Source organism: Taudactylus pleione, unplaced genomic scaffold (genome assembly GCF_031769625.1).
Source record: "Taudactylus pleione unplaced genomic scaffold, aTauple2 ptg000464l, whole genome shotgun sequence".
NCBI classification, from domain to species: domain Eukaryota; kingdom Metazoa; phylum Chordata; class Amphibia; order Anura; family Myobatrachidae; genus Taudactylus; species Taudactylus pleione.
Window position 1 is genome coordinate 3,286,709 of NW_028284866.1, and position 72,089 is coordinate 3,358,797.

The 72,089-nt window shown below is 46.5% G+C and overlaps 1 protein-coding gene across 6 annotated transcripts; it reads right to left on the minus strand.

Moving 5' to 3' along the window:
• Positions 1-20,281: 20,281 nt before the first annotated feature.
• On the minus strand, positions 20,282-50,015 carry SFR1 (SWI5 dependent homologous recombination repair protein 1). Of its 6 annotated transcripts, none has more exons than XM_088448724.1 (5): positions 49,943-49,983; positions 49,352-49,530; positions 37,274-37,388; positions 23,089-23,460; positions 20,282-21,515 (listed from the first exon to the last, which is right to left on the minus strand). In XM_088448724.1, exons 3-5 carry the CDS (start codon positions 37,364-37,366, stop codon positions 21,327-21,329), a joined length of 654 nt encoding a protein of 217 aa, XP_088304850.1. In that variant the 5' UTR covers positions 37,367-37,388; positions 49,352-49,530; positions 49,943-49,983; the 3' UTR covers positions 20,282-21,326. The 6 variants fall into 6 exon arrangements, with proteins under 6 accessions (XP_088304850.1, XP_088304854.1, XP_088304852.1 ...); XM_088448728.1 differs by lacking the exons at positions 49,352-49,530; positions 49,943-49,983 and adding exons at positions 25,297-25,426; positions 34,025-34,210 and having other exon boundaries at positions 37,274-37,358; XM_088448726.1 differs by lacking the exon at positions 49,352-49,530 and having other exon boundaries at positions 49,943-50,015.
• Positions 50,016-72,089: the final 22,074 nt, after the last annotated feature.

Here is a 72,089-nt window from a genome sequence, read left to right on the forward strand (position 1 = left end):
TTGGCTCTGCTGCACAGCCAATGCCCAATATATCTGCAGATAAATTGGGCATCATGCTTTGCTGACCGCCCGTACACTTGCAGCAGAGGCCGCAGGGAGGGGGGCGCAACACGCTTCCCGGCCAGCTGACCCACAACTAGATGACAGATGATGGTTCAGTGTTTATGAACAACCATTATCTGCAGATATATCTGTTAGGTGTGTACCCAGCTTCAGACGAAAAAAATACATTCTTAAAAATAAACAAAACAATCCAACAGTCCAAACCTGCTGTAAGTTAATTGGTTGGCATTGTAAACCAATCAGAAGATAATGGGTACTTCCCACCTCTCTGGGCGATGCTTCACCATTTGACACCCAAATGCAGGTGCATCATCTACCGTTAGCTCTGCAGTCACCAAATATCCATGTTATACAAGCTGCTATGAGAAACCTATGCAGCTAAGGAGGATTTCAATGCCTGATAATAAGAGCTCCACTGATTGGCCAGTGCCAACTTTGACAAATAAAGAATTTGGTAAATTATCCTGAAGAGTGTGTGTTTCTGCAGGGTCTTTGACAAAAAGCAGACAGAGACAATAACACCCCACAGTGACTGTGTACTTGACTTACTGGCTTAATGCCAACAAGGTGCTGGCAATAACTACTGTCTGAGCCTGAGACCATCTATATACAGTAGGATTTGGAGCAATGCTTCATCATGGAGTTTTGGTTCCTGGCCGATGAAAGGTCATGGGAAAGAAAGATCGTTCCCTAAGACTTTGCATTGATTATCTGAAGCTCAACAAAAACGCAATCAAGAATAGGTACCATGTCTCACTAATCTCTGACCTTTTCCAGATGCTCGCATTCACAGTTTAGCGAAGAAGGTCTTCACCAAACAGGGCCTGCTCTGCATCTGGGAAGGAGATGAATGGAATATGGCCTTCAACATAAAGGAGGTTGACTACAAATATACCTACTGGACTGTGTAACGCCCCAGCCATCTTCTAAGAACTTCATCTTTAGAAGAAAACAGTCCTAAACTGCCTTGTTGATATCTCAGCACGCTTAAGGATTATCATGACCATGTCAGTAAGGTATTGCAGAGGCTTCTGGAGCAACTATTGCCATCAACCAGTATAGAGTGAGTTTGTTGGGAAACAACAAAACAAAGCATGTAAAGAGAAGTTCTCTGTTGTACTCAGTTGGCTGGTGCCTAGAGGGATCAAGACAATCCAGAATTTGTGGGGCTTCTCAACAACAGATATCTTACCTGCAAACTTTCCAGAGTTGTTAGCCTTGACGTCTTGACCATTTAGTGGACTCCTAAAAACACATGGGAAATATTGAGCAGCTTTTTTGCCATCTATTGCAAACCAATAAACATTGCAGGTGGTTTACTGGCTGAAAACAGGATTTTGGTACGTATGGATAAGTCTCTTTCTCCGATTCCACAGGGGACACTGGAGCTAAATACAATGGGGTGTAGACAGTGGTAAATAATTTAGAAGTGTGACTGGCTCTTCCCCCTCTATGCCCCATCAGCTCCAGTTAAGAAACTAAGCCAGAGAGGAGACGGAGGACAACAGGAAAACGAGGAGAAGGATAAGTCCACGGAACAGACCAAGACCGACTGAAGGAGAACAGAGGAACCCACTGCAGGGAACACTTGCAGTCACACAACCATATAATGAACCAAACAAAATGGCAAGTATGCAGTTCTGGGCGGGCGTCCAGTGTGCCCTGTGGAATCAGAGAAAGGGATTATCGGTAAGTACCAAAATTCTGTTTTCTCCTTCATCCACTAGGGGACACTGGAGCTAAAGACAGGGAGGATGTCCCAAAGCTAACCACCCAGGTAGGAAGCGCTCAGAACTTGCCGACCCCGCAGTCCAACCGAAAAAGGGACTGCCAAAGCCCAATTGAAAAACAGCTGCGGATCAAGCTTCATAGAGCACAGGAGACAATCAGAACTCCTTGCTGAACAGCCACAGAAAAGTCCACAACATACAACATAAGTTGAATGGAACAGGAAAACGGACATCTATTGGACAACAGCAGAAGAGAATCGGCAGAACACCATAAGCTCAGCTGAAAATAGACCAACCTGGACCGTTGGTAGCAGAGAACCCCAACAAGAATCCATAGGAGAAGGGCGGTAACACAAGAACCAAACTAGAGAAAACCGTACCAGAGTTTAAAACAGGAAGTTGCAACAGTTGCATGCAGTAGAACCCGGCACTGGCGGTCATAAACAAATTATATAGATATACCTGTATGTATAAGTATACAGATATACAGAGTTAGAGGTGATCCAGGCCACAGACTTCACAAAAAAAAAAAAAGAGTATATATGAAGGCCAAAGCCAAATACCGAACAGTCGATAAGGACCATTCTGAAGGATTAACTAATTGGGGGTTTTCAACCAGTGGAAGAGTAAGATCGCAAAAGTCTCACAAGTGGAGATCACACTGGGCAGGAGGCAGAGATGCCATCGAGAGGATTTAGACTACAACTCCTTGCAGAGGGTCACACAGCAGGTCAACCCATTCTGGAACCCTTCAGTAAGTCCAGGCGAAGACCAGTGTCCATGTCCCCTGGAAAAAACAATCAACCTCCGGCAACCGCGGAAAGGAAAACCACAGCAGTAAATACCAACAACAAACAACTTCCAACGTGAACGAAGCGTGTAAACATTACCAGCTACTGGCCCGAACATAGGGTCTCCCGGTTGTTTTCATACTAACTGTTAAGAATCACGGATGCAAAAGCCACCCCAGGAGAGCAAGCTACCCAATAGGGAAGCACCCTATACAGCATAAATGTACCTGTCAGTGTAATAAAAGTATCAACAGATACTGAACAGGAAAACCAAACAAGGCCTCATGTGTGGAACATTGCTGTCATAGGAACTGAACCTGGGACCATCACACTTTAATGCTGTAATCCTGTGCATTAGCCCATATGCACCTCAGTCCAGACTATAGCATACCAACAGATTCTAGTATAACAGTGTCACTAATCTTTATGCTGGAACAATGAACCCACATGCCAGGAAAGCTCTAAGGTGTAGAGCCAACAAACTTCAACAGGTACCATAGAAGGGTGAATGGCTTCTAGGGTAGCAGCTAGGGTGCAAAGGGGAGACTAACGACTGTGTAATGTTAGGTTGCATTAGTGGGGTAAGCCCACTTACCTGTGAGCGACCAGAAACCCTCTGGACGCTACGTAGAATGTCACTGACCTTTTCCATCTCACAGCAAACCGCCTCATCATGTATAGAGAGTAGCCGCGTTGGTCTAAGACCCAATGCTCTACAGAATGGACTTCAGCCTGGAGAAGTTGCAATAGAACATACTGTAGAAACTAGCAGAATTGTTAGTGGAGACATGCATGTCATACAACAGGACCACATTCTATGACTTTACTTGAGAGTGTTCCATTAGGGATGTGTATCCAAATAGAGAATATACATATACCCTCCTCCTACACTCCTCTCCCTGTCACTTCACTCCACTGCCATCCACATCTCCCTCCCTGCCCACCTCCTACAGGTTCCCTTTCTAGCTCAGGTGCCTGCACCATCACTAAACTCTATTCATATCGGTTCCCCAAATTAATCTCACCTCCACGTTACAGCAACCCGGATAATCTTATTCACATCTCCCCCACGAATGCTATCCCTCTATCCTGTGCCCTCTGGAATGCCAGGTCAGTCTGTAATAAACAGGTGCCCACCCAGGACCTTTTCATCTCCAACTCCCTTAATCTCCTAGCCATTACTGAAACCTGGATCTCACCCTCTGACACCACCTCTCCTGCTGCTCTATCCTCTGGAGGCCTTGCCTTCTCCCACACCCCCCGGCCTGGGGGTCGCCATGGTGGTGGTGTTGGGGTCCTTCTATCCACCAGTTATTCCTACCAGCTTATATCCTCTGAACCATCCCTTACATTCCCCACATTTGAGGTTCATGCTATACGCCTCTTCCAACCAGTAAACCTCAGAGTAGCTATCATTTACCATCCACCTGGCTCTCCCTCCAAATTCCTTGACAACTTTGCTTCCTGGCTCCCTCACTTTCTCTCCTCAGATCTTCCCTCCATTATCCTAGGTGATTTTAATATTCCCATTGACATTCCCACAGAATCCTCTGCAGCTAAACTCACTTGACCTGGTCTTTACTCACCGTTGTGATATCTCTGATTACTCCAATTCCCCCTTCCCCCTCTCTGACCATCACCTTCTCTCTTTTAACCTATCCCTCTCTCCTTCCACTCCTTTACCTCCAAAGGCTACCATTGCAAAGCGTAATTTTGAGGCTATTGACACTGTTGCCTTTTCCTCCCTGCTGGACTCTCTTCTCTCCCCTATCCTTTCTCTCTCCTGTCCTGAACAAGCTACTTCCCTGTACAATTCCTCCCTTACTTCTGCTCTTGACTCTGTTGCTCCGGCAATAACTACTCACCCTCGCAGATCCACACCACAACCCTGGCATTCCAAATGCACCAGATACCTGCAAAAATGTTCAAGAATTGCCGAGCGTCAGTGGTGAAAATCGCGCTCTAAGGCTGACTTCCTCCATTTCAAATTTATTCTCTCTTCCTACAGTGCTGCCCTGTCTCTCTCCAAACAAACATATTTCAAGAACCTCATCTTCTCTCAGTCCTCAAACCCCCGGCGTCTCTTTGCCACTTTCAACTCCCTCCTATGCCCTTTCCCTCCTCACTCTCTGCCCTTGACTTTGCCACCTACTTTACATCTAAAATTGACTCCATACGCGAGGACATCATATCCCATCAGACCCTCGGCACTCCTCCCCCTGACCACCCCTCCCCTTCTGTCTCACCAACTCTGACATCCTTCTCCCCTGCTTCTGGAGAGGAAGTCATGGCCCTCATCCGTTCCTCCCCTCCTTCCACCCTCCCCTCTTGACCCTATCCCTTCCCGTCTCCTCTCCTACCTGTCTCCTTCTGCCTGCTCCCATCTGGCTCACCTCCTTAATCTCTCCCTATCATCTGGCACTGTCCCTTCTGCATTCAAACATGCCCTTGTCTCTCCCATTCTTAAAAAACCTACCCTTGATCCTAACATACTTTCCAACTATCGACCCATCTCTCTTCTCCCATTTGCTTCCAAACTCCTTGAGCGTATTGTCTACAATCGCCTTACCACCTATCTTTCCTCCCACTCCCTCCTTGACTCATTTCAATCTGGCTTCCGTTCTCTCCACTCCACTGAAACTTCCCTCACGAAAGTCAGCAATGACCTCCTTGCTGCCAAATCCAAGGGTCACTACTCTCTGCTCATTCTCCTTGACCTTTCTGCTGCATTTGACACTGTAGACCATCCTCTCCTCCTGCAAATCCTTTACTCTCTCGGTTTACGTGGCACTGCCCTCTCCTGGCTTTCCTCCTACCTCTCTGATCGTTCCTTCTCTGTGTCCTCTCATGACTCCTCCTCCCCCCCCACTTCCACTAACAGTAGGAGTTCCCCAAGGTTCTGTTCTTGGACCTCTCCTTTTCTCCCTATATACATCCTCTTTAGGTGAACTCATTAACTCATTTGACCTCCAATATCATCTCTATGCTGATGACACTCAAATTTACCTCTCCACCCCCTCGCTCCTTACCCGTATCTCCAACTGTCTCTCTGCTGTTTCTTCATGGATGTCACAGTGCTTTCTTAAACTTGACATGTCTAAGACTGAGCTGATCATCTTCCCACCCTCTTCCACTACATCACTTCCCACAATTTCATTATCCATTGATAGCACAACTATCTCCTCTAGCCCCAAAGTGCATTGCCTTGGAGTTATCCTAGACTCCTCCCTCTCCTTTAAACCACACATTCAGCACCTCTCGCATTCCTGCCGTTTCCACCTAAAAAATATCTCCAGGATTAGACCTTTCCTCACCCAGGATGCCACTAAAACCCTCATCCACTCACTGGTCATCTCCAGATTGGACTACTGTAACCTTCTCCTAGCTGGCCTCCCAGTCTCTCACCTCTCTCCACTACAATCTGTTCTCAATGCTGCTGCTCGGCTCATCTTCCTCTCCAAATGTTCTACATCTGCTTTCCCTCTCCTTCAAGCCGTACACTGGCTCCCCTTCCCCTTCAGATGCCAATTCAAGGTTCTTACACTTGCCTACAAAGCCCTCACCAAATCCTCTCCCGCATATATTTCGGACCTTCTCTCCCTTCACACTCCCACCCGTCCACTTCGCTCAACAAATGCATGCCGCCTCTCTTGATCAAGATTTTGCCCATGCTGCTCCCTACCTTTGGAATGCTCTCCCTCTCCCCATCAGACTCTCTACAAATCTTCAAACGGGCTTTCAAAACCCACTACTTCATCAAGGCATTCCAGCACTCATCCTAACCCACCTCATGCTCTTTCCTCCCTATCTTCCCCTTCTGTGTCATGCCCGTCTGTCTGCCCCTCCCCTTTAGAATGTAAGCTCTCACGAGCAGGGACCTCTTCCCTCATGTGCTCCTCTTTACTCCCCATAAGGGCACCTAACACGTGACTGCCAACTCCCGGCAGCTTATTGTGAGTGCTTTAATCGCTATTGCAGCAATGTTTATAAATCGGGTCCTTGTCCTGTACTGTAAGTTACTTGTTTCTTGTTCACCTATTAGTTCTATATACTATGTAAGGCGCTGCGGAACACTTGTGGCGCCATATAAATAAAGGATAATAATAATAATACTCCCAAAAACGGTCTGCTAGTGTAAGTATCATTACATTAACACTATAATGGTGAAGTTGTATTAGCCACAGAGTCAGAATCAGAGGATAGCGTAAGACATTAACTAACATATTTGACAATGGATCCCTACCAGTGACCCTTGACAATTAAAGTGGTCACGACGAGAGGGATCTTGAAAACAAACCATAAAAATGAACCGCAGGGTCAAGTATCTACTTGATACCCACCAATATAATACAACCCAGGCCTGATGCTGCCTAACTTCTTGGCGGGTGGCCCTCAGGCTTTCAGGCATAGTAGCTTTAACTGCAGTCTGCTGTAATTTAACCAATTAAGCCCTGAGGATGGAATAGAACCTGGATTCTATTCTCTATATTCTGATAGGAATCTACATTGTGGCCACTGCTTTAGATACTTATCTTGCTGAGTTAGCTTTGTTCAGTCTTTTCAAAAATTCCCCATCCTAGACCACTGGCAGTGGGACTGTAGATGCTTGATCTCCAAGTAAGACCGATCTTGTGTACCCTGCCTATGCGGTGGTCATTGTGCTTGGGGCGGGTCTCAAACCTGTGTATGCGGCTCTCCAGGCGGGGACTTAAGGCACACGCCACTGTGCCAGCTTCTGCGACAAGTCAATATATGGAGTACAGGAGTTTATACTGAGAAAGGTGCATAGATATAGAATGCATTGGTTATCTCATTAAAGAAGGGATATTCCTGTATTCATAATCCTAGTTAGGGTTTTAACAGGTTTTCCTGATTATTATGCAAAATACATACGAAGAATTGGAATATATAATTATATACACACCTGTACATACATACATATACATAGTTGCATGAGAAGTCAATCTCTTTAAAAGGAAGAGATAGTACCAACAGAGTCAGTTTACTGTCTGACTCCTGCACCAGGAGATCAGCATGCTTAAATAGTACTTAGAAAACTGCATTCTTTGGGGCAGATTCAATTAGCCTAATTGCCGTGCCGGACCAATTCAATTGGGTAAAGAAGTAGAGTTTTGGCAACATCTTAGGGAATTGTGCAGAATAAGACTCTAGTCTATGGAGTCACCTAATCTATTGTACACTGGAAAATGAAACCCAGCTTAAAAAATAGTTTACATGCCGCTGAAGCGAGCACACACGATTTAAGTATATATGATCTTATGCATAGCCTACAGTTTCTGGTAAACCCAAGTGGCTTCCCATCCGAGTACTAACCAGGACTTACCCCGCATAGCTTTCGAGAGCAGACGAAAACGGCCTGCTCATGGTTGTCTGTAGGCTACCTGGTTATCAGTGATTGTGGAATTATAGGTATTTTAATGTATATAATATATACACACACAACACATACAATATATGAGTTGCAGAAGTGTGTAACATACTCCATACACACATGGGAGAAGTACTGCCCCTTAAAAGTGAGCTATGTATATAGTGTGTTCTGCTATTAGTCCACTAGGCTTTAGTCTAAAGCTTGAGGCAAGATAAGGTCGGGACCAGTAGTAAGAGATGCTATGCTTACTAAGGGTATGCGTATACTGCAGTACTAGGAAATGGCGGCTGTTGTGGACGCTCGCCTTAGAAAAAACACCCCCAGCCCCTTCAGAAAATATCAGACTCTTAGGGAGCTATGAGTCAGTGAAATTACTGTGCATGTTGGCGCACTGCACAACACGCTAACTACATGTAATGCATCACAAAATTGCGTGCTTCTCTTTACTGAGAGCACTCATATAAAAATAGAAACCAGTCGAAAGCTCCGCAGCGCAAGACCCCAGTTTATAGGATAAGCCATGCCGCCGCCAAGCCTCCAGCTAGCACAGCGCTAGCGATTTGGGCGTCCCAGCATCTAATTTTTGGCAACAGGGAAAGCCAGCACGCTTGGGGAGCTCCTGTTCCCACGTAGGGTTGATTCGGGAGGACTGCGTCACAATTATGTATGTGCTGCCGAAGCGAATACATAAGATATAATTATCTATACATAGACATTGGAAGTATAGGGGAGGATTCCAATTTTAGTATATGTGCTGCCAAAGCGAGCACATTAAATATTTTATATAATATAGATATCTAATACACATAAATACACACCAGTTACCCTATGGTCTTTAGCCCTGGTGGCAGAGAAGTATATTGTTAATTTCTTCGTCAGGGTCCATAGGGCTCCGCAGGGAGACCTTAGGGTGTAGGTGGTGGTTGAGTACCGGGCACCACGCAGTTAAAGATTTCAGCTCCCAGGATGCATCGGTCCATCCACCTATACCCCGACCCCGAGGCACCTCAGTTTTGTCGGTGCCCGGCCGGAGTCGGGGCACCATTATGCAGTGGGCTGCTTAGGCAGCCCAAATAGCTTTTATTTAAGGATTTGTTTATTTTAGATTTTCCTGCTTAGTGTGCAGCAGCAGACTGTCCACTGGATGTCTGTGCTGCCTCTCCGTCACCCCTCTGGGCGCCGCAACGCCAGCTTCGACTGGGGATTTCGGCGGTCATCCCTGGGTCCTCGCTAGCCGGCCCAGCGGAAGGACCCAGACTGCAGCCTGGATGCAAGGGGAAAGGTAAGGTGGGTTATCACATGCGGTGACCCGCGGATTGGCAGTCTTACCTCCGGTCTCAGGGGACAGACCGAAGGCACTGAGAGTGAACACAGGCTTTGTCCAAAGTGATCCACTAGAACATGAGGGTACATATGGAGCGGGAATCCAGTGTCCCGGTGGTTAAGAATCAGCATAGGGAGGTCAGCTTTCCCCATTAAAGTGGCCCCTCCACTCAGCTCAGGACGCCATTCCTCTGAGGTCTAGCTTCCCTGAACTGCTCTCCTCCTCCGACTACGCCCCCTCAGAGGTCTCCGGCAGCCATTTTCTCCAGGCTCAGCCACAGCTCTCAGGAAAACGCAAGGTCCGGTCCACCTACATACCTTTCCCTGGAGTCAGGTTATGTAGTGTTATAGCCTACCAGATGTTGAGTCACTGACCACAGAATCTGTGTAGTTGACTGTAGTGCCCTTCTGCAGTTATATGGTATTTCTGCATTGTATGTGACTTCTGCTAGTGCTACCTGTCTGTTAATTTCTCTATACTGTCAGTATATATCTTTCCCGTTTTTCTTACTTTACCCTAACATACATGTGTATTCAGGGTTTTCCCAGTGCCTCAAATCTCTACATCAAATGTATTTGTGAGGGTTGTCACACAGTTGGTTACTGTACTGTGCCATATTTGTGCTCTGCGCTCCTGCAGCTTGCCCAAGCATAAGACAGGATTAGTATATTGCATTCCTACTTGTATCCTACATACCAAGTGTTTGCATTATACCCAGTGCCATATTGTGTGCTATACTACTCTACAGCTATGTCTAGCAAAAGCAAGAGTAGCAAGAAAGCATCTGCACCCATACTGCCATCATGAAAATTATGTGCTGCAGGCTTAAGTGAGGATTTGATACAAGATGGGTTATATTTTAAATGTTATACTCCACCAGGCCCATCAGAACTCCCAGCTCCTGCACAAGAGTCCCCCTGGGCTTCCTTTTCTCAGGTGCTGGCTACTATTGCGGACAGCCTAGCGGTACCGGCTGTAATTCTCCCTATGGGGTTGCCACAACAGGTTCAGGCGATACAGGTACCGCCTGTGCCCCCCTCCATGGGTTGACCTACGCTCTAGCTCAGTACAGAGTCTGGTGACTACCTCTACAGCCTTTCAAACTATGTTGCAAGGTGAGAAGCCCCTACCCAGTAAGCCTTCTAAGCATCCAGTGTTATCATCACAGTCCACGCAGCTCTCAGATTATGAAGTGTCATCTTCTAACACTGACTCCCCTCTGGGGGAGGACGAGAGTCAATCTAAAATTAATATTCCTGCCTTGGTGCGAGCGGTTAGATCCATCTTACTCATAGATGACGAGCCAGCCCATAAATCTAAGCACCCACTATTTGAACTACAGAAAGTGGCTTCAGCAGAGTTCCCTCTATTGTATCAACTAGCTGAACACATGGCTGCAGCCTGGCAGACACCTGGTAAGAGGTTTCAGCCCCAAAAATGCCTGACCTGCTGTAATCCATTTCCTGCGGCTCATTGTTCAAAATGGGAGACTCCTCCTGTGGTAGATTCACATGTTATGCGTTTAATTAAAAGCGCTATGTTACCTATCCCTACAGTAACCTCTTTGAAGGATCCTACGAATAGAAAGGTGTAATCTTGCCTTAAATCGATATACTTCTTTCGGGAGCTGTTGCCTGTCCGACCATGGCTATTGCATGGGTGGCTAAAGCTATAGAGAGCTGGCCTGAAGCACATGAAGTCTCTTTTCCCTCAGATGCTTCTAGGGATCAGATGTATTTCGTTGCTCACATCCAAGATGCAGTTTCCAATATTGGAAAAGCGACGTTGGATGCCAGTCTCCTAACCTCCAGAGTCACGGCCGCGGCAGTATCTGCCGCCGTAGCCTGTGGCTACGCTCATGGAAGGCAGATACGGATTCCAAGAAAGGCCTAAAAGTTTTACCCTACAATGGGAAGATCTTGTTTGGCCCAGACCTTGAGAAGATTGTAACTACGTTGGCAGAATCAAAAACTGCATTTCTGCCTTCAGCAACTACTGCTATAAAGCCACGGACTACATCTTTTAAGTCCTTTTGTCCTCACAGAAAGCCTAAAGGACATTCTTTTCTTAGGCAGTGGGTTTCCACCAGGGCCGCCAAGCCCAGGACAAGGCAGGCATGGACCACCAGACGCCCTGCTTCAAAACCTGAGGATAAGCCCTCAGTCTTACGGGACGGGCCGCCCTCTGAGGGATCCCAGAGTGGAAGGCAGACTTCTTCAGTTTGCCCAGTGCTGGTGTAAAACCACCACGAATGCTTGGCTAAGAGGTGGTCTCTCACGGGTACGCCCTCTCATTTCTTAGACGGCCTCCCCACCAGTTTTTCTACACAGGCCCTCCTTCAGACCCGAACAAGGCCCTACAAATCCAGAAAGCCATACAGTCCATTCTGCAGGCAGTGGTATTTGTGCAGTCCCGCTATGTCAGTGGGGGACTGGTTATTATTCTGCTCTCTTTCTGGTTCAGAAGCCAAATGGGTCTCATCGGCCTATCCTCAACCTCAAATCCCTTAACAAATTCCTCAGGGTACCTAGGTTAAGGATGGAAACCCTACGCCCTATCATCCTAGCTATGAAGCCTGGGGACTTTATGGTATCTCTGGATATTCAGGACGTGTAACTACAACACTTCCAATTTCAGGCTTTGGACTATCCACAGATCCACGGGTGTTTACCAAAATTATGGCAAGCACGGCGGCCCACCTGTGTGGTCAGGGTGTCCGACTGTTACCATTTCTTGGACAGCCTCCTGCTCTTAGCAGGATCCCCAGAAGTGCTTCACCGCCATCTGCAGCAAACCATTGCTTTCCTTCACAAGCACAGATGGTTAATCAACTGGAAAAAGTCCATCTGGGAGCCCTACTGGATTCTCAGGATCAGAAAATCTGACATCAGACAAGATCTTCACACTTCAACTACGAGAGCGCAGATGTCTCAACAGTCGTCGGGTGTCGATCCACTCAGGAATGCAGGTTCTGGGATCCATGGTGTCCACCTTCGACATTGCAGAGCATGTTCAGTTCCACTCGGGGTCTTTGCAAAGGCTGATCCTCTCCAGGTGGAACGGGTTACCCCATCGGATCAAAGCTCAGACAATGGTACTCTCTATGGAGGGGCGTTCGTCCCTCTCTTGGTGGCTACAGACATCTCATCTAACCAAGGGTCGCCCCTTTTGGATCCCGGACTGGGTACTCCTAACAACGGATGCCAGTCTCCAGGGTTGGGGCGCAGTGACCAGTCCACACTCCTTTCAGGGTCGTTGGACACCAGTCGAATCAACCTGCCAATCAACATACTGGAACTTCGAGCTGTGTACAGGGCCCTCCTACTGCCCAGGACATACTTCATGGAAAACCTGTACGGGTACAGCCCAACAATGCCAGAAGTGTCACGCATTCTGACATGGGCCAAGGGTCACCTCCCAGCCATCTCTGCTGTGTTCATTCCGGGAGTTCTCAATTGGGAAGCAGACTTCCTCAGCAGTCACGACATGTATCCCGCGGAATGGTCTCTTCAGCAAGGTTTTTCAACTCCCAGTGAACAGATGGGGCCTCCCAGAGGTGGACCTCATGGCCAGTGTACGGGTCCAGAACAAGCGATGCTGAGGCAACCTTTGTAGACGCATTATCAGTGAAGTGGAACTTTGCGTACCTATTCCGTCCAGTCTACCTTCTTCCTCGAGTAAGTTCAAACAAGACGGAGGTACTGTCCTGCTGGTGGCTCCAGCTTGGCACAGACGTCACTTGTACTAAGATCTTCGGAGTCTCTCCATCGACACTCCGTTCCTGCTGCCTCAACGACCAGACCTGTTGTCTCAGGATCCTTACCTTTACCCGGACCTGGGTCATCTGTCTTTGACTGCGTGGCTCTTGAGACATCCCTCCTGAGGTCCAAAGGATTCTCAGCTCTGTAGTCAAAACTATGCTCAGGGCGTGTAAGCCAGCCTCTGCTTGGATCTACCACAGAGTGTGGCATACATATTTCTAATGGTGTCGTACCAGAAGCTACGACCCCCAAGTGTTTAGGATTTCCAGAGTCCTGGCCTTCCTTCAAGCTGGATTAGACCTTGGACTCCGCCTGGCCTCACTGAAAGTGCATGTCTCTGCTCTATCCATTTGGTTCCAGCATAGACTTGCTCCATTACTGGATGTCCACACTTTCGTCCAGGGTGTCCTTCATATACAACCTCCCTTTGTCCCTCCAGTGGCTCCATGGGATTTGTCAGTATTGCTTCGTGCCCTCCAGGGTCCTCCGTTTGAACCCCGGATTCTGTGGAACTCAAGTGGCTCACAGCGAAAACGCTTTTTCTTCTGGCTATGGAGTCCGCCAGAAGGGTATCGGATTTAGGGGCGCTCTCCTGTCGCTCCCCATATCCGATATTTCATCAGGACAGGGCTGTGCTTCGGACTCGCCCTGATTTTCTTCCAAAAGTTGTTACTAGTTTCCACAATAATGATGAAATTGTAGTCCCGGCCTTTCAATCACCAGACCTATTGGCAGGCGAGGCCTCCTTGGATGTGGTACGTGCTCTCAGGATACACGTGGACCGTACCAGTTCCCTTTCGGAGATCAGACTCCTTATTTGTGCTCTATGGATTTCACAAGAAGGGATGGCCAGCCAACAGACATTGGCTAGATGGCTTCACATGACTATCTCACAGGCTTACACGCAGGCAGGCCTTCCTGTACAGGCTACTGTTACTGCTCATTCTACTCGCTCTGTTTGTCCTTCGTGGGCAGCTCGCCGTGGCGCTTCAGCTGCACAGCTTTGTAAGGTGGCCACATGGTCCTCTGTTCATACATTTCTGAAGTTTTATGCCTTTGATACATTTGCCTCTCTGGATGCTTCATTTGGGCGCTGGATTCTCCTTTCAGCACAGAAGCGTCCCCACCCTTAAATGACTACTTTGGGACATCCCCAAGGTCTCTCTGTGGAGCCCTATGGACCCTGAAGAAAATGAGAGTTATGGTAAAACTTACCTTTGTTAACTCTTTCTTCGAAGTCCATAGGGTCCTCAGTGCACCTGCCCCGATGCACCTGGCTTCATATGGGCTAAGTTTCTGGTCACCGGTTTCCGGTCTCCTCCGTGAGAGTGTGATTCTTATGTGTACCAGTCTGCCTTCTCTTCTCCTCCTCCGGCCTTTGGCTTGTCACGAACCGAGATGCCTCTGGCTCGGGAGCGGGGTATAGGGGGATGGACCGATGCATCCTGGGAGCTGAAAACTTTAACTGCGTGGTGCCCGGTCCTCAACCACCACCTACACCCCAAGGTCTCCCTGTGAACCCTATGAACTTTGAAGAAAAAGAGTTAACAAAGGTAAGTTTTACCATAACTCTAATTTTTATGTATAAGTCACAAGCCCATAATTAATGTAACACCACTCCTGTTAGTCAGGAGAGGTATGCAACTCCCGGTTTCTAGGCTGCTGGGCAGGGAAGGGGACTGTAGGATACCTGCACCCATTCAGCTGCGGCTAGATCTATGAAATAGAGCTACTAAGTATAGTAGTCTAAGTATTATAGTGCGTATAGTAAACAGGCACTATGTCTGGGAGATATACTTGCGGTATAATGAAAATACTGTGCAGCAGGGACTGGCCTGAGGCTAGTACATGGGAAGCTCCACATCCCCCAGCCGTTATTCCAAGCGGGGTAGTAGAAGCCGTGCCTCTGCACTCCGCCATTCACCCGGCAGTGTTGTCTTACCTTTCTGACCTGCTCTCATGATATGAGAGCCACCGGGAGATGAGGGGTGTCCTTGAAGCCAGTGCCTTTCTCACACAAGACACCAGCAAAGCAGTGAAAAACCTGACAGCCAGGCTTACTATCGGCTGTTTGCAGTCGGCACGGCAGTGTACTGACAGCTGCGCTTCTAGCTGCAGAGCGCGAGCTGTGAAGGAGAACCCAATTAAAAATATTGGCGCTGGTGTGCAGGACGTGCCAAACACCGGTTGCTATGGGCAGCAGTGCTATGGCCACCAACAATATGCTCCGCCCCCGCTAGCTGCACAAACCGGGAATTGAGATAAGCTGCCCCCATTAGCACCGCTTAATTTGTCCCCAGTATCCACGAGGGACTCAGGAAAAGTGTTGAGGGGGGAGGAAGTCGGGTCTCTCCAAATAGAGACTGCCGTTACATGTCACTGAGCCATGCTACAACATCCACTGCTCCTGCTAATCAGGAGCAGTAGTTATACTTACAGTCTACTGCGGCCGGGATGCTGGGCTGAGGGGGGCGGCGAGGAACCCGGACACGAGCCGGTGTCAGCTGGTGTCATCGGACCTCGCTGGGTCCGATGACACCATCTGTGAGCCCCCTCCTCAGGGCCACCAGACACAGGCTGCAGTAGCCGTGGCGGTACCCTTTCCGGCAGCTCCCCCTTAACAGACAGACTGCCTGTCCTCAGTGCTTGTTTAATGAAAAACAAATAAAAAAATTAATGAAAAGGCTGAAGACAGCCTGATGTGCTACCGGCTCTCTCTCGCCCATTTTCTAAACTGGAGCGGATGGGGCATAGAGGGGGAGGAGCCAGTCACACTTCTAAATTATTTAAAGTGCCAGGTTCTACTCTACCACCGTCTATACCCAGTCTTTAGTTCCAGTGTCCCCTAGTGGATGAAGGAGAAAATACAGTATTTACAAAACATAAGTTTTGACTGTCAATTGAAATTCCGTGTCGATGTTCATCAGTTTTTATAGTCTAAAAGACTTGTCTTTTTTTTTATTTATGATGGAAACCACCGCCAAACCCACCTGATAAACCGACCAAAAGCCATGTCTGTTTTCTAGCAACCGCTAGAAGACAGACAGAGACTTCCTGATGCTTTCCTATTGTTTCAACATTTCACATTCTATTTTGACATCACCAGATTGGAGTATGATTTGGCCATAAGGGCTGCCAGCCACTGGGAGATGGCAGGAGAATATGGCTGACTGAGACCTACAACTCAAGTAATAACTGACTGGAAAGAAAAAGTGGCAAAAAAAAATGAAGAGCGCACAGCAGCTTGTGCAAACCTAGCACATATCTGGATCTGCCTGTGTCTGGCTCAAGATGAACTCATTTAGCTGCTGGTTCACTCAGCTATTGCCTCCTAGTCAGGTGGTGGAGTGCTGCATAACTCAGGCAAGTGGTGAGCATAGAATAGCCATGAAACACTATAATGCCTACAGCCACAGCGGTATACGTTTAGGATGCCGGTGGCCGCAATACCGACCGCCGGCTTCCCGACTCCTCAATCCCGGCTAGGGTTAAATGACAGGCGTCTAAAATCTAGACGCCTGTCATTACCCCTACGCCGGCATCCAGATCGAAGGGATGCCGGGCGCTGCAAGCGGACAGCAGCTGGGGGGAAAGGGTTAGGTTTAGGGCTCCCGCGGTGGACTTAGGGTTAGGTACCCCGCCGGGAGGGTTAGGCTAGGGGAGGGGGGGGTAAGGTTAAGCACCCCCGGGGGGAGGTTAGGTACCCCCCTTTCAGGGACTTAGGTTTAGGCAGCGGGGAAGGGGAGGGTTAGGTTTAGGCACTTAGAGAGAGAATTAGGGTTAGGCACTTGGGGGGGGGGGGGGGTTAGGGATAGGCACTTGGGGGGGAGGGTTAGGGGGGTAGGTTAGTTAGTACTTACCTGGGGACGATCGGGATTTCCAGCGCTGTCGGGCTGCCGCTGCCGGGATCTCTTCCTCTGTCGGCCTGACGCTGCCGGGATTCGAACTGCCGGCCATGCGGCCGGTGGTATTACATACCTATTCTGCCACAGCATTGCACATGATTGTGTCCCTGATTAAAAGGCATCATGATGAAGCCTTGACCAATTGAAAAGATTAAATGCAATATTCCACCTCTCGGTAGCTCATCAATTATTTGGGCACGTTTGACTGCGATTTATAAGCCGCTGCTTGGTAAATACAAGGTTTCTATATTTGTTCAAAAAAAAATTAAAATTATAGCAAACTGATGTTCAATTGCATTCTAAAGTGTGGTTTCACTGCACTTTCCTGCCGGTTTTTTACTTTAGTAAATGCGCTGGGAAACAAATGAAAAGCCAAAACAGATGCTCAATAAATGTACCAGTCACAACAGGCTTTTGACACCATGGAAATTCTCTTCATCTCTGTTCTCATACTCCAGTACCCCAACCCAGTCAGGCTTATACAATGCCATCTACAGTGGTGCTTGAAAGCCACTTATATGTTATATTGGATCATTTTCTTCAAAAACAAAAATTAGCATATCTAATTTTTTTGTCTCATATTTGATTTGGTTCTCTTTATATACTTTTAGAACTAGTGTGAAAATGTGAGGTAGTTTTAGGCCACATAATATCGAAAATTTGAAGGGTTCACAAACTTTCAAGCACCACTGTAAGAGTAGATTTCAGTTCCTATTGTTTTAGTATCAATACAACTTCCAGTGCTGAGGCCCTTTGTTTTGGGGGTGTTACGGATGCCTTCTCACATCAGCAATAAGAAGACTGTTACCCCTTTTTTCCTGTCATAAATGAATGGATTCAAGGGAGGTGACATGATGAGGCAATGTCCATTAACCAACAGCAATAGTATTGTTGAAAAAGAAATATCAGAAAGCAACGTATTGTTTTACAAAATGATGAAGTTGCAGTGAGCGGAGGAACAAAAATACTGGACACTGCAAAATTAGAAAGAGATTAACTGGACTGATGTATGCCAGTTCCGCTACCAGTTCTTGGTATCTCTCTTTAAGCATTTAGTTATTTTCTGAAGTGTTTGCATTTTGTAATGCCCTCTAACTTGTTACTCGGTATATTCTCTGCCCAAACGTGAAGTATGTTTGTTTTATTTCTATTGTGGACACCACGCAGTCAAAACCAACGGCAATAATTTAAAACAAACCCAATAGATGACTGGCAGTAGCTACGATAGAACATTACCATGGTACTATCAGAGATAATCAACACCACCTTATTTAAAATTCATGGCTTTAAAATTACAGAAATTAAGAGTGTGCCTTCCAAATAGTGGGTACACCACATATTTTCAGTCAGAATAAACTTTATATAAATTTAAAAAAAAAAATTCCTTACAACCAACGGTGTTCACAAAAAATGTAATTATTACTTCATAAAGTCTAAGAAAAATGTGATGAAAAGTATTTGCCTGGAGTCAGAATGCAAAGCTCCGGTTTAAACATGATATAGTTTCTTAAAAGTCTAAGAGAAAATATTTGCTCAAGGGCAAGTTTTCATAAAATGAATAAGTCTGAAAATTCCCAGTGTTTTGGTCCAGTCCTGAACTGGACATTTTAAATTCAAACAAAAACATATAAAAAGTGATTCATAAAACTTAAAAAAAAATAAAAAAAAAATATAGCAGCTCCACAGTGTAAAAGGTGCTTTGAATCAGCCATATACCACAATTTGCGGAAGGACGTCTAGTTTTCCATCGGTGTGTGCACAGATTTGCAGAGCAAGTTAGCCACAACTGCAAAGGAGCAAATACTTACACAGGTAGAGGAGTTGGGTGATGTGAAGGCATTCCTAAAGTAAGGACTAGTTGCGGATCATTTTTTCAGAGCTTAAAGCTTGTGGAGTTCAATTCACGATTTGAAATTTTAATAAAACAAATGGGTAAAAAAAAAAACGGCAGTGTGCACTCCTCCCCCAATCCTCAACTAGCCCCCGTGCTGGACAGCTTGGGCTAGTTTCCGCTATAACAGGGAGACCAGAAGCGTGGGAACTCCCTAACATATTGAAATCCATTTAAAGCAGGGCGCCAGTGTGTGTAAGCGAGAAAGGCGGAGCAAAAACCATGTCCCGCTCCACTCCCCTTTTCCACAGGGTACCAGTGCCTGATGAAAAGTACTGGTCTGTGAGGGTCAGGATAATTAACAAGACACAATTTTGAAATTAAGTTTGAAGAAGAGATTCCCACTTAATTATTACTGGTTTATCATAGCCAAAATGGGAAACAAAAACAAACAAAAAATGTCATACTGTACAAAAGAAGCCACTCTCACACTATTGCCAAAGGGCACTAAATGATTAACTGGGACTCCCCCTTCATTGGCCAGCCAATCACATATTTCCTCATGCTGACCACTTGTGATTGGCTTCTAGTTTAAAGGGAATCGCATGAAATCTTGGCTTTGATCATTTTGCACCATTCAATTTTAGTGTGAAGGTGTGTTTGTAAAATCAGGTGCATGGATACATGCTTAAATCATCTGCTAAGCGTATAAAACAGTAACAATGTTATAAAATGAGCATAAGTGAAGTGATTCAGTTCCAAATGAATTGTGGATACATTGTTAGTAATATTAGCAGATTTGACTGTGTCCTTGTAGAAAAGAAAGTCAATAGTATTTAAGATGATGCATTCTGAACATCTAAAATGGAAAAGAGTTATTGTAGCTGTTTCCTTTGTTTGTACCTGTGTGCGAGATGTGCTGTGCTGGCGTCCCAGCGCAAGAACAGAGCTCCGTTCAGCTACACTGATGGTTTGCGGGACCTCCGGGTAAGTGTTGTGGTATTCCCGTATGAGTATGCAACCGCCTGCACGTGTGCTGGTGTGAGCGGCAAACTGGTAGTCTCACTCTCTCTAGATTAAATGTATTGGAGAGAGTATCACCGCTGTGCAGGATAGGAGTGTGCCTTTGAAAAAGTCTCTAGGACATAGAGACGAAATGCGTTGACGTCACTTGACGATTTATCTTGCTGTAGCTCAAACACCCGTTTACCCGGAGAAACCCCAGAGTCAACTGGCCGTGGATATACGGACAGCTGAATTTCCTGCAACACGGAGCGGCACGCTCCAACCACTCAGCTCCTATTGTTACTTTACACGCTGTGTTTGAAAAATGACATTTAGGAGCTGATTAGTTGGTACTTTATCTCCGTCCACTTTATTTCTCTCCAAGGATAAGTACATAGACATCATAGGTTTACAAGAGTCCGACAGGATAAAGTTAAACACTTAATACTTTGTAAAGAAAACAAAAGATGTAATAGTAATGGCCACTAGATCACTTTAATAACAGTTGTTGTGGGCAAACAATGATGCATCTGGTTGTCCAAAACCTTTAGCCTGCGCCCCAGATGCTGCAGCCTACACCAGTATAAAGAAGATCTTACATGTTTTTAAGATCCATTTTTGCTGCCGAATCTACAAGCATAACATTTGCTGACAATGATACCTAGAGTAGTAACAAATGACAGATTCTTAGGGGCATATGTAATAGCCCACAAATTGAAGGCAGCAGCAAGATGTTAGCGATTTAGACACTAAAGACTCGATCCAATGAAGTGCATGCTCCCAGTACCTGAGAGTAAGTGGGGCTGTGTGCCACACTTACATTACCTCCGGACTCACACATTTTAAACAAGATACATCAACCCTTAAGTTAAGCTGGGTACACAGTCCACACTAGACGATATGTCGTCCGATCAGGCGGATCAGAGCGACATCTCGGGCACATTGTCTAGTGTGTACCCACTATGCTGCTGACAATGCGTGCTCTCACGCGTCGTCAGCCACATTCTCCGTCGGCCCTGCATGGAGGTCCGACCGGCGATATAGTTAGCGGGGACCATGCTACTGAATACAGCATGGCCCGTGCTGTCATCAACAAGTATGCACTTGCCGATGCCGGTACCCCCGCCGGGTCCCATCGCTAATGAGGTCTAGTGTGTACCAGCCGTTATAGGTGTTGTGCTGAAATGTCTGCAAGAGGAGCAGTCAGAAAGCAATTCACAAACAGATCATCATAACTATATAGAAAAGCAAACAGTTACAATAACGCAAAGTGACATGTATAAATACTCACAGTATAAAGAGTCATATATATAGCCAGGTGAGGCCATAATGGACAGTGATCTAGTCGGTTGGGTAGAGTGGCAAGATCAACGTGTGTCTGGTGTTTTCCATCTCAGCCACTGGTGCTACAGAAACGTATAACGCACAACTAAAGGGTTGTCCATTGAACATATACATTTAAGAATCTATACATAGAAAAAGGAAACCTTGAAATTTTTTCTGCAGTTGTTATTTTTAAGTACATTATTGATCAAAGTCTTCTTCTGCTCGGTTGTAGTGCAATAACTTCTGGTCCAGCCCACAGCTTTCTATCAGTTCTGTTAGACTTATCTTTTTATTCTCGGTAGATAAGGCCGTTTGTATTTCATAGAGCAAGAGCTGGCTACTTTTCCTCCATTTCTCTATAAGGGACTGCAGCTCTGTCAGATTGTTCTGAATTAGAAAAGAAAAATAACATTAAAACACAGTATTATGACACAATGACACAAATTAGTAATATACAGTACTGTTTTGCTTTCACGGTTTCTACTGTACATTCCAGTGTGAAATACCTGTCATACGGCAAGTGGATACCATCCTTTTCTCTGTACTTAGACTTATTACTAGTTACTATTGGCCAGCTGCGTTACAATTATCCTATTGTAGAGTATGTAATTAACTCAATGAAGGTAACATCACATGAGCAGTGGTGCTTTCAATTGTGAAAGCACTGACAACCTGAATGAATGGAGATGCACAACCAGCAAATACTCTACAATACAATCTCTAGCTTCATATTTCAATTTATGGGTCAGTGCTTTCGCAATTAAGAACCTTGTATAAAACTATGCGGCTATATCACTTGTGTGGCATTACCTGTAACCATAATTAGGTAAAATGTGGGCGAATGTCCGTTTGAACGCTGTTACAGGGGTGTGTATAAATATGCGATGCCATACGCAGCTTGGGCTTGCACTGCGTGCGACGAGGTTAGCAATGCCTGAGTAAGGTCAGACCTTGTGCAAGTGTGCATGAGACTGCGATTGTACTCGATGTTACTGATGGTTTTGCAGTCTTGCTAAGTATTACAGATGTGTGTAAAGTAAGGTGGACGTCCTTATGTTAGCAGGGCCGCAACTAGGGGGGGGCTGGAGGTGCACGTGCACCGGGTGAGCCGCTGTACCTGGTGCCAGTGACCTCCAGCCCGGCGCTGCAGAGAGGCTCCAAGCCGGACATCCGCTGGTAATATTTATTACCAGCGGGCGCCCGGCTCCTTCTCTGCAGCGACGCGGTGTAGCCGGAGCCGGAGGCTGGAGTTCTCTCCCGAACTCCAGCTTCCGGCTCTCCCCATGGGCACTATGGGGGAGACGTCATGACATCTCCCCCATAGTTCCAAGGACCAGCCGGCGGACCAGACGCGACGCTGGATGCAGGAGCGGGGTTCAAGGTAAGTATTTTTTTTTTTTAATAAGCTGCACTACAGGGGCATTATTATGGGGGCAGGGGCATTACCACAGGGGCATTACTATGGGGGCATAGGCAATAAGGGGCATTACTAATGGGGCATGAGCACTACAGGGGCATTACTATTGGGGCATGGGCACTACAGGGGCATTACTATGAGAGCATGGGCACTACAGGGGCATTACTATGAAAGCATGGGCACTACAGGGGCATTAATATGGGAGCATGGGCACTACAGGGGCATTACTGTATGGTGGGCACTACAGGGGCATTACTATGGGGGTATTAACATATGGGCATTACTATGGGGGCATTACAATATGGGCACTACTGCAGGGGGAATTACATGGGGGGCGCCAAATTACTGTCTTGCCCCTGGTGACAAAAATCCTAGTTTCGGCCCTGATGTTAGGCTGCGTATGGCATAGCGATCGCAGACATTAGCATATCTTCACAGTGAGACTGCGTGCATGATCACAGTTGCGATCCCTACTGAATCAGGCCCCTGTAGATAAACCTATCCAAAACATGATAAAGAATCACTGGTGCAATAGTCTATTACCTTAGACCTATATAATTTAACCATTTTCAGTCTCCTTAGAACCTCTTCCTTCTCCTCAACCCTCTTCAGCAAATCCCTTTTTCCCTGGCGCATATGCTGGGGATTGGTGTCACTAGGAGTTGCATGTTCATGAGCTTCCAGTGATGTTTTGCCCTGTGGAATGTTTGCATCAGTGGATGAGAGAGGACTAGATGTTTGAGGAACACATTGTGAAGATTGGACAAAGTCCTGCGGCGATGAGGGATCCACAGTACACTTTACCGAAGTCTCGCGCTCATCACCATCAATTTTTAGCCGTTTTGCCACTGTACACGTTGAACTGAAAGATCTTCGAGATTTCCTGAGACGCTCTCGAAGAGTTGCGCTCATGGGCTGCAAAAAGAAAACATGTCTAATAAAATAAATTACACCGTGGCTATGCAGATAAAAGTGAATAGTATAAAAGAAAATAGAAGTAAGGATAAAACAAAAGTGTACCTTGCCAAGTACTTGTATACTGGACCCCCTCCCCCCGAAAAAAAAAAAATATACACATTTCGAAGCAGGACTAACTGCAATACGCTACGTTTCCCAGCTTGGTATCACATGTACATTAGATACTAGTAAATGGACCTGGCATGTGCCGGGATACCTCTGCCCACAGCTCCGCCCCTTTATCCAGCCCTTCCCCACTATATAGAATTAATTTTATATGTAAAGTGTTTGAAAAATTCACTGCCTTGGGAATAGCTGCTAAGGCAGCTCAATAACAGTCAGGGAACCGGTCAGGCTTGCCAACTGATCTATTTGATAAAGTGACATGTATGACTTACCTAGGTTATGCAGCTGGTTAGCTTTATTAGGGCAGATGATGCCTTCAAGTCCACAATTTCACCATCGCGTGTTGTCAAAATTGACTAGCAGAGAACATGTGTAAATCATATATATTGCTAATTAAAGGAATCGTTTGGCAACTCTAATACCCCATTAAAATGCTTGAAGGGGTAGGTGTACATGTTTATTTCTCTACAAGACACCTACCAAACGCATCTCATTACATCTGATCACCATACATAGTAAGCGGTTGTGTTTACAGCAATTTGATGAAGTTCCTGGGTTATGTCATCTGTGCACGGAATCGGTATGTAATGCCGCCGGATCAAATACCAACAGCGGCAGCCCAACAGATCGAAATCCCGACTGCAGCAGGTAAGTACCCTAACCCTCTCCTCTCCCTACCCTAACCCTCCTTTAGTGGTGCCTAACCCTAACCTCCCCCCTAGTGCCTAAGCCTAACCTACCCCCGTTAGTGCCTAAACCTAACCCCCCCCTCCCCGCACCCTAAACCTAACCCTCCCGGGGGAGGTGACTAACCCTAACCCCCCCCCTAGTGGTGCCTAACCCTAACCTCCCCTTTCCCTACCCTAACCCTCCCGGGGGGGGGGGGTCCCTAAACTCTCCTGCCCCATCTAATGGATTATAATGAGCTATACTATGTCAGTACATCACAATATACTACCAGGGCTGGACAACCCCCCCAGGAGCCTGGTAGCCAATATGCCTAAAGCAATAACTAGAATCAATATAAATGACTGCTAAGCTAGTAGTTATGAGACAAAATGCATTCCAGAAAGGACATTTTTTTTTAATTAATATTAATGTATAGAAATTAATTAAGCAGTTGATATGGGTATATGAATGTATATATACCCTTTTTTAGTCTTATGGCTCTAGATAGAATTGTGATTCAGATCAGTGTGTGTGTGTATATATATATATATATATATATATATATATATATACACACACACACATATACATACACACATATACATACACACACAGTTTATTTATTGGTCTAGTTTAGGTGTGTATTTTATTTTAGTCTGATAAGTCCTATAAAAGGAGCTGCGGTAACAACTGAATTGATGGAAAAAGAAAGGAAAAAGTATTTCTGAGTTTTTTATATATATTATACAATGTGTATGAAATATGTCATAAATATGGACAAATGCAAGTTTTTAAACATTCTACATACACTTGAGAAATATAGTATCAAGCACAGAACTGATACAAATTCATTATGCACTTTCTGAAGTGTTTTAATATGCATGGTGAAATATATTGCAGGACAGAGGTAATCGGCTAATGAAGTGTCAGGTAGACACAGCTGAATAAAATCAGACAACAGCTACTATTTAAATGGTAGGAGACATAGGAGACACACACCTTTTACTTCCTGAGGAAGCCGCTGATTTGGATTAAAGGCAGAGAAACGCGTTGAAGTGGACACGGTACATGCCAGTCTGTGTGATCACACTACCCTGTGTAACCCTTGTTTCAGCGGGACACCAGAGAGCTGCGGGATTGAGCCGAAAACCTCTGCATTAAAAACACCCATCAAGAGGGCTTTTTTTTGGACACACCACATTTTTTTCAATTACTGCACCTCTAGGTTAATACTGTATTCCTTTACCCTTATCAAAGGGAAGGATTGAACACAATTCTAAGTTCTGATAAAAATCCCTTCACCTTAACTTTGGAATTACACCATTGCCCATCTGTTTCTATTGCAGAGAAAACAAAATATAAACATTTACTTCTATCAAGTTGGGCATTGTGTAGTATTTCACTCTACTAATTGTGTCATCAAATCTTAAGGCTGTTCCAAAACAATGGTTGCTGCAAATAGCGCTTGGAACTGACACGGATTCAGTTCACACTGTGTGAATAATTGCCTGATACTTTTGGATAAAACAGGAGATATGGTAAGAACTTACCTTTGTTATCTCTGTTTCTACGAAGTCCATAGGGTTGACCTTGGGGTATAGCTGGATCTGGATCCACGGGCACCACGCAGTTAAAGCTTTAGCTGCTCCCAGGATGCACTTGGGTCCGTCCTCTATACTCCGCCCCCGAGCCACAGGCACCCCAGTTGGTAAGCAGCCAAGGCCGGAGGAGGAGACTAAACAGAGAGAAGGAAGACTGGAACACACAAGAAACCATACTCACAGAAATGGGAGACTGAAAAACCGGTGACCAGCCACACAGCCCATTTGAAGCCAGGTGCGTCAGGGCGGGCGCCCTGTGGACCCTATGGACTTCGTAGAAACAGAGATAGCAAAGGTAAGTTCTTACCATATCTCCTGTTTTCTACTTCAGGGTCCATAGGGGGTCCACAGGGTTGACCTTGGGGATGTCCCAAAGCAGTTCAACTAAGGGCGGGGACGCTCCTGTGCAGAAAGGAGAATCCTGCGCCCAAAAGGATGCATCCTGAGAGGCCAAGGTGTCAAACGCATAAAACCTCAAAAACGTCTGAATTGAAGACCAAGTGGCTGCCTTGCACAGCTGAACAGCGGAGGCACCACGACTAGCAGCCCAAGAAGGACCCACAGACCGAGTGGAATGAGCCTTAACAGAGGCTGGGACAGGTAAACCTTCCTGTATATAAGCCTCACGAATAACAGAACAAAGCCAACGGGCAACAGTTTGTTTGTTGGCAGGCCAACCCCTCCTGTGAAAACCAAAGAGGACAAATAAAGAATCGGATTTTCTAACAGAAATAGTCCGGTCCACATAAATTCTGAGAGCACGGACAACATCCAATGAAGCCTCACCAGCTGTAAGGTCAGGTGACTGAAAAGCTGGCACCACAAGTTCCTGATTGATGTGGAACTTAGAGACAACTTTAGGCAAAAACTCAGGATGAGTGCGAAGCACCGCTCTGTCCTGGTGAAAAATTAAGAAGGGGGGACTACAGGAAAGCGCCCCCAACTCAGATACCCTCCTTGCTGAAGCAATAGCCAGGAGAAAAACAGTCTTAAGTGTTAACCACTTGAGGTCAACTAACTCAAGAGGCTCAAACGGAGGTACCTGCAGGACCCGAAGAACCACCGCCAAGTCCCACGGAGCCACTGGAGGCACAAAGGGAGGCTAGATTCGAAGAACACCCTGGAAAAAGGTGTCAACATCAGGCAGTGTAGCAATCCTACGTTGGAACCACACAGACAGAGCTGACACATGAACCTTCAGGGAAGCCAGACGTAAGCCCAGGTCAAGACCTGACTGAAGAGATGCCAAAATCCTAGAAACCCTGAACACCTGAGGATCAAAGTTTCTGGATTCACACCACTGAAAGTAAGTGTGCCACACCCTGTGGTAAATCCGAGCGGAGGCAGTTTTACGCGCCCTGAGCATGGTACTGATGACAGAGCTCGAAAATCCCCGGGACCTTAAGACGGCTGTCTCAAGAGCCACGTCGTCAAAGACAGTCGACCCAGATCCGGGTAAAGGCAGGGCCCCTGAGACAGCAGGTCCCGACGCTGAGGTAGAAGGTACGGCACGTCGATAGACAAGCTCCTGAGATCGGAGCACCGACGCTGAGGTAGAAGGTACGGCACGTCGATAGACAAGCTCCTGAGATCGGAGCCACCAGCAGAAACGTGCCTCCGTCCTGTTTGATTTTTCTTAGTACCCGAGGCAGCAGGGAGATCGGAGGAAACCGGTACGCTAGGTGAAATGTCCACTTCACCAACAGCGCGTCCACCAGACTTGCGCTTGCGTCCCTTGTCCTTGAGCCGTAAACGGGCAACTTGTAGTTGTGACGGGAGGCCATCAGGTCCAACTCCGGCAGTCCCCATTTGTCCACGAGAAGTTGAAACACCTCTGGGTGAAGCGACCATTCCCCTGGGTGCACGTCGTGACGGCTGAGGAAGTCCGCCTCCCAGTTGAGGACTCCCGGGATGAAGACTGCAGAGATCGCAGGAAGGTGGCACTCCGCCCAAGCCAGGATGTGAGACACTTCTAACATCGCCGCCCGACTGCGAGTTCCTCCCTGGTGATTGATGTACGCCACCGTGGTGGCGTTGTCGGATTGCACCTGAATCGCCCTTCCGTGAAGAGTGGTGCCGGACGACAGCAGAGCCCTGTACACGGCCCGCAGCTCCAGAACGTTTATGGGAAGAACCGCTTCCTCCGCAGACCAACGGCCCTGAAGAGACAACGAGCCGGTCACTGCCCCCCAACCCCGGACACTGGCATCTGTTGTGAGCAGCACCCAGTCCGGGATCCAAAAGGGGCGACCCTCGATGAGATGAGCTGTCTGAAGCCACCAAACTAGAGACCGGCGCACTTCCGGGGACTAGACCAGCGTCTGGGATCGGATCTGGTGAGGTAACCCGTTCCATTCAGACAGAATCTACCCCTGCAGGGGCCTGGAATGGAACTGGCCAAACTCCACCATGTCGAATGCCGACACCATGGACCCTAGGACTCTCATTGCCGAGTGGACCGACACCCTGCAACTGCTCAGGCAACTGTGTATCCGCAGTTGTAGGGAGGACACCTTTTCTGGAGTCAGGAAAACCCTCTGCTGACGAGAATCCAGAAGGGCTCCCAAATGGACCATCCTTTGGATCAGAGATGACTTGTTCCAATTTATCAACCACCCGAGTGCCTGAAGACAAGCAATGGTCAGGTGGAGATGTCGAAGAAGTACCTCCGGGGAGCTCGCCAGCAGAAGAAGATCGTCCAGATACGGCAGCAGCCGTATACCCTGGCCCCAAAGGTGGGCGGACATAATTGCCATCGCCTTGGTGAACACCCTCGGAGCCGTGGAAATGCCAAAAGGCAACGCCCGAAACTGGTAGTGATGTTGCAGGATAGCAAACCTCAGATACCGCTGGTGTGCAGGTGCTATGGGCACGTGGAGATAGGCGTCCTGGATATCTAGGGAGACCATGTAATCCCCGGGTTCCATCGCCAGAATGATGGAACGTAACGTTTCCATCCTGAACTTGGGAACTCTGAGGTATTTGTTCAGAGACTTCAAATTCAGGATAGGGCGAAGAGCACCATTGGGCTTCTGTACCAGAAACAGAGTAGAATAGTACCCCGTTCCGCGTTGAGACTGCGGAACGGGAACAATGACCCCTGCTTGTAGCAAGGATTGTATAGCCACCTAAATCTGGGAAGCTTTGGTCTTGAACCCAGGCATCCGTGGTGGTATTGTGCCAACACTGGGCGAATTGGAGAAGTCGGCCTCCCACTCTGAGGTCCCCCAGAGGGAGGCCCGTCCCATCAGGCAGCACGTTTATCCTCCTGCTTGGAAGAAGGGCGCCGAGCACTCCAGGCTTGCTTCTTGGGTTTAGAGGCAGTCTTAGCCGCCGACTGCCTCGGGAAGGACTGACCTTTTGCCTTACCCTGAACCCGAAAGGAACGAAAGGCCGAGCTCCGGACCTTGGCAGGCGTTGCCGCTGAAGGAAGGAAAGCTGACTTGGATTTAGCCAGGTATCCACTATTTTGTCCAAGTCCGGACCAAATAGCAATTCTCCATTGAAAGGTAAGGTCTCCAGACCTTTCTTTGAATCAGCGTCCGCTCTCCAGGACCTCAGCCATAAGGATCAGCGGGCAGACACTGCTGCAGCCGATACTCGAGAGGTCAGCAGACTAGCATCCAGAGGCTTCTCCAATGTAGGAAGCAGCGTCTCTCATCTGTCCTAACAACGCCCTCTGGACATCCGGAGCATCGTCCGGAAAGGTATCCTCTAATGCGTTAGCCCAACCCTCAATGGCCTTGGCCACCCAGGAGATGGCCATGGACGGTCGGGCCACTGCCCCTGAGAGGGAGTAAATGGACTTTAAGCAAGTCTCAACTTTTCTGTCCGTGGGATCCTTCAGCGAGGATATAGACGGTAATGGCAGAGTAGCGCTCCTTATTAAACAGGTGACATGGGAATCCACCGCCGGTGGAGTTTCCCATTTTTTACAATGTGCCTCAGGAAAAGGATAATTAGAAGCCAACCGCTTCTGTGGCAGGAATCTCTTACTGGGCGCCTGCCAAGCCACCGCCATATGATCAGTCAACTGATCAGACGGGAAACACTGCAGAAGCCACCTTAGTTTTTTTTAAACTAGGATACTTCGACTTAGGAGCTGGTGCCTCATCCTCTATTAGGAGAATGGCTCGCACCACCCTAACCAGTGCTCGCACATTAATGGATGACTTGGTATCTACCTCCTGGAACGATGTGTCCGAGTCAGTGTCTTCATGAACCTCCCCATCATCTGAGGACCCCTCGGAGTCCGATAAATGGGCCGCCTGCACCATTAGTGTGCGTTTTGACACCCTTGAAGGCATGTCACTCTGCAACATTGACTGAAAAGCCGAAGACGCGGCCGCCAAATTTTGTACTGAGTTGGAGAGCACATCCACCCAGGGTGGAGGAGCCGCCACAGGGGCCTGGAAGGACACCACAGACTGCTGCGTCACAGGGGAAGCCTGTATATACTTAGGTAACCCCACGTAAGGACCAACAGACTGAGACCCGGGGGGGGGGGGGGGCTCCGCAATAATTGCGGGACACCCGGGGAATGGCTGGCTGGGGCAACGCCCTAGTAGGGACAGCAGTCGGGACCGACAGACGGTCCGCAATAGACACCAGCACCTAAGAAAACATCGCCCATGGTGGTTCCTGCGTCATAGGAGGTTTTGATGGGCCAGGAACCACCTGGCACAGTCTACACAGGCCATCCTGTGACAAATCCTCCCTATCCACTCCTGCAGAACAGCGTCCGCAGGAGACCAACACCGGAGCCACGGAGTGCTCAATTTCCTCTTCCAACATGACAAAATATATTATATAAATAAATATATCTGGCAACAGCAGAATCAAGCGCACTCACCAGTGTGCTGAACAACAGCCCACAATATGGTACTGTGTAGCACACAACTGTATGTGACGGACCTCACAAATACGTGATTTATATAGGTGAGGTCTGTAGAAACGCTTCTCCCCCACACACCTGTAGGGCTTGTAGGAGAAGTAAACGGATAGATATAGGCTGACAGTAAGTAGAAATAAGCACAGCCAGGCAGCACTAGCAAAAGTCACATACCATGCAGGAAGATATACTCACTGCACCTTTCCACTACAATCAACCTGCCCAGATTCAGTGTCTGGGAGGGCTATAGCGCTGTGTACACTGTCCTTGATCGGGGGAGAGGTACACAGGGGGACCGGTCCGCGTGCTCCCTGAGAGGTCTGCGCTGCCACAGAGAAAATGGCCCCAGAGACCTCAGAGGAGTGGCCGAGTAACTGCAGCTCAGCGACGCCAGACTACGAGCTGAAAGGCGCTCTGAGCTGAGGGGAGGAGCCACTAAGCAGGGAAGGCTTCCTCCCCTGGCTAGCTATTAACCCCCGGGTTGCCGGCATCCCGCTTGCCGCTAAATAACCCTGGTGGTCTAGTGGACTGACGGGGTATTCCTCCGATGGAGGGGAGCCCGCCGACACCGCTAGCTTGGGGACAGACCGGGGGGCATAGAACTGCATTTTACAGGCACCCGCGAGCCACTGCTAATCAGCGACACGCGGCTTACCTGTCACTCCCCGGCGTCTCCAGCAGCAGTCCAGGGAGGTCCCCAGAGTCCGGCTAGTACGGACTCTGGCCTCCCGCCACGATCCCCAGTGCAATACTGGCGTTTTATTTCCGCATATTACCTATTGTCTTTTGGTTAATTAATTTGGGGTTTTAATATACTACACTATATGGTCATGTTGTGTTTATATTATATATCCTATAGGATGTGTGACGTGAATACCTGCCTACAAAGGACAAATGGAGGACCAAAGAACTAGAATTGATACGTGTAAAAAGCTAGAGTAAGTCTGAATACACTGTAAGTAAAATAACCATAGGTATTTTGGCCTAAAGCTATGTTAAGCAGCTGCGGGACTTAATGGGGAGATCCTGGGGCGTGGCTTGCAAATTCTCCTAGTTAAGCAGACAGATTAAAGTCATACTCTACTGAAGACTCTCTTGGTCTGGATGCTGCATGGCAAAATGGGAAGCTAACAGGACTGTCCAATTGAGGAGGGCTGGCAATATAGAACAGATGTGGGATAAAATTCCTAAAACAACCCCATAATGAATTTGTATAGCTAGCTACAGCTTAGGCATATACAGTGGGCACCATTTGGGAACTAAGCTATCACAGAGGTTCCTATAAAGACCCTTCTACAGACATCGGGATCAAAGAAACAGATATCAGTATACACGAATGTCCATTCACCTAAATGATGTGGCTATATGTGACCACTGTGATAGTGTAAGAAGAGTAATAAAACTTCTGTGGCTTGCATACTGTGTACTTTGTGATCATTAACCAGTTTTTGTTGCATATAGTTGTTTGTTTTTTGTAAACGGTGGGTACACACATAGCAGATATATCTGCAGATCATGGGTCTACAACCTGTGGCCCGCAGAGCCGTTCTCCGCCGATGGTTAGTGTAGTGTGGATCGCAGTAAGTGTGGTCCGCACTACACAGAGAGAAACACACCGCCACTGGCGGCAGTGTGTTTGTTTTGGCAGCCACTGAGAGTCAGACTCTCACTGGCTGCTGCGCCCACTGCAGGAGCCAGGCTGGAGCTCACTCATGAGCTCTGCCTTCCGGCTCCTACAGTGGGTGATGGGAGAGATGTCATGATGTCTCTCCCATAGGGCAGAGCGGGCCGGGAGGACACCGGACGGAGTAGCGGACAGCGGCAGGAGCGGGGATTCAGTTAAGTGTTGGGGTTTTTTTTTTGGTGTCTTTGTCCTATATATGTAAGGGGCATTGCATAGGGGTGGGGACACTGCATAGGGACGGCTACTACTGGGGGCAATGCATAGGGGTACCACTACATGGGACGCAATATAAGGGACACTGCATGGGGGGACTACTACTGTGGGGACATTATAATGGGGACCAATACTGGGGCCGCTGCAAAGTGGGGACTACTACTGGGGGCACTTCTACTTTGGGCCCTGCATAATGAGGACCACTGTTGGGGCCACTGCATAGGGGGGACCACTACTGGGGGCACTACTACTGGGGACACTGCATAGGAGGGACCACTACTGGGGCCACTGTATCAGGGGCACTGCAGAGGGGGGCAGTTATGGGACATAATTGTTTGAGAATGGGAGCAACTATCTGACATAATTAATGGAGGAGGAAGGACAGTTATGGGGCATAATTATAATTGTGGGCGGAGGGTGGCGTTCTGGAACCTAATTATAACTGTAGAAGGGTGCATTTATGGGACATAATTGTGTGAGGAGGGGGCAGAGTCTAAATACCGCAGTATAGCTTAGTGGCCTTTGGGCTTCGTTGAATGTGGCCCACACTGTCCTAAAGGATGAAGACCCCTACTGTAGATGATGGTCATTCATATACACTGAACAACCATCATCTTCCAGGTAGTCGCTGGGAGGGGAGGGGGCGTGTACAGATTGAGTTTGCCTCATTATTTGAACTTGCACAAAAAAACAGAAGCAAACAGATTTAAAAGCAGCGACCTGTACTCAACATGCAGTTCACAGGGCCCTACTAATAGAAAGGAGAAAATCTGTTCAAGTTTAGCGTTTACCTGCGTGTGCTCTTTTAATTCCTCTAAATATTGCAAGAATTATTTTGCAGTGACTTGTATGTTACGTTTTATGACCCTTTAACTCTTGCAAGCAAAGGCGATTCTAACATAGTGTCTTTCTTAGTCAGTGTTTTAACCTTACGTGCTGCTTAAGGGTCTTGTCAAATAGCTACCCCAGGCCCAAAATATAAAAAACAAGATCATTATTTCAGTAAGTAAAAATGGAGCAGTAAGGCTTAGTCATCTCAAGTTCCCAGTTTCAAATAAACACCAACTATGAGCACAGATAAGTTAGAGATACCTAAATGTTTAGTCAAGGTCTCATTTATCAACTTAAAAAGTGTGGGGCAATCATATCTGCCATCTGTTCTACCCTGGGGAATCAAGAACACATTTTTCTTTCAAACACATTTTATGAGCTATAAAGTAAAGAAAAATATGTTATCTTAAATTATAACAATATTATGTGAGCTCTATGATTTAGGGGACAATATGAAGCAGCATTCACACAAGCGTGCCTTGTGCAGTGTGCCCCCCCCCCCAATACCTTATGCCGGTGGCCATGTCTCCAGTGATAATTTAATTAATTTTTCCGATAAGAGTCTCTTATTGGTCTGTGTGGTCGATCCCCCCTCTGCATATTTATAAAGCCGCTGCTTTCGGCCAAGGTGATATTTCAGATCTCCTATTTATCCTGATCAACGGCGAAAGTTTATCTTCAGCATTTGCTTCACTTTCACAAAAAAGTAACAATTTTGATTAGCTGTATGCTGTCTGACCACATGCATTATTTACATGACTATAGGAAGATACATTAGCATGTCACAAACTTAGCTATCACCCAAGTGCATTAAAGCTTGTAATATTTACAAATAGATGAGGTTTGTCCAAGAGATAAAAGGGCAATTCGATTGTTTTGGGCGCTTGTCTCTCCTGTCTAAAGTGACAGGACCTATTCAATTGTTTGCGTGACAAGCCCTGAGCTGGTTGAGATGGCTGCTTTCTAGCACCCAAATGCAAGGGATTAGCTGCGTAAAGCTTCTCCCGTGCTAAGTGCCGGGTGCGCTGCAATTAAGGCACGTCCGGCACTCGCGCCCAACCCCAAAGCCTTATTTTAGGCAGATCTACTTGCCTAAAGGAGGGTGTGGGGCTGGGCGCCCAAAACAATTGAATAGCTCCCGGTCCGTTTAAATGGTAGCTACAGGTGCCCAAAACAATTGAATTGCCCACAAGCATGCCAAGTGAACCAATTACCTACACAGAACGGAAAAATCCATTTTGTGGGCTAAATATTTTGCTGAGCATGAAGTACCTCCTACTTTACTAATGGCGCCCCTCCTTTGCCTGCTGTATTGTACTTTCTTACTAAAGCAGGCAGATATAACTGGTTCCATAGTTGCATATCAAGTAATACTCTCACCAACATTAACAATATACACTTATTAAATGTTATTGAAATTGTGGCCTGGTGGAATGTGTGTGCACGGGCCATTAAAAATGACCTAACCATTTATTTTTATTCTTTGCACATGTTTAATACTATAAGGGTGTCTCAAATATACATTTCATGTTTTTTTAAATATCGTGTATTTTTTTTTTTCATATTAAGGGTTTGAAAGTTTAAAAAATCCATAAATATTTGGAATTTATGAGCATACAAAAACCTAATTTTCCCAGGCCAGGCTAAGGAAATTATCAAAAAACATTTTGTTCAGGACATGACGGGCTTTAATTTGGTATAGCACATGGCTAGGTTTAAGAAAACCAACACTTCAAGGCCACATGAGAAAATCTCTGATTTTGCATTATGTTGTAAAATATAACATTTTACACAGAAAAAAAAAAATTAAATTATAATTGTTTTTTTTGGGTTTTTTTAATTCCAGAAAACTGGTTTCATTAACTGCCTTATACCATGGAATTATTTTGCAAGAAACGAAAAAAATACAAAAACCTAATAAAATTATTTAGGCAATATTATAAATAACCAGCATGAAAAGCAGATCCAGGGTGATTTGGAAACGTGGAGTTGTTGACCATAGCAATTTAATAGACCTTAGCAATCCTGTGTTTAGCATAGGTCCTGATTCAGAGCTGTGCGCTAATGCCGTGGGAGCTGAGAATTTGTACGCGGCTGTCATGCGAAAATATGCAAATTTCCCAGCCACCGGAAGATGTATGGAGACGCCCATGAAGATGCAGCATCTGTCGCAGATCATTCAAATGTCTCAGTCCTGAGTGAGTCTATGGTCCCGCAGAATGGACATTGAAATTGAGACGCCAGAGCCATATTCTTTGCATACAGGATCGCAGTCGCAGGGTGTGACACGCCCGTGTTCTTTGCCTCCACTCCTTGTTACCTCCCCCAAACACTCCCCGACTGTCACACTGCGAGTAAATATTCGCTGCGAGTTACTATGGTTATGTACCTTGACGCATGCGTGGTTTACTGATGATCGTTTAACACAGTAAACATTGGAATAATGTACAACTCTGAATCAGACCCATAGTCAATAAAAGGAAAAGAAAACAAGCCACACAACAATTATGAAGGCTCTAACATAACTTTTCAATTAAATCCTGGTACACAAATAGAATTTGATAGCGCACACAAAGCCCTTCGTCCGCCGTGACCCCTTGGTGACCTTGTGGGGAGATGTACTGTATGAAACATTCGATAGAGATAAAGTGGAGATCTTGACATAGAAACCAACCAGCTTATAACTGTAATTCTATAGACTGTTCTAGGTAAATGATGACTACAAGCTGATTGGTCAGTAGGTATATTAGTCATTTTTTTATTGCTTGTTTCAACTACCCACCATCATTTACCCCCTCTAGTATATATTACCTTGAATCTACCTTAGACATGGGAGTCAACCTCTCTAGATAGAAATAACAAGGCAATTCAAGTAGTGGTGACGGCTACAAGGTGCTGGCGTTCCGACCATTTCTCTGGCGCCTCTCAATCAACAATGTTGCACTCCACAGAGGTGTGCAGCAAAATATGCTGGGTTACCATAATTAGCGGTGGCGTCTGGGCATTGTGACCACACATTTGTTTATTGCATAGCCACCATTTTGTTTAATCTTCTTTAGACCAAAGCAGAATGGTATTTTTTTTGTACATACCATGTCTGGCTTGTACCTTGTATACACAGAGGGAAAAAAAAGAAAATATAACGAACAGTAATACTGGCACCATTACAGGGTAACAAGAGGGGGGGTTTCCAAAGGCTTGATTGTCAGAGTGACCAGCTCAAACAAGCTATAGTCTGCCTTATAGAAAGTGCAGTGTATGTAAAACTTCAGACATAAACAGGGCCAGCAATCACAGTAAGTCATTAGATACAACAGTAGGGCCAAACTGTCTGAGCTGGGAATGCGCAACAGCTCCATTCTGTCTCTTACACCACATGTTGTGGCCCCAGCTCTAGTAAAATCTTATTATATACTACTGTTATTTTGGGCATAAGTTGAGATGCTGGCCGGAGGGAGGGGTTTCTGGTCAACTGGAACCCCCCTGCGTTTGCCTATGTTAATGTGCAGTTTGTCCCAGGAATAGAGTAACTTGAACAATACTGAATAATGTTAATGGTGTGGTAGCTTCACAGTAAGTTGCTTGGGAAAGCAGAAATACATTGGCTAACACTGGATCCATCCAGTCCAGCTCAGCTGTTTCTAGCAAGTACACAGAAATTGCTGCCAAATCCATTGTACAATCGCCATAGCACCGCAATGCAAAGTAGAACCCCCACCCCACACCGGTAAGTGTAAGTAAGGCTTCAACTCTTACTTGTTTAACAGATGTGTTGCTTTGAGGATCTGGGGAGCCAAAATGCTTCTTGGAATTATTAAGTGATGGAGAGCATGTGGAAGGAGTATCCATTGCCGTTTTGATCCAAGCTCTCCTATTAAAAATAAATATATGATGCATAAATAATCAATACAAAGAAACACACAAACAAGTAAATAAATTGAACGCAAAAGTTAAAACCCTACGTGCTGAAGTAAGCCCTTGTAACACTTTTGTCTAATGTCACATATAGATGTGACCACATACACCTATCCTCAAATCATGCCAAATAGCCGCATTTGGCTCACCACGGACTTTGAGACCTAGCCGTGCCATGCAACTTTTTCTTCCTTTATGACAAAAAAAACTAATCCTAAGTACATAGTACATTAAAAGTGAATTAAGAAGCAAAATTTTGGTAAAAGTATGTAATCCAGTTAATAAAGAAAAAAACAGGGGCCCTATATGAGTAACCCGCGCCATGCCTTGTACCATGCATCCGTTAGGTTAATTTGCGACTTTATGCCAATTCCTTTGCGATTAAAATACTAAACCTAAGTACTCTATGGGCCTGATTCAGCAGTGTACGAAATTGCGATCGCAGCTGCAAAAATATGCTTCTTGCCAAACACCGTGCTTGCAAGGGGACGCCCACTGCTGCTTCCTCATATCCGCCCAACCTCGCTTTTCTGCGTATACATCAGTACTAGTGACGAACATCGGCCTGTCACGCAGCTTTAACACCAGCTCTGGCTAGCCGCAGAAACCGCAAGACTCGTCGCACAGGGCAAGAGAAAGGGGCTGTCGCGGGAATTAAGGAGGCGATTCAATTGGTCACACAAAACATTTGCAAAGCTCCTAGGCTCTTTAGACGGGAGCTACAATACACACAATGAACACTACATTCATGGTTACACAGAAAGCAAGGTTCCCAGTTGCAGCAAGTTGTATAATGATCAGTATTCTATATACATTTTTATTTGTACAAAATTCAAGAGATGCTATAGTATGGTCCCCTGGTAGTTCCTTCTCCACAATGACACTGAATTTTAGAGGCTCCTTTTAAAGGGCAATGGGCACCAGCACTGTACTTCGCAAAGGGTTGGGTATGGGATGCTGGCAGCTGGCAGAATCCCGACACTTGTTGTTCAGTATGCTAACCTTCCCCCTCTCCCCAACCTAACCTTCCCTCTTTGGTGCCTAACCCTAACCTCCCACCCTAGTGCCTGAACCCAACCTCCCCCTTCCCGCACCCTAAAAATAACCCAATCCCCCTTAGTGCCTAACCTAACCCTCCCCTGCTACATACCTTCTGTATCCCGCGGTCGGGAAAACAGAGTCGGGATTGTAAAAGGCGTTGGTAATATCAGCGCCGGCATCGCGTCCACAGGGATATCCCCTTAGCAACACAGCAGCCCTGTATCCCCTTAGCAACACAGCAGCTCATGCTGCTAAAAACAGAAGCAATGCGGCTTATATAGTAAAAAGTTCCAGATCCCCCCTACTAGGTGCACATTGCTGATTTCTTTCCTTCTTAATGGACAGTCTCATGCATAGAGACATATACTGGTTTTATCTATGCACTAGCATACTCAACAGAGCTTACTAATCAGAAAGGAACAGTGATAAATAAATTATTGGGCAATAATGAATTAACAAAGAGGTAAGAGGGCCATGCTCATAAATGTATAATCAATAAGGACAAAGTATAGTATTTATGAATGAGTTTAAAGCTGGGTACACATTAAACGACTTGCAAACGATGCGATATCGTCAACGATTTCCCTTGAACTCCTGGACTAATGCTATAGTGCATACACACTGTTCAACCATATATCTTGCGTAGTTAACGATTTCCAAATCATTAACGATATATTGTTTGCTGTCCCAAACACCTGACAACCATCTTAAAGATATCCTCAAAATTTCAATAGGGGGCTGTACTATTGACACAGATGCATGCACAGATCAGTGTGTTAAAAGCTTGTTTGTACAGTACATTTATTTATTTATTTATTTTATAAATGACGTTGGGTCCCCCCCTAAAAGCACAACCAGCCCCGGAATTTTCAGAGCCAGCCCTGGTTGTGAAAACACAGGGGACAAAATACGTAGGGGTCCCCTGTATTTTGCACAACCACCACTGGGCTCAGCAAGCCAGTCCTAGTCTTGGAAATACAGGGGACAAAATGAGTAGGCGTCCTTCAAAATAATAAGTAGACAGGAGGGGGCCTTCGCAATAATAAAATGTATTAAATCCTGACCTTATAATGGTTTAAATTTGAAATAATTTATGTTCTTCTTAGAGGCCCCACTTGCTGGCACCAAATAAATTATTATTATACAACCCTCAGATACTGCCCCCACTTGCAGGCTACACAGAATATATTTTTTTATACAGCTCCACAGATAGTAGCCCCACTTGCAGGCTCCCAAATACTGTCCCCGCAGATTTTTTGGGGGGACACTGTGGAAAAATGGCACAGGGGCCGGTAGAAATATGCCCGTCTCCCCCAAGTCATTATTCCTTATAAAGTATAAGTATTCCTCATTAGCACTAAAGTGATTACACCAGAATTCAATGGTTTTACAGCACATGATGCATATACGAAAAAACACATATATATTAGCTGTATATAAGAGCTTCTGGGAATTTAGCGCATCTATCTGAAACAAGACAGCACTAGTGTATGGGAACAGAAAGCTTACAGTAACTTGTGTAGCTAGTTAGTGCACAAACTGAATACCCCATGCGCGTCAGCAGTAAACAGGATTTTGGTACTTACCATTAAATCCCTTTCTCCGATTCCACAGGGGACACTGGAGTCTCAGTACAGAGGGGTATAGATGTAGGATAACCGGGAGCTGGCACTTTAATAAATTTGAATAGTAGCTAGCTCCTCCCCCTCTATAACCCCCTACAGGTCATTCTTAATAAACTGTGCCCGAGAGCTGGAAATAGAATAACAGAGGAGAAGAGAACTAGAAACATAAACAACAAGCAAATGTGCAAACAAATCAAGCAGACCTTAAAGAAAAAACTGACTGTCCAAACCTGGCAGAACAATAACAAGTGCAGGTGGAACAGCGCAGGGTGGGCGTCCAGTGTCCCCTGTGGAATCTGAGAAAGGGATTTAACAGTAAGTACCAAAATCCTGTTTTCTGCTTCATCCACTAGGGGACACTGGAGTCTCAGTACAGTCAGGATGTCCCAGAGCTCACATCCCGGGCAGGAGAGCGCTGAGAACCCTGCAAAACGTGCAGCCATACTATGAAGCAGATGCCGCAAACGTGTCAAAACGGTAAAACTTTGTAAAAGTATGCCGTCCCGACTAAGTGGCCGCTCGACAAAGCTGAGTCAGGAAAACCCCGCGAGCAGCCGCCCACGAAGGACCCACCGAGCGCGTAGAATGCGCTGTGATTGAAGTAGGTGGTTGCTTTGATGCAGCCAGATAAGCTTGTCTGATTGCCAGACGAATCCATCTAGAAATAGCAGCCTTAGAAGACGGCCAGCCCGGCAGCGCCATATCATATCGAACAAACAGCGTATCCAACTTCCGGAGGGATGCCGTCCTATCAACATAAATCCGAAGAGCCCGGACAACATCTAGCATAGGCGAGTGCCAACAGGAGAACCACTTTCCATGATAAAAATTTTAATTCCACTGTCTGTAAAGGTTCAAATAGGGAAGATTGGAAAAAAAGAGGACCAAATCCAAATCCCATGGGGCCGTAGGAGGTACAAACGGAGGTTGTAATCTGACAACCCCCTGTAGAAAAGTCTGGACATCCGGTAATAATGCTAGACGCTTTTGAAAGAAAATCGACAAGGCCGATACTTGAACTTTTAAAGATCCCAGACAAAGACCTGCTGCTAAACCTGCCTGTAGAAAAAGAAGCAGACTGGCTAAGTTGAATTCTGACGGAGGCGCACCCTTGCGTTCACACCAAGCGACATATGCCTTCCATATACGATGATAGGGCTTAGAGGTAACTTCCTTTCTAACCCTTAACATAGTAGGAATCACCCTGGAAGGGATACCCTTCTTTCTTAAGATAGCCCTTTCAACAGCCACGCCGTCAACTAAGCCGCTTTAAGTCCTGATAAATAAACGGACCCTGTTGCAGCAGATCTTCTTGCAGAGGAAAAGGCCACGGGTCGTCTATCAGTAGAAGACGTAGGTTGGAATACCACGCCCGTCTGGGCCAGTCTGGAGCCACCAAGAGAACCTTTACCCTTTCTCGTTTGATTCTTTGCAGCAGACAGGGAAGGAGTGGGAGTGGTGGAAACGGGTAGACAAACTGAAACCACCAAGGAGCTGTTAGAGCATCCACCGCCACTGCCTGTGGATCTTTTGTCCTGGAGCAGTAACGTGGCAGTTGATGGTTCAGTCTCGAAACCATAAGATCTACCTGAGGGAGACCCCAACGCTGAATCAAAGACCTGTGGAATCCACTCTCCCAGATGAATGTCCTGTCGACTGAGGAAATCGGCCTCCCAATTTTCTACCCCTGGTATGATATTTGCTGATTTGCTGATATCGCTACTGCATATTCCTCTGCCCAGAGAAAAATGCAGCTTACCTCCCTCAAGGCGGACCAACTGTTGGTACGGCCCTGTTTGTTGATGTACGCCACAGCCGTGGCGTTGTCGGACTGCACTCTGATGACCTGGCCCTTCAACAGAGGATGTGCCACCTGAAGAGCATAGGACACAGCTCTTAGCTCCAGCATGTTTATGGGCAGTACTGCGTCCAGTGGCCCTGAAAGTGGCTTCCCTGAGTCACTGCCCCCCATCCTCTCAGACTGGCATCTGTGGTGAGGAGAATCCATTCCCACAATGCAAATCTCTTGCCTGCCAATAGGGGAGAGGAATTCAGCCACCAAAGGAGAGATGTCCGAGTCCTGGGTGACAGTTGAACTCGCTGGTGAAGGAAGAGATGGGACCCTGACCACTGAGAGAGGAGGTGCAGTTGGAATAGACGGGCATGGAACCTCCCGTATTGGATGGACTCGAAGGACGCAACAATCTTTCCCAGAAGGCGAATACACAGGTGCACTGACACCCTGCGACGTCACAGTATCAATCGCACCATGTGTTGGATGGAGACTTTTTCCTGCGGAAGAAATACCTTCTGCTCTACTGTGTCCAAAATCATCCCTAGGAAAGGCAGATGCTGTGTAGGCTGCATATGAAATTCTTGGTAATTCAAGATCCATCCGTGTTGCAACAGCAGACTCTGTGCTACCCGGATGTCCTGCAGTAACTGAGAGACTGACGGAGCCTTGAGGAGTAGGTCATCCAAGTAAGGGACGATAGTAACCGCTTGTATCCGAAGAAGGGCCATTATTACTTCTTGGTGCTGATGAAAGACCAAAAGGTAAGGCCTGGAATTGAAAATGAGAGGCCTGCACTGCGAACCGAATGAATGCCTGAGGCTAAATGGGTATGTGGAGATAAGCATCCTTTATGTCTAAGGATACGAGAAACTCGCCCCTCTCTAGCCCTGCAATGACGGATTGCAGAGACTCAATCTTGAATTTGACAGTCCGCAAATAAGGATTGAGATGTTTCAAGTTCAGAATGGGTCTCACCGAGCCATCTGGCTTCGGAATCACAAACAAGCTGGAAAAAAAGCCTTGACCCTGCTGGTGGATAGGGACATGCACTATTACTCGAGAAGACAGTAGCTTTTGTATCGCCTCCTGTATAACAGCCTGTTTGTGAAAAAACGAGGATTTGGTTGAATCCGAAAATTTAGCTTCAACCCCTGAATAATGATGTCCCGGACCAACGCATCCTGGCAAGACTCGATCCAAACTTCTTTGAAATTGCAAAGGTGAGCTCCCACCCTAGGAGAGAAGGGAGCGCGTCATGCTGGAGACTTAACTGAAGCCTTATCCTGCTGGGAGGAGGATGCAGTGGCTCTACCCCTGCCTCTGGAACCACGGGAGATAGCGAGTTGTGTAGCTCATGCTTCCACCGCCTTGTTGACCCAACAGCTGACTAATGCGGGTCGAAGAGACATCCCTGCTACAGTGTACATTGACTTCAAGGTAGTTTCTAACTTCCTGTCAGAAGGCTCCTTTAAAGACACTGCCCCTGGAACAGGGAGCACTGTCTTTTTTGACAGACGAAGGGATAGTATGATAAAAGCTTTCTTGAAATATGAATCTTTTTATCAGGGTGTTTCCACGCTGAGGTAAGGATCTCGTCCAATTCCTCAGACACTGGAAAGGAGACTGCCAGTCTTTGCTTTTTATTAAAGATAGACGGCCTAACCTCTACAGGATCCCTGTCCTCAACATGTAACAACTGGCGTATCGCTGCAATCAGCGCCTCTACCCCCTGATATACAGGCTCCGCCTCCTCTGGCACCTGTTCCTCTATAGGGTCCTGTACCTCCCATTCCTCTGTATCATGCATGTGGTCCTCTTCCGGATCATCCCACATAAGAGGTCTCGGTATCAGTCTCCTGGCAGGGACAGTAGAGGACGATGCCATGGGAGGAACCTGGGCTGACATATCCCTTGTGAGCCCTTCCACAGACCTGGCTAAAGACCGCGCCCAGTCTGGTTCAGAGAAGGCAGACCTTTGAGATCTTTCAACCTCTCTCTCCCTACGAGAAGCTTCTAGCTCTGCAGACATTTGAGACATGACTGATGTAATTTGATCAGTCCATGAATTTTGTCGGGATTCTGCAGTCTGTCTCTGAAACACACTTCTCACACAACAGGGAACTGGATGATAGTCCCTGTGTAAACTTCTCTGCACAATTTTTACAGGAGAAAGTTTTTTGTGCAGCCTTAGATGTTATTCTACCACTTCACTGTACACAGACACACAGAGAAAAGTAGTGATACAGACAAACACACAGAGAGAGACTGTTTGAAGAAGAGATATGGGCATAGAGGGAAATTTTGCTATCAACTCCGCCCGACCAGCGTTATTAACACAATATAATGCTGTAATCACTGTGTAAACACAGTCCGACCTGGTCTTCACAAGTCTATCCCCACTGTGCAGGCACAATCTGGGCAGACAAGTCTCTTTCTCTGCGTGTGTCAGCAGCCTTGTGTTTGTAAAATGCCCACCAGCCTCCTTCTGGAACCGCTGGGGCTGCTGGGAGGCAGGAGCAGAACTGCATGTTAGGCTCCGCCCCCTCTGTTCTTGCGTCTTTCAGCACTGTTTAGTGCTTTTAATGCCCGCCTGTCATTTCCTCCTGGTCACCTTGTTACTCAAGAGTGCCAGGAGTCACTAACCTTCTGCTGCCAGCGGCGGGCTTGCTAATGGGGGAGTGCGACGAACGCCACACGCAGCGCGTCTGGCTACCCCCCAGAGACAGTGGTCTCTGAAGCTGAAGACCCCAGCGTGCACTGCAAGAAGCGGCAGCGAGGTCTCTCGGCAGCTCCAACGAAGCAGGTAGGGGCAGTGAGCTGCCTGTCTTATCCTCATGCTGATTGAGGATCCATTGATTTTTTTAGCAGAGAGCTCCTTGGCACAAAAATAAGACTGACCTGTAGGGAGGTATAGAGGTGGAGGAGCTAGCTACTATTCAAATGTATTAAAGTGCCAGCTCCCAGTTATCCCACATCTATACCCCACTGTACTGAGGGCCTGATTCAGAGCCGGACGCTATTTGCGCTGGCTCGTTCAGAAAAAGGGGCCGGCTATTTAAATTGAGCGCTCGCTCTTTGTGGTCTGTTGACGCCTCTATGTCTGAGCAAGCGAACGAAACATGCTCTCTATTTTTTAAAGACGCCCCCTGGCCGCTCGCATCCTACGTCATCTCCGCTATTTATTAATCGAGTACATCGAAAGGCGTCTGAACTGCTCGCAGTGCTTGTGGTTGGATTTTCCTACCGCAATCATGCGAACAGTTCAGGCTAAGAGACAACCAAGTGACGTAGTCGATGACGCTGCTTTGTTAATTATGCACACCCTTAAAACGCCCGTTTTGACCTTTTGGCACGCCTGCGTTCGGATCACCACTCCCCATTTTCAAGCACCTTCCCGTTACCACCCACAAACGCCTCATTCTGTCATTCAAATTAGCAGGCATTCGCTATTTTGCAAGCACACAATTTCCGACCGCAATGAATGGTTCGCGCATGCGTATTACAACCCATACGCATGCGCAGTTGTGCGAACATCGCTTGGAGCGGCTGCTTACGAGCGGCTCTGAATCAGGCCCTGAGACTCCAGTGTCCCCTAGTGGATGAAGGAGAAATACTGGAGTAGAAGTAACATCAGACTATGCTACTGCTTCCAGCATAGTACAGCCCAGTGTCCCGGAATTACGCCGCTCACACCGGAACCCAGGGCTGCAGGTGACTGTGTGTAACACAGCGCAGTAGCAACTTGTTACCAGACAACTGATTGCGTCGGCTCCACATGGGCAGCAGCACTGGGGTATTCACAGGAAGTTCCCGCAGGACGGGTAACCACAGGAAGTTCCCACAGGAAGCAGAGCCGGATCTTGCTACACGTGGGGTCGGTGTAACTGCCAGCAGGTTCCCCCAGATGCGACACATAGGTTCTGCTCTCAAAGTGTGTGTCAACAAGGACCTGTTGAGGGTGACCAGGGATGCGGCGCATTGGAGCAAGGGGAAGTGCCGAGCGGTAGGCTGTTTCTGCCGGGCGATGCACCCGCAAAAAACAGCCTGGGGAGAACACTGCAACACTATACACAATCAACCCGGCACCCACCAGCCAGGATTGCCAGGGATAGCCCCAAGCTATCAGCCTAGGCCTGGGGTGCCCTGGAGAGGGGGACCCTTTATTGGGGGCCTGGGCTGACTAGTGATCAGGTGTAATGCTTTGGCCGAAGTACCCGGTGAAAGGGTTCCCCTGGCTGTGGCATTACACCCCTGCTAGAAAGAGTCCGGTGCTGGTTATGGATACAGGGGACCGCTATTCATTTTGTCCGCTGTATTTCCAAAACCAGGACCAGCTCACTGAGCCCAGTGCTGGTTGTGCAAAATACAGTGGACCCCTACGTCTTTTGTCCTCTGTATTTACACAACCAGGATTGGCTCTGAAAAGTCCGGGGCTGGTTGTGTTTTTTTTTTAACTTGACAAGCATTTTTTTTTTTCGTTTTAACACAGATGCATGTGCGGATCTCACTGATCTGTGCATGCATCCGTGTCTTGGGAAATGCCTGTCAATTGACGTCCACATTGTTCAAGTCGAAACATATCATTCGTTGTTCGCTAAAGCGGACACACTGAACGATATGCCACGAATCGTTAACGAGATTGACAGATCTTCATGCGTGTACAAAAGATCTGAAGATACAACCAACGACCAGCAGGAGACCGCATAAAATATGCATATAATAATTATATGCATATAAATTACTGTCGTTCTGATGCATCGGAATCAGTCAAATCACTCACGATATCGTCTAGTGTGTAGGGGCCTTAAGAGCCACATAGTGCATACTTGCTCAGTCAAGCTGGGTACACATTAAACGATCGCTGACGATCCCAGTGCCTAGGTGCCGAAATATGCGGGCGATCTGTACACACTTTGCGATCTGGTGCCTGACCGCCCAATATGCCAGCCCCTCTGCACAGCGCTGCATGGGATCCTCAGCCACATCACCTAATTTTACATGCTGCACATAAGATCAGGCGATGAGGCTGACGGCCCCATGAGAGCGCGCAATACACAATGTAGTGCAAACACACTTTTAACAATTTGACGTTCCGATGTGTTGGAATCGGCAAAATCGTTTAAGATATTGTGTAGGGGCCATTACACTGCAGCGGGGATTGGGGCAATAAGATCAATTAATGCAGAAATTTTGGTTTGGCGTCTAGAGAATTTCTTAACGTAGAAGAGGAAAATTCATGTCATGACCCGCCCATGATTAATCTGCCCCATGTCCTGTACCATTGCCACCTCTACTGATGTTATCCCACGTCATGCTCCCACATCCCACTTTGATACAGCTCTACGTCATAACAACCTGCATTATCACTGACCCGTCATGACCCCTTTGTACTGCTCCTGCCTCAAAAATGTAGCTACCCCACCCTGTATTGATGCATCCCCAATATATTATTCACATTATAGCCCTTTTAGATCATGGAACGCCTGAATTAGTTTCCCCTCATATCATGAGCCCTCATTTATTGCTTCACAACCAGAAAATGAGACCTAAATTATTATTAGGAGTATACCCAGACCAGGAGTTTCTCTTGGAAGTGATTCACCCTAAATCATACCCTCGTACTGATTTTATATTCCCCTTCACTTACGCTTACCGTACTATCCCTTTAAACCGGGACACTCATGAATTATACTGGTTCTGTTGCTGATTAAAACCAGGTAAAATGCAGGCTTGATGACAGACATCATGAGTGTCCCGGTTTAAAGGGATAGTATGGTAACCCTACCTTTACTGATACTTCACTAGATCATACCCCTGCTACTTTGTACACAGGGTTATGATATGGCCTCAGGAGGCTTCTTGTGTAAATAGACGCCTCCTGTTGGCTTCTGTGATCCACTGCGTGTGAGTACGCAGCCATCTTGAACATCGGCCATCTGAGTAACCCTCATGTTACTCTGGGAGGCTGTGAAATTCACGCTTCCGGGGCCAGTGAAGCTGCATTGGAAGATGCAGACACTGGCCATGGCATGTCCAAAAACAGGGCTGATGCTGCAAAATTTTCTGAGACGCTGGTCGTCGCCACCCCTTCCCCAACTAGATGCACATGTCAATCATGCTGCTGCTTAGGAGGCACTGTGACCGTAGTTGCATACACAGATTAATACATGCGCAATACAGTAACTGTGCATGCGTCGATTGCCAGCCATCTGAGTTATACGTACAGTAAAGCATTGGGTTTACATACAACACTGAATCAGGCCGACTGTTCAATGTCATATGCATACTGCAGTATGTCATACCCCCCTCTCTGTATGCATACTGCAGTATGTCATACCCCCCTCTATGTGCATACTGCATCAGGTTATACCCCCTTCTATACGGATACTGCCCCATATCATAACCCCCTCTGTATTGATACTGTCCCATGTTATACGATATTGTCTAGATTCCCTTCACGGACAGGACCCTGACATCATCAGTTACTGTCCAACATCATTCCCTAACATCCACATGAGCATATAATCTTGTGGAGAACAAAGCGAGCCACCGAGCACGAAGCGTGGCGAGCAAACAAGTTTCTCCTTTAGGTGGACTTTATGGGCAGGGAACCACACTTCCCCCTCACTGCACGTCACTTCCAGGTCCTTTGCGCGCAGGGGAAATAAGCTCTACCCATGTCATACCCCCTTCTATATGCATACTGCAGCATATCATACCCCTCCCCCTTCTATATAGACACTGCCCCATATCATAAACCCCCTCTGTATTGATACTGCCCCATGTCATACCTGCTTCTGTACAGTAACTGCGGAATGTCATACCCCCCCCTCCTCCCCCTTTTATATGGATACTACCCTGTATCATACCCAACCCCTGTATGATACTGCCCCATAGCCACCTCTGTATATATATTACTCCATATCATTACCCTGTATTGGGTTAATACTGCTACTTCAAGGTTCCCTCATACTGATACTGCCCCATGTCATCCCCCTCCCCCCGTAGTAATACTGCTTCCCCAAGTCATCCCCTCCTCACGTAGTAATAATACTGCCCCATGTCACCCCCTCCCCCCGTAGTAATAATATTGCTTCCCCAAGTCACCCCCTCCCCCCGTAGTAATAATATTGCTTCCCCAAGTCACCCCCTCCCCCCGTAGTAATAATATTGCTTCCCCAAGTCATCCCCTCCTCCCGTAGTAATAATACTGCCACATGCCACCCCCGTAGTAATAATACTGCCACGTCACCCCCTCCCCCCGTAGAAATAATACTGCCCCATGTCAGTAGTGATACTCTCTCCAATATAATGCCCCCCTTTTTATGGATACAGTAACACTTATCTCCCTATTGCTCTCTCTAGCAGCCTCCTAGAACAACGGCTTGGATAATGCATTCTATGTCACTCAGTATATATTCCATTTCCTACATAATAATCCCCGCTCTCTGTGGTTACCTAGGAGCGGAGCAAATTCAACTTCTTCCCAGGTGACAGGAGTCCGACCAATCCACGTACCAGACGTCGGCGCCAGACTCCACTGCTACTCTCGCGAGATAGTTCTCTAACTTCTCTGAGTAATTTCATGTGGGAGACATGAAATTACTCCCGTCTCTGTTTGTCAGGGAGGCTCTGAGCTGTAAGAAATGATTACGGTGACAGTGTCAGTGCTACACACCTGCGTCTCCGCCACAGATCTGCTCAGTATGTTGCCTCAAGTCACAGTGCTGCGTTCTGTGCCGCTGCCAAACGGATAAGGACATGAGTAGCCACAGGAAGCAGGAATATTACTAATATAGAAGCAGCCCTATAGTGTCCCTCATATTACCCTACTGTATATTATAATATACACCATCCAGCTGCCCTACAGTGTCTCTCATGTTACCTTACTGTATATTATGATTTACACCATCCAGCTGCCTTAGTGTCCCTCATATTACCCTTCTGTATATTATATACCATCCAGCTGCCCTACAGTGTCCCTCATAATACCCTACTGTATATTATACACTATCCAGTTGCCCTACAGTACAGTGTCCCTCATATTACCCTAGTGCAGAAGTTCCCAAACGCGGTCCTCAAGGCTCCCCAACAGGTCAGGTTTTAGAGATTTCCATGGTTGAGCACAGGTGGTTAAATCAAATTGACTGAGGTACTAATTAAGTCACCTGTGCTCAACTATGGATATCTCTAAAACACGAACTGTTGAGGAGCTTTGAGGACCGCGTTTGGGAACCTCTGCCCTAGTGTATATTATACACTCTCCAGCTACCCTACAGTGTCTCTCATATTACCCTACTGTATATTATACACCATCCTGCTACCCTACAGTGTCCCTCATATTAAGACACAGCAAAAGTAAACGAATAAGCATGTTTGCCTCTATTATTATTATTATTACATTTTATTTATAGGGCGCCACAAGTGGTCCGCAGCGCCGTACATACTGTAAAGGGTACACAGAACATTACAATACAGTAACCAAAATATAAATAGAACACAAGTAACAATTAGCAACACAATTTTCCATACACAGTACAGCTTTGAAGGAGAAGGTGTTATGGATTGGATGGTTAATCAGACAAGAGTTGTCAGAGGACTGCTGGCAGTTGTCTAATTGTGGCCAAGTGTAGAATATGAGGGGCAGCCTTTGGGCTGTAGAGGCAGCCTGGGGGGCTGGTCGATAGAGTCTAGTTGTAGCCAAGGGCAGGAGAGGAGATGCAGCCTTTGGGCTGTAGAAGCAGCCTTGAGGGCTGATTTGATACAGACTAGTCGTGGCCAATGGGCAGACAATGTGATGCAGCCTTTGGGCTGTTGGAGCAGCCTTGGGGACTGATTGTAGCCTTTATAGTCGTGGCCAGTGGGCGGATGATGTGATGCAGCCTTTGGGCTGTTGTAGCAGCCTTGGGGGCTGATTGTGGCCTTTATAGTCATGGCCAAGGGACTAATGGAGTGAAGCAGCCTTTGGGCTGTTGCAGCAGCCTTGAGGGCTGATAGTGACCTGGGGCTCCAGGACCGTTGCAGCCTTTGGGCTGATGAGACTCAGGAGAGGAATGCAACAGAAAACGTAGCGCTGCTACCAGTGTTGCCGAGATGACACTGGCGACGGCGTGCTAGACTGTGCACCTGAAACGCAGAGCTGCTACCAGTGCCACCGGGATGACACTGGCGACGGTGTGCTGGATTGCGCACCTGGAACGCAGAGCTGCTATCAGTGCCACCGGGATGACACTGGCGACGGTGTGCTAGATTGCGCACCTGGACTGCAGAACTGCGACTAGTGCCACCGGGTTGACACAAGCCGCTGGATGGTGAGAGGCGCTTCAGAGGTAGGACGCACTCCGTGCTGCCCAGATGGTACAAGCAACAAGTGTGGACGGATTACAGGTGGAGCCACCTAGATGGAACAAACGGCACACACGGAGCACAGCAAGACTGACTCTGAACTCAACTGACAAGCAGGATATAGGAAACCGGTAGTACTAATAAACTTCCATCACCGGCATGGAGTGCAGGGCTGGCTGGATTTTAACAGAGACAGAGTCCAATCAGAGCAAGTCTCCCTTAATGACAGACTACTGTGCACCTGGGCTGTGTCCAGACAGGAGAATCAATTAGTACACCTGACACTGCACACAGACAGGCAGTAATTAGTGCAGTGCCTCAGAAGCAACTAAGGCTGGTACTCCAAGCAATATGATCTACTTAACTGCAGATCCTAACAGTACCCCCCCTTGACGAGGGGTTAAGGAACCCCTAGCCCCAGGTTTGTCTGGAAAGTCCACAAAAAATGTTCTCCTCAGGATAGCATGCAAAGAGTCTTCCGGAATCCAGGAGCGCTCCTCAGGACCATACCCCTTCCAGTGTACCACAAATTGAAGACAGCCTCTGGAAATTCTTGAGTCCAGGATTTTTTCTACCACAAACTCTTGTCCCTGAACAATAACTGGTTTTGGCCTGATTGAGCGTCTGAGAGAGTATCTGGTGGAGAAGAACACTGGCTTCAGGAGAGAACAGTGGAAGGTACTATTGATCTTGAGAGACCGGGGTAGCTTCAAACAAAATACGATTTCTATCTGCCCAGACCTTGGAACGACCAAACTCCTGCCGAAGGGACTGATGCACTTTCCCCCAGACGGATTGAAATCTGGAAACAGATGAAGATGAAGGACTTGAATTTGATGAAGACTCAAAAGAATTGCTTCTGGGATGAATTCCAAAATTTAAAAAGAACGGGGACACAGAAGATGTGGAATGGCAATAATTGTTGTAGGCAAATTCCGCAAATGGCAAGAGGGACACCCAATTGTTCTGGCATTTAGCAATAAAACATCGGAGATACTGCTCCAAAGACTGATTGGCCCGCTCTGTCTGCCCATTGGACTGTGGATGATATCCTGATGAGAGACTAACCTTTATGCCCAGATCAGCACAGAAGCACCTCCAGAACCTAGCAACAAACTGGGTACCACGGTCAGAAATGATATCCAAAGGCAGTCCATGTGTTCTGAAGACATGTTGCACAAAAAGACTTGACAATTCTTTGGCTGAGGGCAATTTACCGAGAGGGACGAAATGCACCATTTTAGAAAATCTGTCAACAATGGTCCGGATAACTGTACAGTGAGCAGTAGATGGAAGATCCACCACAAAGTCCATCGTGATGTGTGTCCATGGTTTAAGGGGCATGGCCAATGGACACAACAGACCTGTAGGCGCAGTACGGAGAGTCTTATTCCTGGCACAGACATTGCAAGCCGCCACAAACTCACGGATATCTCGAGACATGGACTGCCACCAAACAGAACGAGACATAAGATCTAGAGTCCTGGCAACACCTGGATGACCCCCAGCCTTGGATGAATGGAAATCCTTAAGGACTGCCTTGCAGGACCTTACCGGGATGAACAATAACCCTCTAGGCATTTCTGGGGGAGCTTCAGCCTGATGCTGTCTGAGAGAGTCTGCCAAGGTCCTTGTTATTGACAAATGGATCTGCATAGAAGGGATGATGGTCTTCTCATTATCCGTAGGACACAGGTCAGTAGGGAAGCTTTGGGTACACAGCATTCGCCTTCATGTTCTTAGACCCAGGCCGAAAAGAGATGTTGAAATTAAAATGCGTGAAAAAAAAGGCCCATCGTGCCTGCCTGGCATTCAATCTTTTGGCTGACTCAATGTATGCCAGACTCTTATGATCCATCAAGACGGGCACTACATGATTAGCCCCATCTAACCAGTGTCGCCAATCTTCAAATGCCCACTTAATAGCCAGGAGCTCACGATTGTCCACGTCGTCATTTCTCTCAGCTGCTTGAAATTTCCTAGAGAAGAAGGCACAAGGATGTAGTGTGTTGTCTTTCAAATCTCTGGGAAAGAATGGCCCCAACTCCAACTTCCAAGGCGTCTACCTCCACCACAAAAGGGAGGTTAGGATCAGGATGATGGAGGACAGGTGCACCCACAAAGGCCGACTTGAGCTGTTTGAATGCCAATTACAGACATCCGCCCCCTTCTTGGTTAAGTCCACAATAGGAGATACACGAGTGGAGAATGATTTGATGAAGCAACGGTAATAATTAGAGAATCCTAGGCACCGCTGAATGGCCTTGAGGGACGTGGGTTGTTCCCAGTCTAAAACCGCCTTCACCTTACTTGGGTCCATGGAGAATCCTGACGAGGAAATTACGTAACCCAAGAAGGAGATCTGCTCCACCTCAAATTCACATTTCTCCAACTTGGTGTACAGACTATTCTCCAGAAGTCTTTGCAACACCTGTGATGTCATCTAAGTATACCACAGTGAAAACCCCCAGGAAATCCCTCAGGACCTCATTAATAAAATCTTGGAAGACAGCAGGGGCATTGGACAGACCGAATGGCATCACCAAGTGCCCTGAGTGGGTGTTGAAAGATGTCTTCCTCTCATCTCCTTTGCGGATGAGGTTGTAGGCTCCACGTAAATCAATTGTGGAGAAGATTAAAACCTCCAGTAATTGGTTGAAAATAACCGAGATCAGAGGCAGAGGGTATGGATTCTTCACTGTTATCTTGTTCAGGCCACGAAAGTCAATGCAGGGCCGGAGGTACCCATCCTTTTGAACAAAAAAGAACCCTGCACCCACTGGGGATTTGGACGGTCGATTGAATCCCTTCTCAAGGTCATCTTGAATGTATTCCTGCATAGCCCTATCCTCAGGGATTGATAATGCATATAGTTTACCCTTAGGAAGTTTGGCATTTGGAAGCAGGTCGATGGCACAGTTGAAGGGATGATGAGGTGGCAAGACGTCAGCTTTTTTTTTGGGAAAACACTTCTGCGCGATCGCGGTATGGAGCAGGAATCTTGGGAGAGTCCATGGAGATGACAGTGGCAAGACGAACCGGATGGGACAAACAATGGACAAAACAAGAAGAACCCCACTGGAGAATCTCCCCCCGTCTACCACTGAATAACAGGATTGTGCTTCTTCAGCCACGGTAAGTCTAACACAATGGGAGCCATAGGACACTGAAGGAGAAGAAATGAGAGCTCTTCTTGATGCAAAGCACCTACTGTCAACTGAATAGGTGGCATCCAGACTAACGACAGCAACCGGATGTCCAGAGGTTCAGGAAGTAGACCCAAAATCTCGAAGAATACCTGGTCCATGAAGTTCTCTGCGGCTCCACTGTCTATAAAGGCAGAGACAGGAATCTGGGCGTGAGAAGTTTTAAGCAAAGCAGGTAAAAGGACTGAAATTTTTGGAGAGATGGATGCAAGGCCTAGATGTATCCCTCCACAGACATCTAGACCTTGTCTTTTCCCGACTTTACAGATAGTGTTGAGCCAAATGTCCCTTGCCTCCACAATACATACATAGACCCAGCAAGCGCCTTCTCCATTTCTCTTCTGCCAGAAGACGGTATGCTCCCAGTTGCATCGGTTCCTCCTTTCAGCGGCCGGAATCCAAAGAGAGGAATGAGGAGCTTGCGATGGCAGGTTCCTTTCTAGCATGCGCTCCCGGAGACATCGGTCTTTTATTGAATAGATAAACTCATGAGGTCATCCAGGGTGCTCGTGGTGGGATGCTGAACTAAGACGTCCTTGATCTGGTCAGACAGCCCCCAACGAAACTGGATCATTCCATCCAGAGTCCACGGCCCACTTATGGAACTCTGTACAGTAATCCTCTGCTGCCCGTTTCAGAGAGCGGAGGCAGGCCTCTGCCATAGCTGTCTTGTCGGGATCGTCATAAAGCAGTCCCAAGGCAGTGAAGATGGCATCCAGCATCTGGAGTGCAGAAGAAGTGGGATGTAGCCCGAATGCCCAGGTCTGTGGGTCCCCCTGTAGAAGGGAAATAATAATCCCAACTCGCTGTACTTCGGAACTGGAGGAGTGAGGTCTGATTCTAAAGTACAGCTTACAAGCATCCTTGAAATTGCCAAAGTCTTTACGACTTCTAGTAAAGCGATCGATCAAGTGAAGATTGTGTTCACAAACTGTGGCAAGAAGTGGAGCGGACCGTGGCTCCTCAACTTTGAGGGAAAGTTCCTGGACTTTTTGAGTTAACACCTGAATCTGGGCAGCCAGTATTTGCGCTGGATTCTGACTGGGCTCCATGATTAACCTACTTTCTTTTGGCCCAGTGATAATGTTATGGATTGGATGGTTAATCAGACAAGAGTTGTCATAGGACTGCTGCCAGTTGACTAGTTGTGGCCAAGTGTAGAATATGAGGGGCAGCCTGGGGGGCTGGTCAATAGAGTATAGTTGTGGCCCAGGTCAGGAGAGGAGATGCAGCCTTTGGACTGTAGAAGCAGCCTTGAGGGCTGATTTGATACAGACTAGTCGTGGCCAATGGGCAGACAATGTGATGCAGCCTTTGGGCTGTGGGAGCAGCCTTGGGGGCTGATTGTGGCCTTTATAGTCGTGGCCAATGGGCGGACGATGTGTTGCAGCCTTTGGGCTGTTGCAGCAGCCTTGGGGGCTGATTGTGGCCTTTATAGTCATGGCCAAGGGACTAATGAAGTGAAGCAGCCTTTGGGCTGTTGCAGCAGCCTTGAGGGCTGACAGTGACCTGGGGCCCCAGGACCGTTGCAGCCTTTGGGCTGATGAGACTCAGGAGAGGAATACAACAGAGAATGTAGCGCTGCTACCAGTGTCGCCGAGATGATGTGCTAGACTGCGCACCTGGAACTCAGAGCTGCTATCAGTGCCACCGGGATGACACTGGCAATGGTGTGCTAGATGGCGCACCTGGAACGCAGAGCTGCTACCAGTGTTGCCGGGATGACACTGGCTACGGTGTGCTAAATTGCGCACCTGGACTGCAGAACTACGGCTACCGCCGCCGGTTTGACACAAGCCGCTGGATGGTGACAGGTGCTTCGGAGGTAGGATGCTGCCCAGATGGTACAAGCATCACGTGTGGACGGATTACAGGTGGGGCTGCCTGGATGGAACAAACGGCACACCCGGTGCACAGCAAGACTGACTTTGAACTCAACTGACAAGCAGGATACAGGAAGCTGGAAGTACAAAGAAACTTCTATCACCGGCATGGAGTGCAGGGCTGGCTGGATTTTAACAGAGACAGAGTCCAATCAGAGCAAGTCTCCCTTAATGACAGACTACTGTGTACCTGGGCTGTGTCCAGACAGGAGAATCAATTAGTGCACCTGACACTGCACACAGGCAGTAATTAGTGCAGTGCCTCAGAAGCAACTAAGGCTGGTACTCCAAGCAATATGATCTGCTTAACTGCAGATCCTAACAGAAGGCTATCATAGAAGTGCTAGGGAAGAAGGCTGTGAGACAGTGAGGAGGAGGACCCTGCTCCTAGGAGCTTACAATCTAGGGGAGATGGACAGATGACATGAGGCATGAGTGTGTAGAGGGGGACCTGAGTGCAGGAAGTAAGCAAGGTAGAGATGGCTGAGGCGGGAGGGACAGAGAACTGGTAGCATGGTTATGTGGTGGAAGGGTATGCTTTGATGAACAGCTGAGTTTTCAGTGCATGTTTGAAGCTCTGCAAGGTCGGGGAGAGCCTGATCGAGCTAGGGAGCTCATTCCAGTGGAGGGGGGCTGCACGAGCAAAATCTTGGATACGAACGTGAGATGAAGTAACCAGGGTGGAGGTGAGGTAATAGTCATTGGCAGACCAGAGTGAGCAGGAGGGAGTATGTAGGGAGGTGAGGAGTTTGAAGAGGATTCTGTAGGGGTATAGGAGCCAGTGCAGGTTTTGGCAGAGGGGAGCAGCAGAAGTGGAACGGTGAGAGTGGAAGATAAGTCTCGCTGCAGCATTGAGAACAGACTGGAGGTGAGCAAAATGGCAATGTGGGAGGCCAGTAAGGAGAAGGTTGCAGTAGTCAAGCCGAGAAATGATTAGTGAATGAGTAATCAGTTTGGTAGTATTCTGGGAGAGGAAAGGCCTAATGCGAACGAAGTTGCGTAGCTGGAACTGACATGATTGAGCCAGAGATTGAATGTGGGGGGTGAAGGAGAGGGTGGAGTCAAGGGTGACACCCAAACAGCGAAGTTGGGGGACAGGGGAGATGATGGTGTTGTCAACAGTGATAGCGAGATTGGTTGGAGTGGAGTGGAAAAATTATGAGTTTGGTTTTGTCCATGTTGAGCTTCAGAGAGCGCTTGGACATCCAAGAAGAGATGGCAGGGAGAGGCAGCTGGATACCTGAGAGAGGACAGAAGGGGAGAGTTCAGGAGAGGAGAGGTATAGTTGCGTGTCATCGGCATAGAGGTGGTATTGGAGGCCGAAGGAGATGAGTTCTAGTGTAGAGGTGTACAGGGAGAAGAGCAGCGGGCCCAGGACACAACCCTGTGACACACCAACAGGAAGAGTGGGAGAGGTGGAGCCAGAGGCAGACACAGAGAAGAAGCAGTTGGTGAGGTAAGAGGTGACCCAGGCATGGACGGTATTAGAGATGCCAAAGGTCTGAAGGGTGCGGAGGAGGAGAGTATGATCCACGGTGCCGAAGGCTGCAGAGAGGTCTAGGAAGATGAGCAGAGAGAAGTGGCCCCTGGATTGACTGCAAGCAGGTCATTGGTGACTTTAGCCAGGGCAGTTTCAGTGAAGTGGGTGAAAGCCAGGTTGAAGAGGATCAAGGATGGAGTTGTCAGAGAGATAGCTGGTGATGCGGCTGGAGAAAAATGGGGCGGTAATTGGCAGGTGAGGACGGGTCGATGTTGGTTTTTTTAAGAATAGGTGTGACGAGCATGTTTGAATGATGGGGGGAAAGATGCCGGTGGTGAGAGATAAGCAAGGTGGGAGCAGGTGGTGTAGGAGAGGGATCGGAGAAGGGAGGGGGTCAAGGGGGCAGGTGGAGGGGGGGAGAGGACAAGATGAGGAAGTGGACCTTGTCACCTGTGGTGGGGCTGAAGGAGCACAAGGTGGGGTGGCCAGGAGGTACGGATGGTGGGGGAGGTGGGGCTGCAGCAAAGAGATTGAAGGAAATACTGTGACGAATTGCCACAATTTTGGAAGAAAAGAAGGAGGCAAAGTCAAATGCAGTGAGGGAGGGGTGGAAGGGGGGGACAAAGTAGAGTGTTGAAAGTACCAAAGAGGCGGTAGGGATTGGAGGACTGAGAGGAGATGAGCGACTAGAAGAAGGATTGCTTGGCGAGGGAGAGTCCCGAGCTATAGGAAGAGAGGACAAACTTGAAGTGAAGGAAGTCCGCCAGAGAGCGAGATTTCCTCCAGAGGCGCTTGGCTGTGTGCAAGCACTTTTGGAGAAACCGTGTCAGTTTGGAGTGCCACAGTTGGGGTTTGGACTGACGGAGGGGGACAGAGGAGGTGGGGGGCAATGTAGTCAAGTGCAGAAGTGAGGGTGATGTTGTAGAAGGAGGCCACCTGGTGGTGATGAAGACAGGACAGCAGGGTCGAGAGTCTCAAGATTGCGTCTGGTGATGGTGGCTTTGGGTGAGGGAAGTAGTGGAGGAGTTGAGAGAGTGAAGGAGAGCAGATGGTGGTCAGAGAGGGGGAAGGGAGATTGGAGAAGTCAAAGAGAGTACACAGATGGGTGAAGACAAGGTCAAGGGAGTGGCCGAGATAGTGGGTAGCGGTGGAGGTCCATTGAGAAAGTCCAAAGGAGGAGGAGAGGGCAAGAATATTGGTGGATGCAGGATTAGTGATGTCAATAGGGATGTTAAAGTCACCAAGGATTATAGAGGGAAGGTCAGCAGAGAGGAAGTGGGGAAGCCAGGCAGCAAAGTTGTCAAGGAATGGGGTGGGGGAGATTGGGGGACGGTAGATGACTGCAACACAGAGATGAATGGGGTACAGGAGATGGATAGAGTGTACCTCAAAGGTGGAGAAAGAAAAGGAGGGCTCAGGTGGGATAATGCGAAAGGTGCAGTTGAGGGATAAGAGGATTCCCACTCCACTTGCTTGGCGGTTGTCAGGTCTCACAGTGGGTGAAGGCAAGGCCCCCATAGGAGAGCGCAGTAGAGGAGGCAGTGTCATAGGAGGAGAGCCAGGTTTCGGTGATGGCAAGAAGATTTAGAGAGTGTGAAATAGAGAGGTTGTGGATAGCAGGCAGTTTATTGCAGACGGATCTGGTGTTCTAGAGAGCACAAGAGAATGGGATGGAGGGGATGGGGGATATGTGGATGAGATTGTCTGGGTTGTGGGTGAGGACGTGTTTTATAGAACTAAGGGGAATGTGTAAGCCGGTGGATATGGTTGGTATGGGGCAGGGGCGAGGAGTCATGGTGGCTGACTTGGTGGAGGGAGAGCAAAGGATGACAAGAGAGCAAGTAGGAGGTGGGCAGGAAAGCACAGCAGAGGATGCAGCCATTAGAGAGGAGGCAGACAATTATTCAGTAGTATATTATATTAGTTATATTGATGCATCAAGGTACTAAAATGCAGGAGTCTATGTAGACTCAAATGAAAAGCAGCATTTGAGAATAAACTTCTGGACAGACAACAGGTTAATCTGATAAGGTATAGAAGAATATATAGTGAAGAAAGAAAAAAAACTAAAACAGAAAAAATAAAATAAACCTAAAAGAGTTAAAGGAAAAGAAGAGAGTAAGAGACAAAGGGGAGAAAGATAAAGAAAGCAGGGAAGAGGGAAAATAGGAAGGGGGAGGAAGCCAGTCAACGCAAGCTACTTGTATCATCAGCTCTTGGTATGGGAAGAGAGAGGCTATATAGTGGTTAGAGGAGGTTCAGCCCCATAATGGTAGCAGGATATCGGACTGGAACCGTTGGTAGCAGGATATCGGACTGGAAACGTTGGTAGCAGGATATCGGACTGGAAACGTTGGTAGCAGGATGTCAGGCTGAGACTGGAACAGTTGGAAGCAGGATGTCGGGCTGGAACCGTTAGTAGCAGGGTACCAGGACTGGAACCAGTGGTAGCAGGATTTCTGGACTGGAACCAGTAGTAGTAGGATGTCAGACTGGAACCGTTGATAGCAGGATGTCGGACTGGAACCTGTGGTAGCAGGATATCAGACAGGAACCGGTGGTAGCCGGATATCAAACTGGAACCGTTGGTAGCAGGATATCGGACTGGAACTATTGGTAGCAGGGTATCTGGACTGGAACCGGTGGTAGCAGGATATCTGGACTGAAACCGGGGTAGCAGGATATCTGGACTGGAACCATTGGTAGCAGGATATCTGGACTGGATCTGGTGGTAGCAGGATATCGGACTGGAACCGGTAGTAGCAGGATATCGGACTGGAAGTGTTGGTAGCAGGATATCGGACTGGAACTGGTTGTAGCAGGATATCGGACTGGAAACGGTGGTAGCAGGATATCGAACTGGAACCGTTGGTAGCAGGATATCGGACTGGGAACGTTGGTAGCAGGATATCGGACTGGAACTTTTGGTAGCAAGATGTCAGGCTGGGACTGGAACAGTTGGTAGCAGGATGTCGGTCTGGAACCGGTGGTAGCATGATATCGGACTGGAACCTGTGGTAGCAGGATGTCGGACTGGAAACGGTGGTAGCAGGATGTCGGACTGGAACCATTGGTAGCAAGATGTCAGACTGGAACCATTGGTAGCAGGATATCTGGACTGGAACCGGTGGTAGCAGGATATCTGGACTGGAACTGGGGTAGCAGGATATTAGACTGGAACCGTTGAAAGCAGGATATCGGACTGGAACCGTTAGTAGCAGGATATCGAACTGGAACCGTTGGTAGCAGGATGTCTGGCTGGTACCGGTGGTAGCAGGATATCTGGAATTGAACCAGTGGTAGCAGGATGTCGGACTGGAACCAGTGGTAGCAGGATATCTGGACTGGAACCGGTGGTAGCAGGATATCTGGACTGGAACTGGGGTAGCAGGATATTAGACTGGAACCGTTGAAAGCAGGATATCGGACTGGAACCGTTAGTAGCAGGATATCGAACTGGAACCGTTGGTAGCAGGATGTCTGGCTGGTACCGGTGGTAGCAGGATATCTGGAATTGAACCAGTGGTAGCAGGATGTCAGACTGGAACCGGTGGTAACAGGATGTCGGACTGGAACCAAAGGTAGCAGGATGTAGGACTGGAACCAGTGGTAGCAGGATATCTGGACTGGAACCAGTGGTAGCAGGATATCGGACTGGATAAGTTGGTAGCAGGATATCGGACTGGAACCGGTGGTAGCAGGATATCGGACTGGAACCATTGGTAGCAGGATATCGGACTGGAACTATTGGTAGCAGGGTATCTGGACTGGGACTGGTGGTAGCAGGATATCAGACTGGAATCGTTGGTAGCAGGATATCTGGACTGGATCTGCTGGCAGCTTTGCTTACAAAGCCCTCACCCATTCCTCTCCCATTTACATGACTGATCAAGTAACTAACACATCAGTCCACCCAGTTCTGTCTGACCCCTCACCCCTGTCTCTGCTGCTCGTCCCCTGCTGACTGCTGCTCGTCCCGTCACTTCATCCAATCCGTCCCCCCATTCCCATACTTACCACTGGTGGCCGGCCAGGTCCTGCAGTGCTAGGACATTCCTGTCTCCATCGCAGTGGGAACCGTTGGAGCGCGCACTCTGTCTCCCACTGTGCATGTATTCAGGAGATGGGACAGACCTTATTAAATTGTTATTTAGAGCCTATTACCAAATTTTTCTTTGCATTCATCTAATTAGTGAATGTGGTTTCTCTTAGGGGCATATTTATCATTTATCACAATCTGCTTCGCATATGTATGAAAAATTGCATGCAGAGACAGCTTGCGATAAAGCTCTGTCCCTGCGAATCCTCGCCCCGCTTTTATCAGGGTATATTGTTGCATTGGCTAACCCCCCCCCCCCCTTGCATTTTGTTAAGCTTACACTTTAACCTGCTCTCGGGGACAGGTGACAAGTGAGCTCCACTGTGATCCAGTCATCTGGGCTCCTGCTCTGTGACCTCGGTCATCTGATCGGTACTGTAAACTGAGATGCCAGCCGGGACTTCACAGCATCTCAGTTCACAGGACAGATCAACTGACCAGGGTTACAGAGCACAGCGATCACATGACCGGGTCACCAAGGAGCTCACTGGATCACCAATCACCAGCCCCTGGTGCAGGTAAATATTATTTTTTATTCTAAATTTTTTTTACTGTGATCTATCAGAGACACATGGCTGATCACAGAAGCCTACTTCGGGCTCTGCTCTCCTGTCAGTCGGCAGGGAAGCCTGAGCAGGAGTAGGTGAAACAGCTGGGGGGAGGAACCCTGCTTAACGCTATCTCTAGAAGGCATTATTATCGCAGGACTCCCTCCCAGTATTATTTCATAATTTCTTGTAGTAAATCTGAAACAGATCCCATTCCCACTACAAGTATGGGAAATGTGATCTGCTTACTAAAAAAAAATGCAAAGTTAAGGGCTTGGAGTAGTTTCTTACGAAAAGCTGCTCCAGTAGTAAAAAACAATATTGATAAATATGCCCGTTAGTCTCTACAGGCTGCTCATGTCTAATTACGAGTGGCCGTCTAAGACAACTTTGATCAGAATAGACTGCTTTATAGTCATTTATCAGCCAATATTTATGTAATTTGCTGATTTATTCACATAGTCATTATAGCATACTTACCTACCTTTTAGAATCTCTTCCCGGGAGAAGCCCGGGTAAGAGAAGCAGCAGGGGGCCGATGGGGGCGGGGCCTAAAGATTCGCGTCATTAAGCCCCAAATGCTGTGATTCATGCAGAATCACCTCTTAAGCCCCGCCCCCTTCACGGAGACCCGCGATCGCCGCGGGTATTCTCCTCATTCTGCGATTCAGGCAGAATGCAGGAGAAATGCCTACCCTTCCGGGGGTGCGGGGGGTTACCCGAAAAATCGGGAGCCTCCCGCGAAAACCGGGAGGGTCGGTATGTATGCATTATAGATATTATATTTTTTTGATGGGACAAATTCATAATGAGAGTTTTGTTTTCTTTTTAATATCTTTTACTGCACCTCTACTCCCATAGTTTTTAGCAGTATCCCAATAGGGGTGATATATTGGTATTTATATTCTAAATGTTATATTTAATTTCATATTATTATACCTCAATAAATATAGACAGGTTTTATCACAAAATTATATACTTTAGGACCTAGATGTAAAATATTTTCCCATTTGACAGCAAATTATCATGCTTTAATACAAGGAAAAATGTGCTATAAGAGAAGACATGGGGGCAGCATACTATTTTCTGGGTAGGAAGAAATGCATCTTAAAGTGAATGCTTTTCCCAGTATGTTATAGTTTTTGCAGATCATCCTGATTTAGGGGGTCATTCAGACACGCTCATGAGCGTCAGGACGCTCGCAAGTGGGTCGATGTTCCCCACTGCGCATGCGCACAACGGAGGGAGCTCCATCGTGCGCATGCACGAGACCCGGGGAGCGACGGGCTTTCCATCGCTCCGGGTCTCGCACCAAAGGGGGCGTGCTGTCGATGTTGATTGATTGGGAACGCCTACCGTCTGAAGCCGGCCCCACTGACATCACTAGTTATGTCAGTGGGAGTGATTTTGGCTCTGATAGAGCCAAAATCGCTCCAGGGCTTGTGGCTAGGAGACCCTACCGCAGGGTCTCCGTCGCAAGTCCGATGGTCGCGATGGTCAAGACCATCGCGACCATCTTTTTGGCCGCTCACATATGCTGTGGGTGGTCACCCACAGCTATACGAGCAGCCAGGAGGCCGCTCCATTTTCATGGAGGAGGGCACTGATTCAGAGCGAGCGCTCTGGTCAGAGCGTTCAGCTCTGAATCAGGCCTTTAGACCACATAGAGCAGGCATGGGCAACCTGTGGCTCTCCAGTTGTTGTGAAACTACAAGCCCCAGCATGCCCTGCAATAGTTTTAGCATTCCATAATAGCAAAACTGTAGCAGGGCATGCTGGGACTTGTAGTTTTACAACAGCTGGAGAGCCACAGGTTGGCCAGGCTTGACATAGAGCATCCTCCAAAAAAAAAAAAATCCCCCCAAAACATTGCTCAATTACTTGTAGCTCAATCCAAACTGTAACATCTACTGCTGGAGTTGCCTCAATGGTAACTATTTTGGGTTTGTCTAGACCAGTGGTTCGCAAACTCGGTCCTCAGGACCCCACCCAGATTATTATTTTCCAGGTCACCCAGCAGGTGCACATGTGTATTCATTACTCACTGACACATTTTAAAACATCCACAGGTGGATATAATTATTTATATTTTGATTCTGTGAGAATACCTGGAAAACATGCACTGTTTGGGGTCTTGAGGACTGAGTTTGAGAACTTTGGTCTAGATTATACACTGTAACTGTTAACCTGGAGTATTTGATAATTTGATTATCCCACATTCTGTGCAAACACTGTGTTAAACATATGAACTAACCTATGTTCCCTTATTCATTGACACCGACTTGGACAATGTGGATTTTTTCTTCCTCCACCAGGGGGCACAGGGACAACTCTGGGTATAGCCTGGAGAAGAGAGCCTGGGCACCAAATGGTTAAATCAATTTACCCACAAGCCACAGGCTCCTCCTCTATACCCCACTCCCAGGCACTGGACATTAGTTTTGGGTTTGGAGCCGGCAGGAGCTGGGCACCAGTTATTAGGGGGGCTACTTTAGGTGGTCCTTCGATTTTTATCTATTTAATTCTTTATTTTAACATACTTTATTTATGAGTGGGCAGCGGAAGGCGTCCTATAGGATGCCTCCACTACCGCTCCAGTGCTGGTGGCCACAGCACTGGCAACTGGATTAGTGACTTCGGCCGCGGGACTCCCATTGCTGTCAGAAGCACACAGGAACCTCATATCTGTACCGCTGGGGCTGCTAACTGCAGGAACATCCCTTGCAGGGGTGAGTACAGTTTGATTGTATTGACAACTTTGCTGCCTTTAACTTTCACATAATTCTGTATATTATACACTGCACTAAGTATATGCTACACTACTAAAGACCCTTGTTTTGCTTACACGTGATAGATCAGAACCAATCTACTGTCATTAATCACCAGCCCAAGTTCATTAGTGTATGTCAGACCCTTGCATTACTGAGATCTCAGGAGACAGAGGGCTTCATTCAGAGGCGGCCGTACGGTCTACAACCGCACAGCCGCCTCGATATTTGTCCAGTGCGCATGCGCACGAGGGAGCCGGCTCCTTCGTGCGCATGCGTGAGACCCACTATGACCGACAGTGCCGGTCGTAGCGGGTCTCTTTCCAAAGGGGGCGAGCTGTCGATGTTGATTGACAGCTCGCCCCGTTTGGAAGGCGGGCCAGGGGGTTGGCAGCCCAACCGGAGGCGTTCCCATGGGAACGCCTGCCGTTTGGGGAGGCCCAACTGACATCACTAGTGATGTCAGTGGAGAGCTTCCGGCTCTGACAGAGCCAGAAGCTCTCTGGGGCTTACGACTAGTGAGACCCTACCCTAGGGTCTCGTCGTAAGCCCCGATGGTCGCGATGGTCTATGACCATCGCGACCATCACCCTAGAGGTCGTTAGAGCTGTGGGTGTGAACAGCTCAGGATGCAAGCGGCCGACCAGTTTCTGAGCCACCGCTTGCATCCTCCGACCGCCTCTGAATGAGGGCCAGAATCCACACACAGTCGGTGTTAAGATTCGTTTAACTGTATTATAGAAAAGCATACAACTTTATAGGTGTATCTACAAAGAGGTTGATCTCAAAATGTGACATGCAGAATTACAGAAAATACAGGCATTCATTGTTCTACAAGGTTAGTATTGGGAGTTCATAAATCTCTCCTTGTTCCTCATTATCCCTTATCTTAGAATACATACATGGGAGCCAAGGCTACATTGTCTACTCATATCTATTTGGCTATACTGCTGATTAACTGCACATTTCAAGACTTGACCTTGAGGGTTAGTAAGAAATTCCTGCTCAACAGTTTTATTAAAGCTTATTATTAACTTCTTCTTAAAGACACACCATCCTGTTACAAAAATGATTCTTATGTGGCTAGCTTAACAACAGATTTATCATTTTCCCAGCTTTTATTCATAACTTTACTCTATACTATCTACCTAAGAGGAACACGATCTTGTTATATTAAGTACAAGTACATTTATGCACAAGTCCCATCTACAGGAACCTATACATAGGATTATGCATTGATCCATCCCCCATAAAGCAAGTCCACGGTCCTCAGTCTCTAATTGTCTCTTATCTTGTCATGAATATTCAGGGAAATGATAATAGTCTTGCATTGTCCACATGTTTGCTTGTCATCCTCAATGAGGCTGGTTCCACAAATGGTACAACTTAGATGTTATCATAGACTTGAATCATCATCAAGGCCCATAGTGTATTTTCCTTGGAGAAACAACAGTCAAGTGTAAGTAACTTCTTAATCCGAAAAATAGCAAATTTGATAGCAATCTAAATGATTACAAACAAAGCTAAACCTTTATCAATAATTGAAAGAATTCCTGATATTCATCTTTTGAATTCATTAAACCATTTAGCTGGGTTTGATTAGGAAAACCATTCATTATTATCAAGATCATACTCTGGATTACCATGTGTTTCCCTAAACTGGTCTTTCAGTTCCTTGATTTTCTTCACGTGTCCATGTATCGGGTCAGAAAAGTTATCGGCTATATACATTACAGCAGGTTAGTCTCACTATAAGACACATACCTTATCAAGCAGCTGTAAGGTATTCAAGGATCAGTCTAAACTGTCCTATAACCTTTATTTTAAATTGCAGTTCATTAGAGATCATTTTAAGCACATCAAATATTTCATTTGCAACATTATCAAACAATTTGGCTTAAAGCTTCTATATTGTGAACATACTATACATTGAGTCTAGATATTGTTACTGCTTCATCTCTTCATATAAAACCATATATGCAGTTACTCAGCTTAATACTTGTGATAACAACTCAAAGTTTTAAAGCTAAAATAAAACTTACAACAAAGCAAAGTAAAATATACATTTCCACAAGCCTTTGTCAGGCTTGGGGCCTAGGAACATGTATCTATTCATAATATCAAATTACTCCAACTCCCCTTGGAAGAAGACTTTGCAATCGGAGACATATATTTAGGTGTCCGTCCCATGAATTTTATAAATGTACTCATCAGGATTTGGAATAAACTTTCAAATCTGAGCTCAATAGCCTTCCTGGTATATTTCCAAATTATCATCCAATTTCCTGGTAGCAAACAGTGGATACCTGTATCAAGATAAAGGACTGGAATAGAAGAAAACACCTCACTATGTATTTTAGTTAATTGTTTCTATAAGATTAATACGTAGTACATCATATCTGCAGTTGACCTTAGTCATGATTTTCTTAACACACTGGAGAAAATTATTTTCTTAATTATCTTAAATTATCTTAATTACTTTTGCCCATTGTCTTTGCATCTGTCCTCCAACACGCCTACCCTCCGGGCTTGTGACTGCTGAGGCTCGTACAAGAGGACATCACATTCGGAACATTTGGGCAGTGGTATAAAATCAATTAGCATCCTCTGTAAGGAACACTGAGTCTGGGGAGCACTTTTCTTACCCAGTCTTAGACAGTCTTACCCAGATTATTCAATGCACATATTAGACACCTTGTTTCAAAGGCCTGTGCTGTCTGTGCAAAACCCGGAGCTATCCATTATTTTATCCTTCCCCAAGTGCACCTCATCATGTATTGTCTGGGCCACAACTGGGTAAAGTGTTTTTGGTAGACCTAAACGTTGACCTTCCCCCCCACTCACCATTTATCTTTAGCTCCTAGCTTTGCTTTTCTCAGCCTCTGGAGCTTGTACCTGGAGCTTTGTGAGATTACTTAAGTCAATCTTGGGGGTGGGATCTACCACATAAGTGGGTTGCCCTTGGGAACAATGACTTATGACAGCAACACGTGCAGCCTAGTCTATCAGTCTATTGTCTTCAGCTTCAGGTATAGTCTCTCAAGTGTACCCTCATTTTTATCACTACAAGCCTTTGGGATAATTGGAATGCAGTAGACAGTGCTCCGACGTAGCCAACATATCTTGTGTATGGAACTCCATCTTCAAAAGAAACATTTGAAAAGTTAAATAAGGACAATGATTCCTGCTTCATTAGTTCAATACAATCATGAACAGGAAGATAACAAGTTTGTATATTTTCAGTGTCTTCCTTGACACTGTCACTATTTACGTGTATATGTTATCACTATTCTCTCCCATCTTTTGAAACCTGCGAAAGTAATGATGACGCAGGGCTTCAGCATTGTACCTTTTAAGAGTGACATTACTTGTACAACAAAGCTACTTCGTATTTCATAAGTTTAACAACAGATAAATGCTTTCTTTAAGCTTTAGATTTTATAGCTTCATGTGATACTATAAGAGTTAACGGCACTTAATAGTGTCTAGTTGACAAGTTTCCATGTGATTGTTCAATGACCCCCTAAGCATGTGAGTTAGACTCATGACTAAACAGTTTAAACGGCTTACTATAATCAGGTAAATCCAATGCTGATGCAGTCATAATAACTTGTTTTACAACATAATAAATTTCAATTTATTCATATGTTAATGTAAGGGGATTCTGTTGTATCAATCCCTTATTTGCATTATACAAAAGTTACAATTTATTTACCTAAATTATCCATATATTATATATAAATACTTTATATTTTGTGTTTTACTTGTGCAGAATACTCAGTAATACTATTGTTTTATGCAAACAATTTTGCTCTGAATCAACACTAGGTCGTCCACATATCGTATAACAATTATGATTGCACTGGCAAACAGCCAATCCCTTCAAAATTAATACTTGCAGCACACCCTTGTGGCAGTTTAGACTAAACATACTGCTTCTTTTGTTAGGGACTAAAGGCAGTAAAACACTATGAGGTGGGTGGTATGCCATTCAACAAGGGGTGCAGATTAGGTACCGTTAGTGTATTAAACCTGTAACCTTCTATTAATCTCTCTTAAATCATGAATTATCTTAAAGGAGGGCGCTCCATCTGCATTTGGGGTGTTCTGTTTAATAAGGAACAAAGGCAAGTTTCAACTGGAACAGCATTTCCTAAATACCCCTGCTTTCATGTAACATATCTATTTGGTTACTTGATCTGATCTGAAAGGGTATTGTTTAACTGGTCACACATGTTAGCTTTAAGTTTGATTTAAATGGGCAGTAGCCTTATATCTATTTTACCCTGTGCCCGTACATATCAGGGACTTTAGCAAACATCTCATTTCAGTAAAGACTTTGGGCCTGATTCAGAGGCGCACGCTATTTGCGTGCGCTCGCTCTGAATCAGGGCATCCCTAATTTTTTTTCTAATAGAGCCGGAAGTCCACTACTGACATCACGAGTGAGGCCGCCCACAAATGGCAGGCGTTCCTTCAGGAATGCCTCCGTTTGTTCAGCCACACCCACTACCCACCTACAAAATGGGGCGAGCTGTCAATCAACATTGACAGCTGCCCCATTTTTCTGCGAGCTCCGGAGCGAGTGAAGGTCTCACTCTAGGGCTCGTGCACGCGCATTGCGCACACCATGCATGTGCATTGGGCCACCATCGACCCGCTTGCGAGTGCTATGTGCTCGCGAGTGGGTCTGAATCAGGCCCTTTGTGTTAACAACATTAATTAGCCAAAGCCACTTTTCCATCTTGTATGTTATTGTAGCATTTAATGCTGACAATAGATCTGCCTATAAAAGATTAGGGCAGGCAGTCATCTGAGACTATTACACCATTATTTACAATAATCTGCAATGGATTTATCTTTTGTAAATACTGTATTTGACCATCCAGGCCAGTGGCCAGGAATACAGAGGAGGTCAAATGTCCTTGTGAAATTAATTTGAACTGTATAACATCTTTAGCAGCCCCAGACAGGTACAATATACTGTGGGACTCTATGACTGGTCATATTGAAAGGTAGATAATTCTGAGGGCTACAGTATCTTCCTATGATTGTTTATGTTATTAATGTTACCTTCATAATGCTGGGCATACACTCTACAATTATCTGTCAGATATCTGTCAAATCTGTCTGGTGGGAAGGAAAATCTGGTCCGTTTTCTAGTGTTTGGAAGCAAATTTCTATTGTCATTTGCTCCCATACATTACCAGGCTTTCATTCCAACCAGCCAGATTGGACAGATATCTGACAGATAATTGTACAGTGTATGCCCAGCATAATTGTTACATTTCAACACTTGTTGTAAACACTTCAATGTTACAATCTAATAAACTCATTATGGGTAACATATATGTAAATAACAATAGCTTAATAAATCCTTGTACAGGATTAAGGTAAAGGTGGACAGCATTACTTACATTGTCCCTGTAATACCATAGCCATACAACACTCATACATATATATGTAGTATCATTAAAACAAAGGTCAATAAAAAATAAAAATAAAAACACTTTTGCAACAAAACAAAGGCTCAATATCAGTAAGACAAAATTAGCATACATGGAGATTTTTTTTACTGAGCCTTTTGTGAAAAATTATGTCATACTTTCAAATATTTGAATATCTTACTAACATCACATTTAAATGTCATTGAATATACACCTTAATTTATATAACTTTTACGTTCAAATTACTAGATATTTTAATTCTAAAGGTCCTTTGCATTGCAAGCTCATTATTTTCTGCACAAACTTCTGAACACTCACGCACAAACTTCAGAGCACTGACTCCCCCTCCCTTCAGAATGTCTTATAGGGAGATTGTCAGATCTCAGACATACAATAGCAAAACGTCAGCATCTGATTCAAAATCATTTTTTTTTTAAACTTAACTACAGTATTACATTGTATGGGCGTCCCCAAACACGTAGGATTAAACTGAAATATTTTAACACATTTCCGAAGTCTACTGTTTGCAATTTTTATATGCACTTATCTTTACATTTAAAATCATAAACAATTTAGCACTTTCCACAATTTAATTGAGGATGTTCACATTTCTATGTATTTTTCTTCTTCTAATTTTTGTTATCTTTTCTGGGATCAGTATATGATACCTTCAGTTTACAACCTCTACAATTTACAGCACCACAATTCCAAATCATCACATGCTTTACTGTCTAAATTGGGCATACAGTAGCTACTTATTTTTAGCAGTATTCTTTACTGAACAATATAGACCTACTGTCCTTACAGATGTTACTTCAAAATAATCCTTAAGGTACATACAATTAATTTATTATTCCCTTTCTTGTGACTCTTTAACAAGATCTGGTTTATCACTTTTATCCAATTTAAAAGTTTGTCTTCAAGTTTGTTACTCTTAAGTAACTTAAGTATCTGTTGTAATTTTAATCGGATCAAGTGTGCCATTTCCATTCCTTCTGTCACCCCAGGACCTAACACTGTACGTATAATATCCATGGGATTTGACAGCTTGACAGATGTTTACTGTCTGCAATACCCATTTCTGTGGGTTCTACAAACCTCTATTCTGAGGGCCTACCAAACTCTATTCTGAGGGCCTACCAAACCCTTTTCTGTACCCGGTAGGTTTACCAGAACTCTACCCAGTGGGTTCACCTAAACTCCACTCAGTACCTGGTGGGTTTACCTAAACTCTACCCAGTGGGTTTACCTAAACTCCACTCTGTACTGTGAGGTACTTCTATTTAGAGGAAGAAACCAGACACAGATTCCTTTGTATCCTTTCTGTTACTAAAGTGGGTCTCCTTAGTAATTCTGGGCACACTATTACTATACCTTTGGGATGTAATTGATTGGCAAAGTTGTTATAAACAAATCCCAA

Excerpts from the sequence above, each read along its gene's own strand:
- SFR1 (XM_088448726.1), bottom strand. The coding sequence starts at position 37,366 with ATGGATACTCCTTCCACATGCTCTCCATCACTTAATAATTCCAAGAAG. Across the intron at positions 23,461-37,273 it reads GCAACACATCTGTTAAACAA|CCCATGAGCGCAACTCTTCG; the intron begins GTAAGAGTTGAA and ends TTCTTTTTGCAG. Across the intron at positions 21,516-23,088 it reads TTAAATTATATAGGTCTAAG|AACAATCTGACAGAGCTGCA; the intron begins GTAATAGACTAT and ends TTTCTAATTCAG.